We start from the raw sequence: 67,368 nt of genomic DNA, 5'->3' as shown, positions 1-67,368 counted from the left end.
CCCTGTCACCCAAGTCACACATCACACAGCACCTTATAGAGTCTAGGGGGCATTCTCAGGAAATGAATCCCGGGACCATTGCTTTGACGGAGTTCTGCTAAAGGAAGCTCTGGCTGTAGTCCCCTGCCTGACCCTGCTTCCTGTCTGTGGAGGGGCCTGTTCTGGACATCCCCATCCAAAAAAATCCCCTCTAGAAGAGTATTAGGGAGACTATTCTCTCCCTGAGCATCCTGGGGTCCATGGTTGAGGGTTTCAGACTTGATTCTCTTTCCTGGCATTGCATACCAACAGGTGGGGGATAGATGTGTGTCTGTTTACCTTGTTTATTTTATTTATTTATTTGCTTTTTGGGTCACACCTGGTGATGCACAGGAGTCACTCCTGGCTCTGCACTTAGGAATCACCCCTGGCTGTTCTCAGAGAACCCTATGGGATGCTGGGAATTGAACCCGGGTCGGCCGCGTGCAAGGCAAACACCCTACCTGCTGTACTATTGCTCCAGCCCCTGTTTACCTTGCTTAGATTTTGCTTTTAGTTTCCTTTTTTTTTGGGGGGAGGGCACATCTGACGGTATTCAGAGTGAGTTCTGGTTCTTTACTCAGGAATCCCTCCTTGTGGTACTTGGGGGGTATCATAGGGGGTCCCGGGGATGGCACCTGAGCTGACCATGTGCAAGGCAACTGCTTTGATTTGATTTCTCTGTACTGTTTTTACAGCAGCTATTCAAGTTTTGGTGTTTGGTGTTTTTTTGTGTTTTTTTTTGGGGGGGGGCGGTCATAGCTGTTGGTGTTTGGGGCCTCCCTCCTGCTTGGTGCTCAGTCCTAGTAGTGGTCATGGAATCACGTGGGATCGGGGATTCATCCCAGTCTTCCTGCAGGCAAACCTTGTGGTTTGCACCTAACAGCCGTTTCCCTGTTCCCCTCCTCATTTAACACGAGGGAGAGCACTCAGCTGTCCTTGGGTCTGACTCCTGGTTCTGGGTCCAGGGGAAGGTTTGGGGGACCCTACAGGGTGCCAGGGATTAAACTTGGGTTGGCCAGATACTAGGCAAGTCCCCTACCTGCTGTACCACTGCTCCAGCCCTAACTCTTTATTTTTTTTTAGCTTTGGGCCACACCCACTGGTACTTAGGGAATTATTTCTGTCGCTGTGCTTAGGGATGATGACTGGTGGTGCTCAGCTGACCAGATGTGGAGCCAGGGATTCGAACCAGATTGAAAGCATGAAAGACACGCACATTGGCCCTTGCTGTCCCTCTGCCCCAAAAAAATGTAGTTTTTGAAAATAAATATTGAAGGGGGCTGGAGAGATAGCACAGCAGGTAGGGCGTTTGCCTTGCACGCGGCCGACCTGGGTTCAAATCCCAGCATCCCATATGGTCCCCTGAGCAAGGCCAGGGGTAATTCCTGAGTGCAGAGCCAGGAGTAACCCCTGTGCATCGCCAGGTGTGACCCAAAAAGCCAAAAAAAAAAAATATTGAAGGATTTCCACAATGGCTGTGTGGATGTGGAATTCTGCTAGCCTTCCTTCCCTCCCACCTTCCTTCCTTCCTTCTCACCTTCCTTCCTTCCTTCCTTCCTTCCTTCCTTCCTTCCTTCCTTCCTTCCTTCCTTCCTTCCTTCCTTTCTTCCCTCCCACATTCCTTCCTTCCTTCCTTCCTTTCTTCCCTCCCACATTCCTTCCTTCCTTCCTTCCTTCCTTCCTTCCTTCCTTCCTTCCTTCCTTCCTTCCTTCCTTCTTTCCTCCCTTCCTTCCTCCTTCCCTCCCTCCCTCCCTCCCCTCTTCCCTCCCTCCCTCCCTCCCCTCTTCCCTCCCTCCCTCCCTCCCTTCCTTCCTTCCCTCCCACCTTCCTTCATGCCTTCCTTCCTCTTTCCCTCCCTCCCTCCCTTCTTTCCTCCCTCCCTCCCTCCCTCCCTCCCTTCCTTCCTTCCTTCCTTCCTTCCTTCCTTCCTTCCTTCCTTCCTTCCTTCCTTCCTTCCTTCCTCCCCCCCCGTGCTGCTTACATCAGCAGGACCCCATGTGACCATTTCTGAAAAGCAGGGAGGGGCGCCCAAACTCCAGCCCCTCTGTACCCCATTTCTCATCTCAGTTCATCTGTCTCCACACGTCTCACATGTCATGTAAGTTGTTCTTGGGTCCAGAGCAATAGCCCAGCAGGGAGGGAGTTTGCCTTTCACACAGCTGACCCGAGTTGGGTCCCCGGCATCCCACGAATTCCCTGAGCACTGCCAGGAGTAATTCCTGATCACAGAGTCAGGAGGAACCCCTGAGCATCACTGGGTGTTCTTGCTTTAGTTTCTATGGGAGCCCCTTCCTAGCAGTGCTCAGGGCATCCAAGAGCCATTTCCAGCACTCCTTGGCCCACCAGCCCATCCAGTTCAATGCTTGGGCCCAATGATGTGGCACCACTCAGGGGGCTGGACATTGAACTACATGGCCCTCTGAGCACTGTTCAAAAGGAATCCTGAGCACTGAGCCAGGACTAGTTCCTGAACAGTGCCAGTTAGGGCCCAAAACAAGGAGTCAAGGAGGAAGGAATGAAAGGAGAGGAGAAAGGGGAAGGAGAGAGGGAGAGAGGGAGGGAGGGAGGGAAGGAGGAAGGGAGGAGAGAAAGGAGAAAGGAAGAAAAGAAGGAAGGAAGGGAGGGAGGGAGGGAGGAAGAGAGGGAAAGAATAGAAAAAGGAATGAGAGGAAAAGAAGGGGGAAGAGGGAAGGAGGAAGAAAGGAAAGATAGAGAGGAAAGGAAGGAAGGAGGGAAGAAAGGGAGAGAAAGAAAGAAAGGAAGGAAGGAAGGAAGGAAGGAAGGAAGGAAGGAAGGAAGGAAGGAAGGAATATGCTGGAGCGATAGTACAGCAGGGAGGGCAATTGCCTTGTAAGCGTCCAACCTGCCTTTGATCCCTGGCATCCCATAGGGTGCCCCAAGCACCACAAGGAGCGATCCCTAGTGCAGAGCCAGGAGTGACCCCTGAGCATCACTGGGTGTGATCCTGAAACTTCACTGCATCACTGCTCATCGAATTGCTCGAGGGGGCACCAGTAACATCTCCATTGTGAGACTTGTTACAGTTTTTGGCACATTGAATATGCCATGGGGAGCTGCCAGGCTCTTCCAGGCGGGCGGGATACTCTCGGTAGCTTGCCAGGCTCTCCGAGAGGGGCGAAGGAATCGAACCCGGGTCGGCCGCATGCAAGGCAAATGCCCTACTTGCTGTGCTATCACTCAGAAGGAAACAGAGGAGGAAGGGAGGGAGGGGCGGAGGGAGAACGGAAGGAAGCAAGGGAAGCAAGCAAGGAAAGAATGAGGGAGGGAGGGAGGGAGAGAAGGAAGAAGGGAGGAAGGGAGGGCTGCCTGGTCACAGCCCCCCAGTGCCTGGGTCGCTGGGAAACGACGCATTGCCCGGATGTTGACTCTGCATCCTCCCATGTGGCCTCTCTCCTCCCTCCTCACCCTTAGAATTGGAAACAGAGCTTCAGACTCTCAGGCTTGGCTGCCAGCCTGGCTTCCGGGCATGACAGGGGCAGGCACGGGGTGTGTGTGTGGGTGCCTCCTCCAGGTCTTGCAGCAGGGGTGGGGGAAAGGGAAGGGGGCGTGTGGGCCCAGCAGGTTCAGCCCCTGCGGCCAGGAAGGCAAGTCTAGGTGAGTCAGGGTGAGGTCAAGGTCCCCGGGGCACCCCAGGGTGTGGGTCAGGGCGGGGTGCGGGGCTGCTGCTGTGTTTGAAAACATTCCCAGCCGGTGGCATCACGCGCGTGGGCAGCGGCGTCTGGAATGCGCCTCCAAAGGTAGCTGGGCCCCGGGGTCCGGCCAATGGGGAAGCCCAAGTCCCAGCACGTGGGGACAGAGGGTGGCAGGGGTGTCCCTGCGTCCTGCCAGCTCAGTGTCCTCCGCCTCTCCTGCCTTCGTCCAGGCACAGCGCTCATTCTGCCTGGTCCACTGTCTCCCCACCCAGGGAACCCCACAACAGGGGTGGCCCTCTCCCCCCCCCCCCCCGCCCCGTCCCCCGGAGAATCCCCAACCCCTTTCATCTCTCCCGGGTGTCAGGGCTGGGAAGCTCCAGCTGGCCATCACCCTTGTGTAGTTTTTTTTTTCTTTTTGTCACACCCAGTGATGCACAGGGGTTACTCCTGGCTCTGCACTCAGGAATTACCCTTGGCAATGCACAGGGGACCATATGGGATGCTAGGATTTGAACCTGGGTCGGCTGTGTGCAAGGCAAACGCCCTACCCGCTGTGCTATCGCTCCAGCCCCCACCCTTGTGTAGTTTTATCTGCCCTCCTGACCATGGAGGTCGGGAAGACAGCGGGTAAACTGAGGCCAGAGGCTGGCCATTATGAGGGAGTTATCCCAACCCCCACACCTGCTTGGGGTGCTGTCCGTGATCACTCCCTGATGTTCGCGCTGTGTGTCTTGAGCCAGCTGGGCCAACCTCTGAACCTGTTTTCCCCACCGTGAACCAGTTCCGGGAAGCTGCTATGGCGCTGACAAAAAAAAAAACCCAAGTTCTGAGGTGCCGGAGAAAAATACAAGCACACAAGGATCGCACTGAGGTTTATTGGGGGTTGGGGGGTGACCAGGTGCCAGAAAGACCAGTGGTTTGGGGAGACAGGGTAGGGCTGAGGTCAGGGAGGGAGGAAGCCCATGAGGTGTCAGACCTTGATTTGTTTGGGGGTCACACCTGGTGAGGCTAGGAGCACCCTGTGGGATGCTGGGGATCGAACCTGGACCTGCTATGTGCAGGGAAAATTCCCTCCCAAATGTACTATTGCTCTCGCCCCACTTTTTTAGCTTTTTGGGGGTCACATTTGGCGATGCTCAGGAGACCATATGGGATGCCAGGGATCGAACCCAGGTCAATCACATTCAAGGCAAATGCCCTCCCCACTGTACCATGGCTCCAGCCCTGTCTCACTTATTTTAAAAATCATTCTTATTGAGGTACCAGGGCTTACAACTTTGTACTAATGCATTTTAAGATTTACATGGTATAGATAAATCCTGTCACTGTAGCACTGTCATCCTGTTGTTCATCGATTTGCTTAAGCAGGCACCAGTAATGTCTCCATTGTGAGACTTGTTACTGTTTTGGGGCATATCGAATATGCCCCAAGTATGGTAGCTTGCCAGGCTCTCCGAGAGGGACAGAGGAATTGAACCCGGGTTGGTTGCGTGCAAGGCAAACGCCCTACCTGCTGTGCTATCGCTCTAGCCCAGATAAATCCTACCAATGTAAATTTTATTAAGAATGAAGAGTTAATAAACATTTAAGGAGAGATCATGAATGTGCATGTAAGTATGAAAATACATATTCTTTAGTATTATCTTTGGTTTCTGGCAATGCTTAGGGTTACTTCGGCCTCTGCACTCAGGAATCACCCTTAGCAATGCTGGGGGACCTTATGGGATTCTGAGGAGTGAATTCGGGTCAGCCGTGTGCAAGGCAAACACCCTCCCCAGTGTACTATCGCTCTGGCGATAGTATTATTTTATTGTTATTATTATTAAAATTATTATTTATTTCCGGGGCTGGAGAGATAGCACAGCGGGTAGGGCATTTGCCTTGCACGCAGCTGAGCCGGGTTCGATTCCCAGCATCCTATTTGGTCCCCTGAGCACTGCTGGGAGTAATTCCTGAGTGCATGAGCCAGGAGTAAGCCCTGTGCATTGCCGGGTGTGACCCAAAAAAAAATTATTATTTTATCCTTTGGTTTCTGGGGTACACCCAGTTGATCCTCAGAGTTACTTCTTTTACTTGGCAGGGGAAGGTGGGGGCAGGGACATCAAGCACGCACACACACGACCATGCCCGACCATGCCCAGCCATGTTCAGGGTTTACTCCTGGCTCTGCACTCAGGGATCACTCATGGGTGTGCTCTGGGACCACAGGGGGTGCTTGGGGATAGAACCCACGTCGGTCCCATGCAACACAAGTGCCCTACCCATTTCACTATCTCTTGAGCCCCCAGCTCATGCTGGTCCCATCCCAGACATTAGGGAGGTTCCCAACACCGCCAGGCCTGACCCCCACAAACACAAAACTAAACAAAAAAGCTGGCCTGAGCCAGGGGGTCTGGCTATTCAGTGTCCTTGAGTGACTGGTACCATTCTAGGATGACAGTATCTTGAAAAGTTGGAGCGCGGGGCAGTTCCTCTTCCAGTGACCGTATTTCTTGCAGTAGGCGCACTGGTCTGGGTCGAGCCTCCAGGGTTTCATCCTTGGGACTGAAGTATCTCTCGGGACCACGAATTTCTGCAGCTCCGACTTGAGGCGGTCAGCTATTCTCTGCGCCTGCGCCTGCGCCCGCACCCGCCCCCGGTTATCGAAGACCTTGAAGGCCTCCCTCTGCAGAGTGGACAGAGAGGTCGTAGGGCCGGTGTACACCTTCTGCAGGTGCTTCCGGATATCCAAAGCCGATTGGGCCAACATATGAGAGCCCAGCAGAGCTTCCCCTTCGGGGGAATCGGGATCCACGCTGGAATACTTGCCCAGGGCCCCCCGCAGCCGATCCAGAAACTCCGCGGGGTTCTCGTCTTCCTTCTGGTAGAGCGCCAAGACCTTCTGGTACTTCCTGGGCTTTGCGACACATTCCCGGATGCCCTCTGCAATGCAAGCCACATAAAAATTTGTCCGCTTCTGTTCCGAATCGTCCATGCGGTACCAGGGGAGGTCTTGGTCCAGGCAAGACGCCCAGCCCGTCCAATATAGATCGTGGTCAGGATACATGTCGGACCAGCGCACCGCAAAGTCCCTGGCATTGGCCAGGATCATGTTCATGTCGTCCGGCGTGCAGCGTTGTCTCAGGATCAACTGCACCTCACTCCTGGTTAACTGGCACATTCTGTTCAGGAAGGTAAACTCGTCGTAGAAGCGTTTCGGGTCCTCGGAGAACTTCGGGATGTTGCTTTGGCCCAGCACGAACCAGGTAGAGCGCAAGCGATAGCTCTCCCAATCAGACACCTCCTGGGGAGGAGCCAGCCGGCGCGGGACCAATTGGTGCTCCGCGGGGGAGGGACCTGAGGTTTGGTGATTGACAGCAGCAGGGCACCCGCTGGGAAGGGGAGCTAGGCTGGATGCGGGTGGGCAGCACGTGCGGGCGGGTGGTGGAGGTACCTGCTGGGGGATGGGAGGTGGCAGCTTGGATGCTGGTGGCGGAGGTGCGGGTTGTTGGACTGGGGGTGACGGCTGGGAATTGGCTGGCGGAGATGCTGCTGATGGCGGAGGTGCAGGTTGTTGGACTGGGGGTGACGGCTGGGAATTGGCTGGCGGAGATGCTGCTGGTGGAGGTGCGGGTTGTTGGACTGGGGGTGACGGCTGGGAATTGGCTGGCGGAGATGCTGCTGGTGGAGGTGCGGGTTGTTGGACTGGGGGTGACGGCTGGGAATTGGCTGGCGGAGATGCTGCTGGTGGAGGTGCGGGTTGTTGGACTGGGGGTGACGGCTGGGAATCCGCTGATGGGGGTGCTGGTGGTTGGGGTGCACACCTGCGGACCGGAGCCGAAGGCCGGTCCTGGCGTTTGAGCTCAGCTTCCTCTTGGGGGCCTGGGGGCACAGTACCGCGGATAGCGCGAAGCAGCTCAACGCCAAGCAGCTCAGGGTTGGGCTGCAGGCTCGTGAAGATCTCCACATAGGGTATCTCTCCCCACAGCCCCATTTGCTGGCAGAAGCGGGCTAGCTGTAGGATGGTCTTGGGGTCAGACGACCCTTGTGGAGGCCATCGCCTGCCACCTTCCAAGCGGTAGAAGGGCCAAATCTTCTGGCACAAACGAATTAACTCCTTCGCTTTCAAAGTACTCTTTTTAAACCAGAGCCGTGAAGCCAATAGTTGGGCCAGCGGGGAATCTCTTGGAATTGTGCAGGGAATACTGTGGGTGTTCCCCCTGTCACAACAGGAACAAGCAGCCCCAAGCGAGAGGGTCTTCTCGGTCTGTGGGAGAAAGGCCAGAGATGAAAAAAGGAGGGGGTCCAAGTGGCAGTACAGGGGGGAAGGTGCTTGCTTTGCATGTAGCTGCCCCAAGTTCAGTCCCCCTGCACCTCACACGGTCCCCTCAAGTCTGCCAGGAGTGTTTTTGTTTGTTTTTGAGCCACATCTGCCAACACTCAGGGGTTACTCCTGGCTCTGCACTCAGGAATCAATCCTGGCAGTGCTCAGGGGACCCTATGGGATGCTGGAGATTGAACCCAGGTCGGCCGTGTGCAAGGCAAATATGACTTTCCCACAGTACTTATCTCACCAGTCCAGGCCTGTCAGGAGTGATCCCTGAACACAGAGCCAGGAATAAGCCCTGAGCACTGCTGGTATGGCTAAAAGAAAAAAAAAAAATTCACAATGGGTAGGGGCTGGAGGGAGAGTGCAGTCGTTAGATGTTTGCCCTGCAACACGGCCAACCCCAAAAAGAAGCAAAAAGAGGGGCCTGAATAACAGTCCAGCAGGGAGGACGTTCGCCTTGCATGTGGCCAACCTGAGTCTGAGTCCCTGGCATTCCGTAGGGCTCCCTGAGCACCTCTAGGAGTGAGCCCTGGGCACAGCCCTCGGGTGTGACTCCAAACCCAAAGAGGAGGGGCTAGAGCAATAGCACAGTGGGTAGGGCGTTTGCCTTGCACGAGGCTGAGCCGGGTTCGATTCCCAGCATCCCATAGGGTCCCCTGAGCACTGCCAGGGGTAATTCCTGAGTGCAGAGCCAGGAATAATCCCCGTGCATTGCGGGGTGTGACCCAAAAAGAAAAAAAAAAAAAGAGGAAAACTCTAAGGTCGAAGTGACAGTACAGCAAAGAGAGTGTTTGCCTTGCATGTGATTGATCCCGGTTTGATCCCATATAGTCTCCCTGAGTCCCTCCAGGAGTGATCCCTGAATTCAGAGCTAGGGTGAGCCCCCTTACAAGAAATAAGACAGAGCGAGTCGGGCTAGAGCCATAGGACAGCGGGGCGGCACTTGCCTTGCATGTAGCCACCCCAGGTTCGATCCCCGTACCCCTTAAGCTGCTCTCAGCCCCACCAGGCGTGATCCCTGAGTGTAAAGCCAGGAGAAAGCCCTGAGCACTGCCAGGGGTAGCCCCAAACGAAAACAAATCAAAATCCAACTTCACCTGCTCTTCACAGACTCACTGCTTGCACTTGGGCTACTCCTGGCTCAGTGCTTAAGACACAACACGGGACTGGCATCCAATCAGGGTCAGCTGCATGCAAGGCAAGTACCGTATTTCCTGTATTACCTCTCTGGCACCCGCATACACTTTTCTTTTCCCTTTTTTCCTTTTTTTTTTTTTTTGGGTCACACACCCAGCTATGCTCAGGGGTTCCTCCTGGCTCTGCACTCAGAAATTATTCCTGGCGGTGCTCGGGGAACCATATGGGCTGCCAGTGGTTGAACTCGGGTTAGCTGCGTGCAAGGCAAACACCCTCCCCACTGTACTATTGCTCCGGCCCCCTCTTTTCCTTTCTTTTTTATTTTTTTTGAGGTGGGGGGGCACACCTGGCTGTGCTCAGGGATTATCCTGTCTCTGCTCTCAGGAATCATTCCTGGCGAGCTCTGAGGACATTATGGGATGCCAGGCATTGATCCCGGGTCAGCTGAATACAAGGCAAGCACCTTAGCTTCTGTAGTATCTCTCAGTTCCTTCTTTTTCTCTCTTTCTATTTTCTGTTTTGTTTCTGGGCCACACACGGTAATGCTCAGGGGTTACACCTAGCTCTGGGCTCAGGAATTATACCTGGCAGTGGTCAGGGGACTATATAGGATGCTGGGGATTGAACCCAGGAAGCCATGTGCAAGGCAAGCTTCTTAACCACTGTACTATCACTCCAGCCCCCCCATTCAGTTTAGGGGCCATTGCTCAGGGATCATTTCCAGTAGGGCTCAAGGGACCATATGGGGTGCAGGGGTGTGCCCATATATTTCATGATAAACTTCTCACTTTTCTTTGCCAAAACAATGAGTAACTGGTAAATAATTTTTGTGGGAAGATGGATTTGAGGGCCACACACACGGGGGTATCTACCTGCCCCTGAGCCGTTTGGGGGTGGGGATCAAACTGGGCACAGCTGTAAGTAAAACAAACGCCCTTTGTACCAGTTATTTTTTTCTTTTTGTTTTTGCTTTTTGGGTCACACCTGGCGATGCACAGGGGTTAATCCTGGCTCATGCACTCAGGAATTACTCCTGGCGGGGCTCGGGGGACCATATGGGATGCTCGAAATTGTACCCGGGTCGGCTGCGTGCAGGCAAACGCCCTAACCTCTGTGCTATCGCTTCAGCCCCTGTACCATTTGGGGGAGGGGGCGGGGGGACACACCCGGCAGAGTTTAGGGCTTGCTTTTTTTTTTGTTTGCTTTTTAGGTCACACACGGCAATGCACAGAAGTTACTCCTGGCTCTGCACTCAGGAATTATTTCTGGCGCTGCTCAGGGGACCATATGGGATGCTGGGAATCGAACCCGGGTCGGCCGTGTGCAAGGCAAACGCCCTACCTGCTGTGTTATTGCTCCAGCCCCTAGGGCTTGTTTTTGACTCTAAGCCTGAAGGTCATTTCTGGTGGGACTGGGGGGAGGGGGCATATGGGATGCAGAGATCGAACCCTGGTCAGTCACGTGCAAGGGAGGCACTCTCCCGCTCTACTCGGCCCAAAGCCAGCACCTTCCCCATTGGTAAATTTTTTTTTTTTGGGGGGGGGGCTGTAGAGCCACACTCCTTGGTACTCTGGATTCTTGGTGCAGGATTCAAGGGAATAGTAAGTAGCTTCCCCATTGCCCTCTCTCTCTGGCCCCATCTACTGGTAAATTCTTTTACAACAATTTTTTTTTTTGAGGGGGCCGTGGCGTAACACCCAGAGATGCTCAGGGGTTACTGCTGATTATCTTCATGAATTACTCTTGGTAGGGCTGGGGGGCTGGGGGGGATGACACACCATAAGGGATGCTGGGGATCGAACCTGGATTGGCTGCATGCAAGGAAAACACCCTCCCCTCTGTACTATTTATTGCTCTGGCCTCTTTTACAACTTAAAAAAAATTTGTCATTCTTTTTGTTTTTGGGGGTCACAACTGGCACTGCTCACGTGATGCCAGGGATTGAAACTGTGTTGGCCACATTCAAGGAAAGGCCCCTCAACTCTTTTTCATTTTATTTTTTTGGTTTTTGGGGCCACACCTGGTGATACTCAGGGATTACTCCTGGCTTTTTTTGATCAGAATCAGCCCCATCATTCCTGGTGGGGCTCAGGGGACCCTACAGGATGCTGGTGATGAAACTCGGATTGACTTACACAATACCCATCAGATAAGGGGTTGATATCAATGGTATATAAAGCACTGGTTGAACTCTACAAGAAGAAAACATCCAACCCCATCAAAAAATGGGGCGAAGAAATGAACAGAAACTTTACCAAGGAAGAAATACGAATGGCCAAAAGGCACATGAAAAAGTGCTCTGCATCACTAATCATCAGAGAGATGCAGATCAAAACAACCATGAGATACCACCTCACACCACAGAGACTAGCACACATCCAAAAGAACAAAAGCAACCGCTGTTGGAGAGGATGTGGGGAGAAAGGGACCCTTCTTCACTGCTGGTGGGAATGCCGACTGGTTCAGCCCTTCTGGAAAACAATTTGGACGATTCTCAAAAAATTAGATATTGAATTCCCATTTGACCCAGCAATACCACTGCTGGGAATATATCCCAGAGAGGCAAAAAAGTACAATCGAAACAACATCTGCACATGTATGTTCATCGCAGCACTGTTTACAATAGCCAGAATCTGGAAAAAACCCGAATGCCCCAGAACGGATGACTGGTTGAGGAAACTTTGGTACATCTATACAATGGAATACTATGCAGCTGTTAGAAAAAAGGAAATCAAGAATTTTGTAGTTAAGTGGATGGGCATGAAAAGTTTCATGCTGAGTGAAATGAGTCAGAAAGAGAGAGACAGACATAGAAAGACTGCACTCATCTATGGTATATAGAATATCAGAGTGGGAGACTAATACCCAAGAACTGTAGAAATAAGTACCAGGAGGTTGACTCCATGGCTTCGAGGCTGGCCTCACGTTCCGGGGAAAGGGCAACTCAGAGAAGCGATCACCAACTACATTGTAGTCGAAGGCCATGTGGGGGAAGGGAGTTGCGGGCTGAATGAGGGCTAGAGACTGAGCACAGCGGCCACTCAACACCTTTATTGCAAACCACAACAGCTAATTAGAGAGAGAGAACAGAAGGGAATGCCCTGCCACAGTGGCAGGGTGGGGTGGGGGGGAGATGGGATTGGGGAGGGTGGGAGGGACGCTGGGTTTACGGGTGGTGGAGAATGGGCACTGGTGAAGGGATGGGTTCCCGAACTTTGTATGAGGGAAGTATAAGCACAAAAGTGTATAAATCTGTAACTGTACCTTCACGGTGATTCTCTAATTAAAAATAAATAAATTATTAAAAAAAAAATCTAAAAAAAATTTAAATAAATAAATAAAATGTCCTGAAAAAAAAAAAAAAAGAAACTCGGATTGACTGCTTGCAAGACATTTCCTGCTTCAGCCTGGTATGTCCCCTTGCCCCACCCAGTGATACTAAAGAGTCATTTTTTGGGGACCGTGTGGTGCTAGGAGTCAACTCTAGAACTCCCATGTGCAAACCTGAGTTCTAATCCTCCGAACCGAACCTTTCCCCCTGCATTTATGATTAATCTACCTTTGGGGCTGGAGCGATAGCACAGAGGGGAGGGTGTTTGCCTTGCACAGGGCCGACCTGGGTTCGAGTCCCAGCATCCCATAGGGTCCCCTGAGCACTACCAGGAGTAATTCCTGAGTGCAAAGTCAGGAGTAACTCCTGAGCATCAACGGGTGTGACCCAACAACAAGAAAAAAAAAAGAGATTAATTTACCTATAAAATCAAGCACCTCTTAATCCCTGTAATCACTTTTACCCTAAAGAGGTAGGAGTTTTTTTTTTCTTTTTGGGTCACACCTGGCGATGCACAGGAGTTACTCCTGGCTCTGCACTCAAGATTTACTCCTGGCTGTGCTCAGGGGACCCTATGGGATGCTGGGATTCGAACCTGGATTGGCCGCGTGCAAGGCAGACGCCCTCCCAGCTGTGCTATCACTCCAGCCCCACGAGGTAGGAGTTTTATTTTTACTTATTCATGTTCTGTTTTTGGGTGACACCCAGAGATGCTCAAGGGTCACTCCTGGCTCCTGGTGGGGCTCCAGGAACCCTATGGGGTGCCGAGGATCGAACCCAGGTCAGCCATATGCAAGGCCAGTGCCTTCCCTGCAGTACTGTCAATCCAGCCCCTGTTGTGGGCTTTGTAAAACACAGGCTAGGGGCCAGCGAGCTAGGCCAGCGGGGAGGGCATTTGCTGTTGGGGTCTCAGTAGCCGGCCTGAGACTTTGACTAAACACCCTGCCCCTGAAAGCAAGAGCCGGCCCTGTGTATAGGAGCCCAGGGGCCCTGCATTCCACACACTCCAGCATTCCACACACAGGCACTCTGGTTGAGGAGACAATGGGATGAGGGGTGTGACAGTTAACATGGTCCTGAGATTGGGGAATACAAATCATTAACTGGCATCTGTATTGAGTTCCACGCGGTAAACGTGACACATGCGTGGAATGTCCCCCCACCCTAGATTGTGTGTATAAAATCCCTTGTGTAAGAATCAATAAACGGAGTCTGCTTGACCACCAGGCTTCCCGGCTCTGCTCAGTGACCCTCTAGGTCGGCTTCTTTCTCTGCAGTAGGAATCCTGCGGCGAGCAGACGGCCGGGGCAGAGGCTTCTCCCCTTCCCACTCCCTCTCCCATAGGGAGTGAGCCCCCACCCCCACGACCCCCAAAGTCCTGACAACTGGGAAAGGAAACCCAAGATCCTTTTCTTCCAGTTCTGCCATTCTGGGTTTCAATTACTCCCCCTCCTCCCCAATCGTTCCTGGGGACTCAAGGACACATCCTGCCCTTGGATATCAACCAGGTCTCTGAAACTATTTTTCTTTTTTTTTTGCTTTCTTTTTTTCCTTTTTTTTTTTTTGCTTTTTGGGTCACACCAGTGATGCACAAGGGTTACTCCTGGCTCATGCACTCAGAAATTACCCCAAACGGTGCTCAGGAGACCATATGGGATGCTGGGACTCGAACCCGGATTGGCTTTGTGCAAGGTAAACTCCCTACCCACTGTGCTATTGCTCTAGCCCCTGAAAAAAAAAAAGTTTTTTGAGGGGGGCAGGAGGTTTTGGGTCACAAGTGGCAGTGCTCAGGGCTGGGTCCTGGCTCTGTGCTCAGGGATGACTCCAGGCAGCATTGGAGGACCCTATGGGGTGCAGAAGATGGAACCCGGGCAAGCCACCGGGCAAGCCTCCAAATGTAGGTCTTGAACACTTTTTTTTTTTTTTGCTTTTTGGGTTACACCTGGCTCTGCACTCAGGAATCACCCCTGGCCGTGGTCAGGGGACCATATGGGATGCTGGGATTCGAACCCGGGTCGGCCGTGTGCAAGGCAAATGCCCCACCCGCTGTGCTATCGCTCCAGCCCCGGTCTTGAACACTTTATCTCCAAATGGAACAAACCACCTCCTCCAGGAATTCATTAGTTAGTCATGCGAGTCCTTGAGTCCCTTCCAAGCATGGCTGAAGCCCAGAGCAAAACTGGATGCAAACTCCCACCAGGGGCCAGGGTTGGTTTTTTTTGTTTTTGCCTCCACAAAACAAAGGTCGGCCATCTTCTGAGGTTAAAAAAGGAAGTCTGTTTTGACTACAGGGTTGTGCAGAGAGGTTTCCTTGTATTATTTTTTATTTTGGGGTCACACCTGGCAGGGGGTTACTCCTGGCTCTGCACTCAGGAATTACTCCTACTGGGAATTAGGGATGCCATATGGGATTGAACCCAGGTCGACCGGGTGCAAGGCAGGGCCCTCCATTTTATTATTATTATTATTGTAAGTTCTTCTCTCTCTCTCTCTTTTTTTTTTTACACCTGACAGTGCTCAGGGGACCTTATGGGATGCTGGGGATCAAACTCCCGTCTGCCGCTGTGTGTGCAAGATAAGCACCCAAACCGCTATACTTTGCATGCAGGAAACCTGGGTTCAGGAGCTGGAGAGACAGCACAGTGGGGAGGGCGCTTGCCTTCCACGGGAGGCGGTGGGGGCGAGCGAGCCAGGTTCGATTCCTGGCACCCCAAAGGGTCTTCCAAACCCCTCCAGGAGTGATCCCTGAACTCAAAGCCAGCAATAAAATCCTAACCATCGCCAGGCGTGACCCCAAAAAGCAAAAGTAAAAACAAATTAGTCAAGGGGCTGGAGAGATAGCACAGCGGGTAGGGCGTTTGCCTTGCATGCCGTCGACCGGGGTTCGATTCCCAGCATCCCATATGGTTCCCCCCCCCACCACCACCACTAAGAGTGCAAAGCCAGGAGTAACCCTTGAGCATTGCCGGGTGTGACCCCCCCCAAAAAAAAGAGTCAAGCAAAGATACGGGATGGGGGCTCACCCAACCGGCTAACTTCTAAGACTTCCGAGATCTATCCTCTAACCCCGTCACGATAAAGACCCATTTTTTGGGGGGGCTGGGGGTGTCACTTTGCTGCGAGAATTCCCCTCCTCTCCCCCAAGAAAGAGATTGCAGGCTCCAAGCTCTCGGACTCGGGTGCAAGAAGAAACTTACCAGGCAGGCTTTCCCCCAAGGCGCGCCAAAGCTAAAGAGGCAGGAGCAGGAAAAAACTAAAGCAAAAGCAAGATGGATGGTTTTTAAGGGGCAGAAGTCGGAGCAAGGTGGGTGTGTGCGATTGTCGTGTCCAATCCAGTGCAGCCACTCGTCCTGCAGGCGCCTAGGGGCCCCAATCAGCGGGAGTTAGTTTCCCCTGCTCTGGGTGAAGATACGACGGTGGGTTGGGGGAACGGGGCCACATCCGGCGAGGCTCAGGGGCTACCCCTGGCCCTGCATTCAGGAATCACTCCTTCAACTATCGCTCCGGACCCCCGGGGTCCGGGTGTGTGTGGGCGGAGGGGCGGGGGGGGGGTCATTGCCACTTAGTTCCAACTCAGGCACTTTGAACAAAGCTTTTTGCCTCGGGAGCGGCAGGGGCCCTAGTCTAAAAAAAACAATGCATCAGTGAAAATCGCAATAGCGACCTTGAAATTGCAGAACATGGGGGGGGGGTCGGGGGGGCGGAGCGACAATCCCAACCCGCGACTCGAGCCCCGGCACCCCATAGGGTCCCCCTGAGCCCCGCCAGCATGGATTCCTCCCTGCAGAGCCTGGAGTCAGTCCTGAGCACTGCGGGTGTGGCCCCAAACAAACAAATAAACAAACAAAAATCAATCCCTTTGCGCTCCACGCTGCCGACTCCGTTTTGAGCCCCCAGAGGGTGCCCCGAGCCCCGCCAGGAGTGATCGATCCCCGAGCGCAGAGCCAGGAGTAACCCCTGTGCATCGCCAGGTGTAACCCAAAAAGAAAAAACAACAACAACAACAACTTGAAAACTGAACAAAATTGCAGAACTGTCCAAAAAAAAAAAAAAGACAAAAATCCGAGTGATCCTGTAAAGGGGAGACTAAAAGGGAGGAACAAGAGGCTTAGTTTTTTAGAAGTTTATTTATTTGTTTTTAGCTGATTTCACTGTTATCTCCCAAGTACACTGAACTTCCCAAAAGGGCCTGAAAGCTCGTCGCAGATCATGAACAGGAACAATGGGCTGGTGTTCTAAAGGGACAGTCTACTTCACGGACTCCTGCTGTAGACGATTTTCCTGGCTTCTGTAATACTGCTTGCTTTGTTGCCTCTGCGTGAATTTACCGAGCACCAGGATGTGAGCTGGGGGACGGCTCAAACAAATCATGAAAATACCTATAAAAGTGCTCGGGCATCAGGATGTTTTTTGGTTTTTTTTTGTAATAAAAGACCTGTGTTTCTGCTCTGAGGGGCTGCTCTTGCCTACCAGAACATCCCGCCAGTTGGTGTCAATAAAGACTCCCCCAAATTCTACTTTTTTTGTGTCTGGTAGTCTTTTAACGGCGAACCTCACAACAATCCCTGAAACAAATTTAGATTTATTTTCCCCGCTAGCAGGAACCATGACCTTATCCCGCCTCCTCACAGAGATGAGCCAATCAGGAGGCTCCTAGGGCGCATGCCCTGAAACATCCCTTTCCGTCTTACGCGTTGTAGATTCGCGCTTTGAGGCTTCTTGTCCCTCCGCCGCTGCCGTCGCGCGGGGGAACTACGACTCCCGGCAGGCAGCGCTCGCGCCGGCGCGGCTGGGGCGGCGGGTCCGCGTGTGGCATGTCGGCGCTGCGTTGGGGCTGGGGCGCAGCGGGGCTGGGGCGGGTCCTGCGGCCCCTGGGCCGCCCCGGGCCCCCAGCCCATGAAGGTAAACAGGGAGCTCCGGGGGGTTCGCGGTGGCTTAGCGCGCCCTGGGTCTCGCGGCCTCGCCGTCACCCCAACCTCCGCCTTGACCTTTGGCTTTCTGGGACCCCCGGGACTCCAGTTACACAGTACAGACCCTTGCCCAGTGCCCTGTAGCGTTCTGGGGAACCCACAGATTCGGCTTCGTTTTCCCTCGTCCTTGACTCACCCGTTGTCCAAACGCTGCGCTTGGGGCACATTGACCTTTGACTCATGTTTTCTTCCGGAGCCTCCTGACCCCCTACTTGCTTTTTTAGGGCTCTTGGCCATTGAACTCTGAAACTTTCCTCCTAAGACCCCCTTTATGCTCATGCCCCAATATTCTAACCCGGCGGGGTTGTCCCGTTCACCTTTGACCTCTTGGTTTGTTTGTTTCCCGCCCCCCCCCATTCGGAGCCAGATTGAATCCTGACAGTGTCCACTGAATCCGGGGCTCCTGTTCCTGTAGGTTCAGCGATTGTGCCCAGCGGGCGATCCATCCCTCAAACCCAGTACGTTCCCGCTCCCCACTTCTTTCTCCTTCCCTTTGTGCAGGGGCTCTGGATGGAAGCTTCTGGGGCTGCAGGAGACAGTCGACGGCCACCCGCTGTGTGCAGGAGCCCCGCAAAGACTGGGGCCACGCGGAGCTGTTAGAGGGTGAGCGGCACCCCAGGGCTGGCACCCCGCTTCCACCCTCAGCTACAGTGCTGGCCCTGGTTCATCTCCTGATTCCTGTAAAGCGTTACAAGAAGGGTGTCAGGAGACGAGAGCTTTGAGACAGTGGAGAGGGCGTTTACTTTGCACGTGTCTGTCTCTGTCCCGGGTTGCATCCCTGGCATCCCCTAGGGTCCCCTGAACACCGCCAGAACCAATTCCTGAGTGCAGAGACAGGGAGTGTGACCCCCCCCACAAAAACAAAATAACAAAATAGATTTATATAAAGGAAGCAGTAAAATGAGGTAGCTAGGGGCTGGAACAATAGTGAGTAGGGCGTTTGCTTTACATGCAGCCAATCCTGGTTCAATCCCTGGCACCCATATGCGTCCCAGAGCACCATGAGGAGTAATCCCAGAGCTAGAAGCCAGAATTAAGACCTCAGTACAGCTCTATGTGGCCCAAAACAAAACCATCCAACCAAAGTTTCTGTTTTGTGGTTTTGGTGTTTTTGGTTTTTTTTAATGTTTGTTTTTTAAGCTTCTGGGTCATACCAGGTGGTATTTAGGAACCACTCCTGGCTTTGCATTCAGAAACTACTACTCGTGGTGCTTGGGGGACCATCGGGGATGCTGGGGATCAACCCAGATCTTGGGTGCAAGGCAAGCATCTTACCCACTGTAATCTGGACCCGATGCTCCTGTCTTGTGGCTCAAATCATTATTCAAGGCTCCTCCCCACCTGATGACAGGCCCCGCCTTCACGCTGACTTCTGATTCTGACAGTTGATCGTCCCTAATTAAGCCTCCACTCTTAGCTTGGGGGGTGCTTTGTATTCCCCTCCCCTTTGTACCCCCTCAGTGCTGAGGTGCAGCTGGTGGTCCCAGGCACATGAAAGCCACCAGCCCCCGCCCCCCGCCCCGCCCCCAATGTATGGGTCCAGAGAAGTCAGCCAAGCTCCCCCCCCCCCCCAGTTAGTGACCCCTGCTCCCCCCACCCCAGTGCTGGAGGCGCGGGTGCGGCAGCTGCAGGCCGAGAGTGTATCCACCGTGACGGTGGTGAAGAAGGTGTCGGTGAAGAAGGTGTCGGTGAAGAAGCCGGCAGTGAAGAAGCTGGCAGTGAAGAAGTCAGATGTCGCGTGCCCCCTGCCCACGGAGGAGACTGGGGACCCCTGGACGCAGGAGCCTAAGGAAGCGGAGAATCCTAAAGTTGTGGTCCCGAAACCCCCGCGGCGCCGCCGTTCGCAGCTGCTCCTGGAGCCCCGGCTGCAGGATAAGGAGCTGCACCAGTGCCTGCGGCGCTGGACCACCGAATCCCCGAGCAGCCCCTGGGAGGAGCAGCTGGCCGAGCTGCTGCGGGACGCGCCGCGGCGGCTGAGCCAGGAGCTGCAGCAGGTGCCCGCCAGCACCACCGCGCGGGCGCGCCTGGAAGCGCAGCAGCAGCGCCTGCTGTCCTTCCTGCAGAGCTGCCTGCTCTCGGGCCACCTGGCCCTGGCGCACCACGTGCTGGCCCGGCAGCACGCCAAGCTGCGGCCGCCGCTGCTGCTCACGCTGCCCATGTACAACACCGTGATGCTGGGCTGGGCGCGCCAGGTGAGTGCCCGGGGACCGGAGCGAGAGGACAGCGGGGCGCGCTCTTGGCTTGCGCAGGGGCGACCCGGGTTCGGTCCTCGACATCCCATAGGGTCGTCCGAGCATTCCCTGGCGTGATCGCTGAGTGTAGAGCCAGGAGTGACCCCTGAACACCGTCAGGTGTGGCCCCGCAAAAAACAAAATTGCAGGAGCTAGAGCGATAGGACAACGGGTAGGCCCTTGCCTTATACACAGCCGACCCGGGTCCCATTAGGGTCCCCGGAGCCCGCCAGGAGTGAACCCTGTGTGCAGAGCCAGGAGTAAGTCCTGAGTACTGCCGTGTGTAGCCGTACAGCAAAACAAAAATATTTCAGGCTGGGGCTGGAGCGATAGCACAGCGGGTTGGGCGTTTGCCTTGCACGCGGCCTACCTCGGTTTGATTCCCAGCATCCCGTATGGTCCCCCTGAGCACCGCCAGGGGTAGTTCCTGAGTGCATGAGCCAGGAATAACCCCTGTGCAACACCGGGTGTGACCCCCCCCAAAAAAGAAAAAAAAATATTTCAGGGGCCAGAGTTTATATAGTACCTTGCAACCAACCCAGATTCCATTGCTGGCATTCCATAGGGTCCCCCATGCACTGACGGAATAATCCCTGAGGGCAGAGCCAGTGGTAAGCCCTGAGCATCAATGGGTGTGGCCCCCAAACTGAAAAAAATTGCAGTGGCTGGAGCCATAATACAGCAGGGAAGGTGCTTGCCTTGCACGCAGCTGACCCCATTCCATCCCAGATACCCCATAACGTCCCCTGAGCACTGTCAGGTGTGATTCCCCAGAAACAACAGAAAAAAATCGTGGCTACCCTCCTTTCCCTTGGGGTGTGTTATTTTGGTCTTTAGTTTTAGTTCTATCCACCCCCTCTTCCCTTCCTCATCACTGAGGTGGTGATGCCAGGGTGGGCTTGTGGGGGTTGACACAAATGGCTTTTTTGGGTGCTAAACGTTGGGGCCACACCTCATGTTCAGGGCTTCCTCCTGGCGGGACCCGGGGAGTGGGGGGGGGCACTCCGGAGTATTGAGGATGAACTTTGGGGATAGATGCTGGAACTCAGAGAGGCTGAGCACGAGAATTTCTGGCCATCGGCTGTGTTCAGCGGGAGCTGGGCTTTTGGGGCGTGAATGGGGGGTGTGGTGGGGGACCCCTGGATTTGAGTGCAGATCACCCCAGGGCCTGTGGGCTTGGTGGGGGTGGGGAGTGGGGAATGGCATTTTGCGCCTGTGCAGTTTTAGGGGCAGGGTTGGGGGTATGACTGGATGAATGGAAGCTCCTGGTGAGCCGCCAAGGCACCCCCTCTCACTGCTGTGTGGGTGGGGCCTCTGGGGTACCCCGCACCTCACCTGCCTCATCCCTGTCCCCGCAGGGGTCGTTCAAGGAGCTGGTCTATATCTTCTACATGCTGAAGGACGCGGGCCTAGCCCCTGATCTGCTCTCCTACGCGGCCGCCTTGCAGTGCATGGGGCGGCTGGACAAAGACGCACAGACTGTGCAAAGGTGCGGGGGCGGGACCTGGGGGGTGGATGGGGGGCGGGGCATGGGACCCCACTGCTCACCGTGCCCTCCCCCGCCCCGCCCCGTGTTGCAGGTGCCTGGAGCAGATGGCCCGGGACGGGCTGCAGCTGCGGGAGCTGTTTGCGCAGCCGCTGAGCGCCAGCGAGCTCGAGGCCGTGCTGAGCGCCGTGCACAAGGCCCAGCCCGGGTTCCAGCCGCCGGCCCCTGCCCCGGCCCCGCGCACGCGCAGCACCTCCCCACTGCTCGCTGAGGTCTACGCCAAGGTGAGGCCCGCCCGCGGGGGTACCTGCCTCCTCTCCCCCACACCCACATCCCCGGAAAGGTCACCATGGTGCAGGGAGCGGGGGGAATCCCTGGTTTTGTTTGTTTTGGCTTTTGGGGGGTCTCACCTGTGGCGTTACTCAGGGCTTACTCCTGACTCTGCATGCAGGGAGACCCTATGGGGTGGCGGGGATTGAACTTGGGTCCGCCACGTGCAAGGCACGCACCCTCCCCACTGTCCTGTCCGCCAACAACCAGGTCTCTGGTTTCCAAGTCGCATCCCCAAAGCGCGCAGGGGGAGCTTCTTTAGCGGCGCTCTCTGGTGCCCCCTTGTGGTACTCCCCATACTAGGTGCTACCAGGGATCCAACTCGCTGCTTCTGGCCTGTTGTGAGCCCCTTTCTGCGGGGGGAGCAAACCCAGGCCCCGTTGGCTGACTCCTGGCTCTGAGCTCAGGAATCATCCCTGACGAGGCTTGGGGGACCCTACGGGGTGCCAGGGATCGAACCTGGTCGACCTTGGGCAATCCTGCCTGCTGTTCTGTCATCCCGAAGGCCCTGTTAATATGTATGTTGGTATTTATTGGGTTTGGGGGCCACACCCAACCATTCTTGGGGGTGACTCCTGGCACGGCACTCAGGAATTAACTCCCGGTGGTGCTTGGGGGACCAAATGGGTTTGGATCAACCATAAGCGCCCAACCTGCTGTCCAGACTCAGGCCCTGTGTTTTAATATGAAATTTTTGAGGGGGGAGGCCACACCTGGAGGTGCTCAGGGGACCAGATCATATGCGGGGGTAATTCGGTGTTGGTTGGCTAAGCCCAGAAAGCTTTGTTTCTCAGAGGGACCCCTCACCCCTTGGCGCAGCCGCGCCGCCTCCTCCCTCTAGCCACCACAGGCCCTGCCTGCGATTTGTGGGGGCACGGGCGGTGTGTCTGTTCCACACATTTCCATTTTGGGGCTCCTTCCCTGGGGAGTCTGGTTCGGGTCTCTGAGCATCCTGGGCTCCCCCACGGGCATCTTTGTGTGTATGTGTGTGGGAGTGCCCCCATCCTCTTCCCAGCCATGGGGCAGCCTGTGAGGGGGGTACAGGTGTGTCTGGTCGCTGAGCGGGACCCCCCCCCCCCGAGCCGTGCCTGCCTGGTGTCCATTGGACATTGGTGCCCGAGTTTTTCCGGCCGGCCTGTGGTTTTGACTCTGAATGCCGAGGTTTGGGCTGCTGCTATTTTTAATGCATCTATTTCTAGACGGGTCACACATTCACACCATTTCAAGTTTAAGAAGAAAACACATCCAGGGACTGGAAGAGCCTCCTGCCTGTGCTTGCTCCCCACCCTCCTGTGCACCCCGCTCTCTTGGCCAGGAACCCTTTCGTGACCAGTGTGACTTATCCATTTTTGTTTGTTTGTTTGTTTTGGTTTGTTTTGGGGTCACTCCTGGCGGCCTCGAGGGACCCCTAGGGTGCCGCAGATGGCGCCCGGGCTGGCTGTGTTATAATACAACTCCCGTTGTATTAACAGGAGTGCTTTGTCCCCGAGCCTGATGTCTTAGGTGTGGCCTGGACGGGGTTGTCAGGGAGGTTTGGAGAAATGGGTGTGACTGGCAGCAGGACGGGGTGGGGGTCTGCTCCGCCCTTGGTGGGGAGGCGGGGGTCAAGCTCAGCAGCGCCCACCCTTCCCCGCCCCACAGAACCTGCCCGTGACCTACCCCAAGCTTCATCTGCCGCTGAAGATGCTGCAGGAGCTGTTCCAGAAGCAGCTGCGCATGGAGATGGCCACCATCGTGCACGTGCCGTCGGTGGACAAGGCCCCCCAGGAAACCAAGGAGCTGCAGCGGGCGGTGGGGCTCCCCCGGGGCCCCTGGTCTGTGGTTCAGCCCTGACCCTGTTCATCCTCCCCCCGGCTCACCCCCTCGAATGTGGCCGTGCGTCCTCACCGCTGAGGGGTGGCCGGCTTCTGACACTGCCAGAGAGCATTCACTGTGCCCCACCGACCAGGATTCCAGCCCTGCCCCCCCATCTGGCAGGACACCAGGAATGACCCCAGAGAGCAGAGTCAGGGGTGGACTCTGAGCGCCACCAGATAGGGCCCCAAACTCAACCCCAGCAAGATCATTTGCGAGCCACCACCTTGGGGACAGTGAGTCGGGGCGAGGACAGGCAGGTGACCCCTGGGTCTGTCTGTCTCCTGCAGCGAAAGACCCTGAAGAGACTGCGTGCGCAGTGGGAGGAGGAGCTGCTGGACGCCCTGCGAGAGGCCAAGGATAACCATACCAGGCTGGCGCGGCAGGGCCACCCGTCCCTGCTGCCATACCTGAGCCTCATCAGCGAGCGGGACATCGTGCGGCTGCTGTTGCAGGTGCGCTGGTGCAAGGTCGGGGCCAGAGCCGGATTTCAATGGGTGGGGTCAGGGGAGATTGGGCAGGGGCCCGTGGGCGGGGCTTAGTCCTGAGGAATAGGGTCAGAGTGTGGGGCTGAGGCCTGATGGGCAGGACCTGGGTGGGCGGGGCTGTGTTCTTGATGGGTGGGGCCCAGGTAGACTGCCGAGCCCTGGTAGGAGGAGACTGAGCCCTCTGGTGGGCGGGGCTAGGGTAGGCGGGACTGAGTCCTGATGTGTGGTGCGGGCCAGGGATGGTGGGGCTGAGCCCCCCCCCCCACCCCGTGAGCGGGGGCCAGGGTAGGCGGGACTGAGTCCAGATGTGTGGTGTGGGCCAGGATTGGTGGGACTGAGCCCCCCCAGTGGGCGGGGCCCAGATGGGCAGGGCTGTCTGGAGTAAGGGCCAGGGTTGCCCCGGCTGAGCCCTTGCTAGGGGGCTGCATGGACTTACAGTGCCACCTCACAGACCCTGAACGCCATTTCCCCGCATGGAGAGTCCCTGGTGTCCATGGCCCAGGACCTGGGCCTGCGGGTGTTCAATCGCTACGCGGTACACAGGAAGGTCCTCAGCAACCAGATGCAGGGGCTGGAGCAGCGCTACCACCAGTACCTGCACCTGCTGGCTTCCGACTCGAAGGTGAGCGAGCCTGGCCCGGGGCGCCAGGGTGGGGAACCGGGAGTCCTGGCGATGGATGCCCCCTCACCTGGCCTGTTGCCTGCAGGTGGCGGCCCCCTGCCTGCCCAGGCAGCACTGGGAGTCGCTGGGGCCGCCGGAACCGCCCCATGAGCAGCCGTGGCCCCTGCCGGTGCTGGTGGAGCTGGGCAAGCAGCTGGCCGAGATGCTGGTGCAGGCGGTCCACATGCCCAGCGGCCTGACCGCGGGTGCCCAGGACCCGAAGAGGAGCGTCCCGGTGCTGTACCATGCTTACTCCTTCCGGAGCTTCCGCCAGGTGCGCTGCGCAGCCGCGATGCGGGGGAGGGAGGTTGTCTCCCAGGGGGTGCCTGCCCCGAGGGCACCGAGCCCCTGACCCGACCCCGGATGTGCCCGCCACCCCTCCCAGATCGGGATCCTGAAGCCGCACCCGGCCTTCATCGAGCTGCGGGAGGCGGCGGCAGAGCGCATGCTGACCTTCGAGGCCAACGAGGTGCCCATGCTGTGTCCGCCGCTGCCCTGGACGTCGCCGCACATGGGCGCCTTCCTGCTGAGCCCCACCAAGCTGATGCGCTCCATGGAGGGTGTGTCGCAGCACCTCCACCTGTTGGACAGCTGCCCGCCCCAGGACTTGCACGGCGCCCTGGACACCGTCACCCAGCTGGGCAACTGCGCCTGGCGCGTGCGCGGGCCCGTGCTCGACCTGGTGCTGGAGCTCTTCACCGCCAAGGGCTGCCCGCGCCTCGGCGTGCCCGCCCCCCCCTCCGAGGCGCCGCGCCCGCCCTCCACCCGCCTGCCCCCCGGTACGCCCCCGGCCCGCAAGGCCGAGCTGCGGCGCGAGGTGGGGCGCTGCCTGAAGGTGACGCGGGAGATGCACAGCCTGCGGGCCGACGCGCTCTACCGCCTCTCGCTGGCCCAGCACCTGCGCCACCAGACCTTCTGGCTGCCGCACAACATGGACTTCCGCGGCCGCACCTACCCCTGCCCGCCCCACTTCAACCACCTGGGCAGCGACCTGGCCCGCGCCCTGCTGGAGTTCGCCGAGGGCCGCCCGCTCGGCCCTCAGGGCCTCGACTGGCTCAAGATCCACTTGGTCAACCTCACGGGCTTCCAAAAGCGAGCGTCCCTGCAGGCCCGCCGCAACTTCGCCGACAAGGTCATGGACGACATCCTGGACTCAGCTGACCGGCCCATGACAGTACGGACTGCCCCGCGCCTGCCCGCCCCCCCCACACCCCTCCCGCCTCCTGTCCCTTGGCTTCCGGCTCCTGGGTGTTTTGTTCCCAGGGCACTGACCTCGCCTCGCCATGATGCCGCCTCAGCTGGTGCACGCCGGGTCCTGTGCGGACCCCCCACGCCCTACACCCGAGGGCCCTGCACTCAGCGTTCTGTCCTGCCTCTCCCCCAGGGCCGGAAATGGTGGATGGAAGCCGACGAGCCCTGGCAAGCCCTGGCCTGCTGCATGGAAATCGCCAAGGTCGTGCGCTCCCCCGACCCCGTGGCTTACGTGTCCCACTTCCCCGTGCACCAGGTGAGCAGTGGGGAGCCAGGTCTGGGGCACAGAAGCCCGCAGGGCCCCCGTTCCTTGGGGGAGTCGAGGCAGCTCCCTCCTGCGGGCTGCTGGCCCTCTGCCTTGGAGCCCAGGGGACCCTTACTCGCGGCGGGGTCCCACTCTCAGCCCTGCCCTGCTGCTCCCCACAGGATGGCTCCTGTAATGGCCTGCAGCATTACGCTGCCCTGGGCCGTGACAGCGTGGGGGCCGCCGCTGTCAATCTGGTGCCATCGGACCTGCCCCAGGATGTGTACAGCGAGGTGGCCGCGCAGGTGGGTGCTGCACTCCCCCAGCCCCCCGTCGGCGCTCCAGAAAGAGCCCACCAGGGCTTTCAGCCTTCTAGAAGTCCGCCCTACACACACACACACACACACACACACACACACGGTCCAGACCGCCAATGACCACGTGGGCTAGAGGGTCCCAGGGCACCGGGTGAAAGTGTACCCCTGCCCCACCCCCGCCCAGGTGGAAGTGTTCCGCTCAGAGGACGCCAAGCAGGGCGTGCGGGTAGCCCAGGTGCTGGACGGCTTCATCAGCCGCAAGGTGGTGAAGCAGACGGTCATGACCGTGGTCTACGGCGTCACGCGCTACGGGGGCCGCCTGCAGATCGAGAAGCGCCTTCGCGAGCTCGACGACTTCCCGCAGGTGGGCCTCCCGGCCTCGCCCCCTGCATCAAAAGGGGCGCCGCGGTGGGCCTCGGGATCCACCAGGAGCCCTCCCCTCCTCCCCCGCGCCTAACCGCGCTCGCCCCCTGCCCGCCCGCCCGCCCGCCAGGAGTTCGTGTGGGAAGCTTCTCACTACCTCGTGCGCAAGGTCTTCAGCAGCCTCCAGGAGATGTTCTCGGGCTCCCGGGCCATCCAGGTGTGCACCCTGCCGCGCCCCTCTTCCCTCCCGGGCGGGCGCCCCACCCCCATCCCTCGCCCCTGGCCTGGCACCCCCTGAGCCTGTGCCCGTCCCCGCAGAACTGGCTGACGGAGACCGCGCGCCTCATCTCCAAGTCCGGCTCGGCCGTAGAGTGGGTCACGCCCCTGGGTATCCCCATCATCCAGCCCTACCACGTGGGCTGCAAGGTCTTGGTACGTGCCCGTGTCCGCATGCGCAAGCGCTGCCCTGCCCCGCCCCACGCTCTCGTGCGCAGGCGCAGCCCACACCGCCCCGGGGTGCGCAGGTCTAACCCTGCTTCTTCCCCGCAGATCGGCGGCGGCCTCCAGAGTCTCACCATCAGCAACAGCGGCGACACCAACAGGTGGGCAGTGGGGTCGGGGTGGAGGGATGCTTGGGTCAGATCCGGGACCGGCCCCTAGCCCCTCGACACCCCTGACCCCCGCCCCCCACCACCACCATCCCCAGGAGACCCAACACGCTGAAGCAAAGGAACGGCTTCCCCCCCAACTTCATCCACTCTCTGGACTCCTCGCACATGATGCTCACGGCCCTGCACTGCTACAGGTGGGGACCCTCCCAGGGACCTCCGCCAGGGACACCCCCCCCTTCCGCGCTCCTCCTGGGTCCGAAGGGCCTGATGCCCGGAGGCACCTATGAGGAGCGGCAGGTGGCCCCAGCCAGGCGCTGTGGTAAGGGGGGCACATCATGAGGTTCCTTTGAGCCCCTCTGGGTGCTGGGGCCGAGGGGAGATTGCACAGCGGGTAGAGCGCTTTGCTTGCACGCGGCCCACCCGGTTTCCATCCCGGGACCCAAGGACAGCCAGGAGTGATTCCTGCGTGCAGAGCCAGGAGTAACGCCTGAGCATCGCCATGTGTGACCCCCTACTCGCCCCCCTAAAGAAAGGCATGACCACTAACTGGCTGGGAGATGGCTTGGGGGCTTGGGCATATGATGCGGGGACCCTGAGTTTCAGGCCCTGGCACCAGGGGGTTGTCCCAGGCCCCAAAGCAAGCAGGTGGGGGGGGGGAGGTGACGTTGGCTGGTGGGCGTGGCCTTCCTCAGCCCTGCTCCTCCCTCATCCACAGGAAGGGTCTGACCTTCGTGTCTGTCCATGACTGTTTCTGGACCCACGCCGCGGATGTCCCCGTCATGAACCAGGTGCCACGGCGCCCCCCTTAGCCTCTCTTTTCTACCCGGGTGTTGTGGGAGGTGCGGAGAGCTTGCCAGACCCCCACCTTCTGCTCACACCCCCTCTACCTCCGCCCCCCTCCACTGCCCCTAGGTGTGCCGGGAGCAGTTTGTTCGCCTGCACAGCCACCCCATCCTGCAAAACCTGTCGTCTTTTCTGACCGAGCGCTTCTGCACTGGCCCCAGGTGAGCCTGCGCCCCCCCCCCACCTCCTCTGCGCGTGCCTCCCACAACCCTGCCTCACCCCTGCATCCCTCTTCCCTGCAGAGCCCAGCGCCAGCCCTCAAAGCTCAGCCATCTGATCAAACTGCGCAAGACACTGATGGCGGTGCCCAAGAGAGGTTAGGGGGCAGGGCAGGTGCGCGCGGGGGGTTGGGAGGGTCTTCGGGCTGCACCCCTGGCTCACTCTAGCCTCTGGCCCCCTCTGCAGGGACTCTGAACCTGGCGCAGGTCAAAGGCTCCACTTACTTCTTCAGCTGATGCTGTCCCCGTGTCCCCGGGGCTGTCCCCTTCCCGGATTGTATCATAGTGTAAATAAAGCCGTTGTCACCCCGGGGAGCCCCTGACCTCCGGGGGCCTCGGAGAATCACACGCGGTGCAGGCTGGGCGCCAATGCTGTCGTTTATTGCGCGGAATGGGGGGTGTAGGGGTTAGTGGGGCCTGGGGGGGGTGGCGCGGTGGGGAAGGGACTGCTGCCTCAGCTCGTCAGTACATTCATCTCGACGGCGGGGACCCCGGCCTTGCCCCCGTGCCCCTGGCTGTGGGTGGAGGCGCGGGGAGGGGGGGGGTAAGAGCCGGGGCGCCCGCTCTGAGGAGGTCACCGCGGACGGACGCGCTGGGGCAGGGGCCGGGCCGGTTATTGCGTGAGCGTGGGGGGCAGCGGAAGCCGGCGGGCCAAGTATTGCACTGACCAGGTCCTCCTCGGACGGGACGCACGGCGGCCACCGCGGCCACCGCCTCTCGGGCCGGCCCATCCCCCCCGTTTGACGTTTGGGGGGGAAACTCAGGCACCGAGGTGAAGGGAAGCCCCTCGCACGGGTCCACGCGCGCACGAGGCCGCCGCCGGGGAGGGGCGATGTGGGTGGGCGCGGGGGGCGATGAGGGAGATCGGCGGGGCGCGGAGGGGGCTGCCCGCCGCCCGGGCCCGCCCGTCCGTCTACAACTACCTACGGCTCCTCTATGGCTTCTGGGGCGGGCGGCGGGCGGCGGGCGGCCGGGCAGCGCAGTGGCATGGCTTTGGTCTGGGCGACGCCCCCCATCCCCCTGCCCGGGTCCTCTCCCCGCACCCCGGGGGCGGCGCGGCGAGGGTCACAAGTTGGACGAGAGGCGCGAGCGCGCAGAGTCCAGTGGGTCGAGGCCGCCGCCGCCCCCGCTGGCAGCAGCAGCACCGGGCGAGGCCGAGTCCCTGCGGTCCGGGCTGGGGGCGGCGGTGCGGGGGGCCGCGGGGGGCGCGGGGCCCAGGCGCGGCGTGGAGCTGCTGGCCGGGCGCGCTGTGGCCGCGGGGCCGGGCCCGGGCGCGCCGTGGGGCAGCGACGGCTGCGAGGCGGACAGCGGGCGCGACGCGCGGCTCAGGCGGCGCGCGGGCAGCGCGGGGCCGGCGCGGGGCCCGGCGGGCGAGCCGGGCACACCGGGCACGCCGCCGCCGCCGTAGGGCGAGGTCCGCGGGGCTCTGGGGCTGACCGGGGCGCCCGGGGGGCTGGCGGCGGGCGGCCCCGGCGAGGCGGCAGTGGCGGCGCCCAGCGGCGGGCGGCGCAGGAGGCGCGGAGAGCCCAGCGCCAGCGGCCCGACGAGGGGCCGCGCCACCTGCGGGCAGAAGCTCATGGCCACGGCCTGCTGCAGCGTGGCGATGGCCGAGGTGACCTGCGGCGGCGGCGGCGGCGGGAAAAGTCCCACGCGCTGGCCCAGCTCGGCCTGCTGCACCATCTCGCGGTCGTACTTGACGATCTCCTGGATGATGGCGTTCTCCTGGTTGTTGAACACGCCCGAGTTGAGGTCGTGCTGGACCTTGTGCAGCAGAATCGAGTTCTTCTTGCCTGGGGGGAGAGGGGAGTCCGGCAAGGGGGTCGCGAGATCAGGGTGTGCAGGCCTGCTGTATGCCAAAATGTCGCTCAACATGCACTCGCAGCAAACCCGCCAGATAATGAAGCAAGGGTGGTGTGTGTGGGGTGGGGAACTGGCCCTGAACTCGGCTGTCCGGGTTCCATACCCGATACCCCAGAGAGTCCCCACCAAGCCCCTCCAGGAGGGATCCCTGAGCTCAGAACCAGAGCACTGCCGGGTGTGGTCCCCCAAAATAAAAACAAACTGAGTACCACCTAGCACTTGGATGCCCCCACTCTGTCCATCGAGCCAGTATCGAGCACCTACTGTCTACAGCTAGGTGGCACGGAGCCCCTCCAACACACAGCAGGTGGGCACACTTGTGCCAAGACAGGTGTGTATGTGCCTCAAAATATGGCACCTGGAGTCCAGAGCAGGACTGCTGGGCACCCGCTGTATACAGCCAGCTGCACCCATCTGCCTGCTGGAGGCAGCGTCTAGACTCAGGTGGGTGTTGGGGGGTGCGGTGTGGGGGCACCCGAGTATCCCTTGGGGTCTCCTCTGGCTCTGTGCCTGGGCATCACTCCCGAGTGCTCAGGGGAAATGCAGTGTGAGCAACAGACCCCAAGGCCAGCTCTCCAGCTTCGGATTCTGTGCAACCCCCAACATCAAACCCCACAAATCAGAGCACAGCCTTGGTCTGCAGACACAAGTTATACCCGCGTCAGCCTCTTGGCCACGCCAGGCCACTGGCCAGTCCCCCATCTGTGCACGCGCGTGCACACACACACATACACACACACACACTCATACACACACTCACACAACCCCAAGCCTACTTCCTGCCCACTGGTAAGAGATCCTCCCAGAATGGCCCGCCTTCCTTTCTCCCACCCAGCCTGTGTCACGGCTGGACCTCAAGCCAGCCCCGGGGGGGACACCCTCCCCTGGCTCCCCAGAGGCCCCACCGTTACGGGTCACGGAGCAGAGGTTCCCCACACCCAACAGCGACCCCATCTCCCCGGGGAAATGGAACTGCGAAGAAAGGAAGCGTTGAAAGGATGGCACGCAGCACCACGCCCACTTACCGATGCGGTCCAGGCGGTCGATGGCCACGGTCTCGAAGGCCCTCCGCATCATGGGGTACTCCTCCAGCACCTCGTTGAAGTTGTCCACGCTCAGTGAATAGAGGCGGCAGTAGGTGTCGGCCCGCACACTGGCCGTGCGGCGGCCCCGCGTCAGCAGGCAGATCTCTGCAGGGTGGCCCGGGGGGTCTCGGTCGGGAGCCAGCCACCCCACCCCACCCTCCACCTCTACCCACAGTGGTCCTGGGTGGCTGGGCTCTCCCCGCTCCCCTCCCACGGGGTCCCCACGGAGGCTCACCTCCGAAGTAGGAGCCGTCAGACAGTTTCATCTCCTTGCTGCCCTTGGTGAGGACGCTGACCACGCCGTGCTGGATGAAGTACATCTTCTTGCCGATGGTGCCCTCACGGATGATGTAGTCGCCCGGCTGGAACACCTCGAACTTGAGCTTGGTTAGCATGGCCGTGACGAAGTTGGGGTCGGCGTTGGCGAACAGGGGCATGGAGGCCACCAGCTTCCGGCAGTTGAAGTTCACGATCTCCTGGTGGGGGAGGAAAGGCAGGCTTGAGGCAGGGCTGGCACCACATATGTGTGCACACATGTACACACATGCACACACATGTATGCACACATATACATACACGTGTACATGTATGCACATAGACACCATGCACACATAAACATGCCACACATACACTCATGCACACACATGTACATGCACACACATGCACACGTATACACGTGCATGTACACAGACACACAAACGCGTACCCGCCATCTCCTACACACTCAGCTTGTACATCTAGGAAAGGAGATAAATGAATTTCCTTTTTTTTTTTTTTTAATTTTTTTGGGGGGCCACACCCAGGGATGCTCAGGGTTGACTCTTGGCTCTGTGATTGGATCACCCCTGGAGGGGCTTGGGGGAGCCTACAGGATGCTGAGGATTGAACCCAGGTTGGCTGTGTGCAAGACAAACGCCCACCCCACTCACTGTACCGTCTCCGGCCCCTGAGGAATGAATTTTCAGCCCTAAGTCAGCCTCAAATTCGACGGTACCTGTCAGGGAAGGCTGTGCCCAGACAGGTGCGCAGGATGGGCCTGTCCTGCTCTGTGACAATGTGATAAGGCCAGAAAAAACACAATGAAAGGGGCCGGAGTGGCAGGGTTCAATTCCCAGCACCACAGAGGGTCCGTTGGGCATGGCCAGGAGTAACCCCTGAGTGCTCCTGGGAGAGGCCCCAAAAACAAAGTCACAATGAAAAACCAGGGCCAGGAAAAGAGCTCTGTGTTTGGGGCACACCCTTTGCCAGGAAACACACATTGTGTGACTGTTGTATACAGCAGGCCCAGGGCCTGCCCTACAGTGATCATGCATTGTGAGAAGACAGGGGTGGGGGTGGTCGGAAGCCCAGCGGTGCTCAGGGCTTACTCATGGCTCGGTGCTCAGGGATCACTCCTGGTGGGCTCGGGGACCATATAAGGTGCCAGTAGGTGTTAAACCCAAGTCTGCCACAATAAAGGCAGATGCCTTCCCCGCATTCTTATCACTCTAGTCCCAGTGAGTATGTATTATGCACCTGCTATATATAGCAGGCAAGGATAGGAGCCTGCGGTGCAGTGGACATGCATTGTGCACCTGTTGTATGCAGCAGGGTTCAGGTCTTCCCTACATTGAGCACATATTATGCACCTGCTGCATACAACAGACAGGGCGGAGCCTGCCCAGCAGTAAGCACACATTATGCACCTGCTGTATATAGCAGGCAGGGAAGGGGCCTGCCCTGCAGTGAACATGCATTATGCACCTGCTGCATACAGGAAACATGGCACTCCAGAAAGTACTGAGCACTGTGTACCTGCTCTGTGGGGCACCCACGCCCTTGGCACCTGCTGAGCACGGCCTGCACCGAGGAAGCCCCCCCCGCCGTACAACGCACAGAACACGCCCCCACACCCACACCCCAGAACAAACAAACACAATAAACAAAACTAAAAGGCAAAGAGGAGCCTGGGATCCTGCCTCTGCTGAAACACCAGGCAGGCTTGAGGCCATGAATTCAATCCCCGGTCCCACCTCACGTGCCTTGTCTGAACCCTGGTGCCACAACCAAGTGAGACTGTGACCCTCGGACAGCATCCCTCAAATGTCTGCACCACCCCACCCCCCACCCCGGCCAGCCATCAAAACAATGACAACAAACAACAGGCGTAAACTCCTGAGCCGAGAGCAGCTAACAAGAATGAGATTGGAGGGTGGGGACACGGCTCCCAGGGCTGGTGGCGCACTTGGCATGCAAGAGCCCTGGGGTTCAATTTCTGGCACCATTTGATTCCCCCGAGCACCACCAGGAGGGACCCCTTGACCCCAAGTATCAAGCTGGGAGAAGTCCTCAAGCGCCCCCCCAGGTGTGGCCCCAAAACCAAAATAAGAAAGGAAGAAAGAAAGAAAAGCCCCAGAGCCCCAGGGAGAGAGACTGTAGTGCGGGCAGCACACGGGGAACTGGAGCGGGCCAGCACCCGGCAGGCGACAGCCACTTGCACTCCCCAGGGCCCGTCCCCAGTGAGGTGACACAGCGTTCCACAGCACAGAGCAGGACTCACGGGCATTGCTGCCTGGCCCAGGAGGCCCTGGGAGCCCAGCCCTCTCCCAGAGCCTCAAAGCTGAGGGGAGGGTGGGAGGAAAGCAGCGGGTGGGAGCGGGTCAGAAATGTCTATTTTGGGGCTGGAGCAATAGCACAGTGGGTAGGGCGTCTGCCTTGCACGTGGCTGATCTGGGTTCAATTCCCAGCATTCCATAGTGTCCCCCGAGCACTGCCAGGAGTAATTCCTGAGTCTCTCTGGGCCAGGCAGGAGTAACCCCTGTGCTGGGTGTGACCCAAAAGGCAAAAAAAAAAAAAAAATCTGTTTTGTTTCTCTTCTCCCAGTGGTGCTCAGGGCTGACTCTTGGCTCCATGTTCAGGGATCACTCCTGGCAGGGCTCGGGGGACCCTGTGGGTGCCAGTGATCTAACCCAGGTCGACTGGGGCCGGAGCAATAGTACAGCAGGTAGGGTGCTTGCCTTGCATGAAGCCAATCCCGCCGGGAATAATTCCCGAGTGTAGAGCTAGGAGTAACCCCTGAGCATCCCCAGATGCAGCAGCAAAAAAACAAAAAAACTGGGTCGGCCTCCTACAAGGCAAGCACCTTCCCCACTGAACTATTCTCAATCTCTTTTGTCACTGGGGACCAGAACCACGTAAACATTGTCAAATACCAGTGGCCAGGGGTTAGGGGACGGGCACCAGGATCCTTTGGAGGGGCTGCCCAGGGCAAGGAGACGGTGGGGCTGGCCGCTCGGCAGGGAAGTGGCTGATAATCACTCCCTTTGCTGCATTTTGTGGTCTGGGAGGTACATCTCAGGAAAGCAGCTCAGGAGAGGAAGGAAGCAATTATCAGAATGTTTCCAGAGGAGTTAACCAGAGTGCTGGTCGCCAGGGAGAGGATGTGCTGTGTGCGTCTGAGCCCCAGCCCCAGGAAGTCCGAGCAGCCCTGCTACCAGCTCCAGACCTGAGGACAGGCCTACCCCCCACCCCCACCATGGCCCTTCCCTCCGCAGAGCCCTGGAGCTAGCTGCCAGCTGAGTGCCCTGGGACTCCTGCCTGGCTCAAACATTGCCTCCCAACCCCCACCCATACTCAATACACACACACACACACACCACACACACACCACACACACACACACACACACACACACACACACACACACACACCCCACCATGGGTTCATCTGGTGGAGGCAGAGCCCAGTGGAGACCATCCCTGCAGCGATTGCATGGTGGCCCCATGGGCTAAACCCCGTGCACGGATTCCCAAGGTCAAGGACACATACCAACCGTGGCACATCCGTGGCACATGGCACTGGCTATCTCTGGAAGTCTCGTGTACACACACACACACACACACACACACACACACACACCCCGAAACAGCGCCCTTCCTGCTGTGCCATGTGCCACGGTTGGTATGGCCTGTCCAGACCCGCCCCCCCCCCCCCCCCCCCCGCCTCCCAGACCCCACCTACCTCCACACAGAGCTAGCTGTCTAGCTCTTTGAGCCTCGCCCACCTGGAGACACCGCCCACCTCCCACAAGCCACGCCCACCCTGTCCGGCCCCACCACTGGCCTCCCAGGCCCCGCCTACCTCCACCCATCGTTGTTTAGTTATCTGAGCCCCGCCCACCTCCCAAAAACCACGCCCACCCTGTCCAGCCCCGCCCCTGGCCTCCCAGGCCCCGCCTACCTCCCGCAGAGGCCCGTTGAGCTCGCCCAGGATACTGTCCTCATCGAACATCTTGCCCTGGTAGCGATGCTCGTAGTAGTCGTGGATCTTCTGGCGGAAGTCCGCGGGCAGCTTGTGGAAGGACATGTACTGCTCCACTTGCTTGTACTGTGGCAGAGGAGAGAGGGTCAGTGATGGCCAGCCCGCGGTGGCGCCTCCACACATGCGACCCCCCAGTTAAAGCTCATCATATAGTGGGGGGCTAGGGAAAGGTCGATCTTGGGGTCCGTAGCGATAGGACAACGGGGAGGTGTTGGCCTTGCACGCGGCCGACCCGGCTTTCATTCCCTCGCATCTCACTGGTGCCGCCCCCCCCCACACCTGAGTCCCGCTGTGATAATTCCTGAGTGCAGAGCACCGCCGGGTGTGGCCCCACAACAAATCTAAAACAAAACAAATAAATAAATACAAAAGAGGCCAGGGCAAAAGAACAGCATCTATTTTGGTCCCTTGAGCCCCACCGGGAGTGACTCCTGAGCACAGAGCCAGGAGTAACCCCTGAGAATCACCCCCCTGCAAAGAAATAATAATAACAACAATAATAATAATAATAATAATAATGAGGCCCATCCTCCCTGGGTAGGACTGGACTCCCAGTGATTCCAGATCTTCCAGTGAGACCTTCCCCCAACAGCCTGGTTCCCGCCCCCCACCCTGGCTCAGGCCCTTCCCAGCAGCAGAAGGGGCAAGGGGGGTGGGGAGGGTGCCAGGCCCTGCCGTCTCCAGGATGACAGCCCCAGGGGAGCCCCGGCCCTCACTTCCGCCCCAGCTGTCCTGAGCTCAGCAGAACCCGTGACTGCCAGGCGAGCGGGTGGCGGCACCCACTCATGTTTGGGTGTGAGGCCGGCGGCTTCCGGACAGCCGGGTGGCCTGGCACCAGGCCCAGCTGACCCGACTGACCCGCCTGGCACTGCGGGGGGCATGGGAGGACCTGCAGCTGGCCTTGCCAGGCCAGACATAGGGCCGTGGTGGAGGCCGCGCTGGATGAGGTCCGGGGGGCCCAGTGTGCACCCGTGGCCACAGTGGGGAACACTGAGGCACAGAGCAGAGTCAACCCGCAGAGCTGGCTGGTTTGCGGGGTCCCAGCGGCACTCCCGGAGCACCCCCAGACTGACCCCGTGGAGTGCCCCTGCCCTAAGGCCAGCGCTTGTGACGAGATGGCCCGGCTCCCCCAGAGGCTGCCTGCTTGTCCTCGAGTGACCCACACTCCCTGTACCTGCTCAGTGTCCCCTCCACCCAGCACTACCCCCCAGTCCAGGGCGACCCCGAGAGCCCCACTCTTTGAGGGGTCCCCAGAGCCCTCTGGTGTTCCCTGATGCTCTGTGGGTGGGCCCTGCGCTGTCTAACCCCTGGGCTCCAGCCCCACTCCTCAGCCTGTGTCCCCCAACCCTGCCCGCCTGGTTACCCCACCAGGGTCAGACAGCCCTGCCTCAAGGGCCCCCACGCCTAACACGGTCTACAGACCCCTCGAGAACCCCCAGGCCTTGGGACACCCCCAGATGACATCCTAAGCACATGACTCAGGCCGTTCCTCAAGACCCTCATGGTGAACTCCCCCCACAGACTCTGAGGGAGCTTAACCTTAGGCCCCCAACACTCCAGGCTGTGCCTCCCCCGTCAGATCCAAAGCTGGTCCTCCCCTGTCAGACTCCAACCCCATCTCCCCAACACCCAAGGCTGGGCGTTTCCCACACGGCCCCATACTGGGCCTTCCGCCTCAGATCCCATGATGATCCTCCCTGCTTAGACCCCAGAGTGGGCCCCCATCATCAAATCCGATGGGGTCCCTATCAGACCCCAGGCTGGGCCTCCCCATCAGACCCTAGGCTGGGCCTCCACCATCAGACCCCAGGCTGGGCCTCCCCCACCAGACCCCAGGCTGGGCCTCCCCCCATAAGACCCCAGGCTGGGCCTCCCCCATCAGACCCCAGGCAGGGCCTCCCCCATCAGACCCCAGACTGGACCCCCACCCAGGCCTCAGGCTTGCCCACCTTCTCCTGATACTGGCGCCGGGAGGAGTCGAGGGACTGGATGAGCGCAGTGGCGTGGCCGATGAACATGGCGTAGCAGGTGGCGCCCACGATCATGCTGAGCATGGTGAGCCAGATGTCCGTCATGCTCTCGGGCGCCTGCCGCCCGTAGCCGATGCACAGCATGTGGCTCATGGCCTTGAAGAGCGCGAAGGAGTAGAGCTCGCCCCAGGAGTGGTTCTGCACGGGGACAGGGGGTGGGGTGGGGGGGGAATGCAGTCAGTCCCAGGACCTCCCCTGCCTGCCCACCCCAAACCCCCAGGGGTGAGCTCCCCGTCTGCAGGGGTAACCAAGAGAAAGTGACGTTCTGGGGGAAACAGAGGTGCAGAGGGACCCGAGGATGCAGTGACTTCTGAGCGGCGTCTGGGGTGCCCTGGAAACTTCAGGAAGGCAGAGAGAGTGAGCTGAGGACACCGGAAGCCAATGTAGACCAGCCTCCGGCAGGAGGCAGGGCACCTCTCACCCTCAGCTGACCCAGCTGAGGGGGGAGGGGACAGTGCTGTCCAGGAAACAGGACCGGAGGCCTGATGGCCAGTGACAATGAGTGGCCTCAGCCCAGCAGCTGTACCAGGCGCTGGGCCGGCCGCCGCCTCCAGCTCTGCCAGCCTGACCGCTCTGTACCTGCTGTGTGCTGTGCCCCTCACCCCGCACCCCGCCCCCTGGAGAAGGTCCTGGCCCATGCCCATTGCTGGCACGGCACCCCCACTCTGCACCCCACTGCCTGGCCACTCTTGGAACCTTGATCGGGTAACCAGGGCTCTGGGGTCCTAACCCCCCGTCTCTGTTGGAGGGGTGCCACAGGAAACTGCTTTTCCATGCACAGGAGAGAGCACAACTAAAGCAGGGTGCGGACCCCCCGCCTCCCCCCCAGCAGTACACACCACAGCCAGGCTTGTGTGCGGCCCCGTGCCGGCCCCATCAATCAGCAAGGGGAAGGAAAGCGGCAGAGAGAGAAATCACCTGGTGGTGCTTGGGACTGACTCCTGGCTCTGTGCTCAGGGATCACTCCCGGCCAGGCTTAGGGGACCCTATAGGGCGCGGGGATAGAACTCGGGTTGGCTGTGTGCAAGGCAAAAGGCTAGAGAGAAACAGCCTTTGAAACCCATTTCCGAGGGCTGAGCGCTGTTGCGGCTGCTCCTGCTGGACACCGGGTCCCATCTCGTCTCCCACGTCCCAGAGTCACCGGGAGAGCACAGAAGGGTGAAGAGCCTGAGAGCACCCTGAGTCCGGCCTCAAAACACACAAAGTATTTAAGAAAAAGGAGGGCCCAGAGCAATAGCACAGTGTGTGTGTGTGGGGGGGGGGCGGCTGCCTTATACACTGCTGACTCGGGGTCCCCATTCCCAGCACCCCATAGGGTCCCCAGAGCCCTGCCAGAAGTGATCCCTGAGCACAGAACCAGGAAAGCCCTGAGCACCACCAGGTGTGGTACAAAAACCAGAGAGAGAGAGAGAGAGAGAGAGAGAGAGAGAGAGAGAGAGAGAGAAGTACCACGAATTCCCCCCGACTCAGTTTTCTCTGGGTGACGAGCTTTCCCCCGCACTTTCGTGACCCGGGGCTGCACACGGTGCTCCAACCCAGCTGCTGTCCAGAGGGGGACATGGGTGAGCAGCTCAGGTACTGCACTCTGCTGGAAGCTGAACTTTGCCTCCTGGACTCTCCCTGGGCCTCAGTTCCCTTTCTGCACCGTGAGTGCATCTGGATCCTTAGTTTCTCCTTACAGTGGCCAGGCCTTGGTTTCCCCTCTGCAGAGGCTGGGGTCCGGGTAGTCCAGGAGCCCTGCCACAGTGAGGGGGGGTTTAGCCTCTTGAAGAGGGAGGGACTTATACTCATAGAGGGCGGGGCTTAGTCTTGGGGTGGGGCTTGTCGTTCGTGGGCGGGGCCTAGAAACTTGGAGAGGGTGGGGCTTAGAATCTTGGAGAGGGCAGAACTTGCGGCTCCCCTCTTTGCATTATGCCGCCTCGTTCCCCATATTAGCGCTTGGTGCAAGCTCCCTTGCCCAGTGGCTCGCCCTTAACCCCAGAGCTCAGTGTCCTCCCCGACTACCACCATGCACACGCACTCACCACCATGCCGTTGATGGACACCCAGCAGTTGCGTGGGAAGTCCTGCAGCATGGGCACCAGGAACTGCAGGCAGCCATCCCAGTGGCACAGGAGCAGCATCATGCTTATGAGGTTGCAAATGCGCATGACGGCGCTTGCCAGGTCGTAGGTCATATGAAAGATCTGGGGGGCAGGGAGAGGGGCGAGGCGCGTAAGTCCCCGCCCACCAAAGGAACACCCCTGCCTCCAGCCCCAAAGGGCGTCTTGCCTCTCTGCACCCTCGCAGGCCCTTGGCATTCAGAAAAATGACCCACCCAGCCTGCCGCTCCCCAGTCTCCCCGATGCACAAACCCATCCGCCAGGTGCTGGCCACTCACACTTCTGTCCCAGGATCCCCTGCCACTTCCCCTCTCAGAGTCTTGAAAGCTTGGGCGACCACGGGTGTGACAGCACAGAGCTGCATGTAGGAAGATGGGCCTGACTGGGCTTCTCGGAGCCTCAGTTTCCCCATTGTCGATGGAGCTGTGGATTCCTCCTCTGGCTTGGCATAGTGAAGCGAAGGGGCACTGCATCATCCGTGACCCACCAAGGCACTCAGCTACGTGCACCCTGCCTTACCCACGATCCGCAGTGCCTCTCGGGCCCAGGCGCTCACTGCTTCACCCTGCTCAGGTTCTGCCTTACGGCTCCCTGGCTTCACCCATGGTTCTCCTTGCTGTGCCCCCATTAGCACCAGCTGTCTCCCAACCCCTGAAGGCCCCCGCCCCGCCCCGCCCCAGAACTCATGCAGTTTCGCCCACACTGCCCTACCTCAGGACCACGCCCATGGCACGCTTCAGGGCTCCGCCCCTGCACCAGCACCTCTGCCGCCCACACCTCATGGCCCCGCCCCATATGACTAACCCCACCCACATTATTATGGCCCGCTCATGTTTGTAGCCCCGCCCATAGAATCTTTATTACCATGGCCCCGCCCCAGTGCTAGCCTGGCCATAGAATACTTCATGGCCCCGCCCCAGTGTCAGTAGCCCCGCCCCAGCACTGTCATGGCTCCGCCCCATGTTGCTAGTCAGCCCATAGAATACTTCATGGCCCCACCCCATGCTAGTAGCCCCGCCCACAGACTATTTTATAGCCTCGCCCCTGTGCCAGCAGCCCCGCCCACAGCATACCTTATGGCCCCACCCCTACATTCAAGCCCCACAGGAGCCCCCTAGCATTTAGACCCTTCCCAGCAGCTCATCTCCCTCTCTCATTGGCATCCTGGTCACGAGCCCAGCCCCACAGGCGCCCTGGCCCCCTGCTCGCCCCCTGCGCACCTCCTCCCACTGGTGGATGTAGCGGATGAGCCGAGACAGCCGCAGCAGCCGCAGCAGGCTGAGGATCTTGGTGAAGCGCACGATGCGCAGCGCGCGCGCCGTCTTGTACACCTCCGAGTCGATGCCCTTCTCCACGATGAGGAAGATGTAGTCCACCGGGATGGAGGACACGAAGTCCACCACGAACCACGTGCGCAGGTACTTCTTCTTGATCTTCTCAGGGTCCAGGATGATCTCTGTGTTGTCCTCGATGACGATGCCCGTGCGGAAGTTGAGCACCAGGTCCATGAGGAAGAACGTGTCCGAGACCACGTTGAACACGATCCACGGGGCCGTGGTCTCATCCTTGAAGAAGGTGATGCCCACCGGGATGATGATGAGGTTCCCCACCATGAACAGCAGCATGGTGAAATCCCAGTAAAACCTGGGGGAGGCGGCTGGTCACGCACCTGCCAGGACCCCCCAGCTCACTCCTCCAGCCCAGCGGAGGCTCTGGCCCTGGGGAATGGAGAGCGGAAATGCCCAGCGCCTCCAGGAAGCCCTCCCAGCCCCAACTGAGCAGCCCCTCCCTCCTCTCCCTGGCCGGGCTCTGACCCGCTCTCCTTGAACAATCAGGAGACCTTTGCCGAAGCCCAAGAAGTCGCTCAAAAATAGATTAAATGTTTCCCATGACCAAAAAGGTCCAAAAAACATCAGGGACAGAGCAAGGAGAGTCCAGTGGCTTAACACGCTGGGAAAGAGACACAGAGGCCCGGGGAGAGGTGGGAGGGAGATGGAGAAAGGGTCAGGGCTGTGTCCCCGTTTCTGGGGGCTCCCTGGAGTGGGAGACAGGGAGGAGCCAGGGGCAGGCACCGGTGGCATGTGGAGGAATCTGAACAAGGATGGGCTTGTCCCGGGCGCAGAGCCTCTGATGTGAAAAATATACCCCCCACCCCCCAGTACTGATGGACGTGTTCCATTCCTAAATCACCCACACCAGACCGGAGAGATGGAGCCAGGGGATAGGACAGTGGGGAGGGCGCGCGCCTTGTGCGCAGCCTATCCGGGCTTGATCCTCGGCATCCCATAGGATCCCCTGGCCCCCCTCAGGAATGATCTCTGAGCACAGAGTCAGGAGCCAGCCCTGAGCACTGCTGGATATGGCTCCAAAGCAAAAACAAACGAGCAACACAGACCAGACAGATGGTCCAGTGGGTTGGGTACGGGCTTTGCAAGCGGACAGCCTGGGTTCGATTCCCGGCGACGCATGGTCCCCTGAGCACTGATGGGAGTGATCTCCTGAGCACAGAGCGGAGAGCAGAGCAGCCCCTGAGCATCACCAGATATGCCACTCCCACTCGAGGGAAGGAAAACAAAAGAACAGGAATCAGTACCCAAGGTCAGTTCTCAAATTCCACCCGGGGGTGGGGAGGGGTGTGGGCTGGGGCAATGGCCTGTCCGCCCAGAGCCCACGTGGACTTTGCACATGAGAGCCCCAGGTTCTATCCCTGGCACCGCAGGATGGCCCAACCACAGCCAGAGGCAGGCCCTGAGCAGCGCGGGGTGTGGCCCCCAAACTGAAACAAACAAACAAACAACAACTCCCCCCTGGGCAGCACCTCGGGACGAGGGCCGGTCCACTGCGGCCCAGCTTCGAGTTCCCAATAAAACGTCTCCCCCGCCTCCCCCCTGCAGGCAGGAGCTACAGAGCCACATGGACGCACGCCCGGCTCCAAAGCACTCGAGAAAATGGGATTCTCCGAGGGAAAACTGGCACCTCCTCAAAACATTCCACAGCATCTGCCGCCAGCCCCCGACACTTGGTTCCTCCCTTGCACCCCAAACGCCCCAGGGCTGTGCCTCCCTCACACTCTCAGCCCCACAGGCCAGGGCCAAGAGGAGGGCAGCCCCCTCCCTCGCAGACACATGAGGCCCCCTCCAAACCCGGACCCCCCACAGCCACGCAGGGATACTTAGCTCTGACCCCTGCCCCACAGGAACAGCCCTGGAACCCCGGATGCTCAGAGAGAGACAGAACCCACCCTCTCAGAGCATCCCTGAGCACTGCCAGATGAGTCCCTCACAAAAAAAAAAAACCCTACAAGGCCTTACCAAAATATAAAGCCCATAGATGAACGTGCGTATGTAATTAAATGGAGAACATTTGCATATCTAACATGATGCACAACCTGGGGGTGAACCCAAGGTCACCCCACCCACGGTCAGGGTGGGAGCCAGAGATGGAAATGTCCAGAAGAGACCCCCTCCGCAGACAGGAAGTAGGTTCAGAAGTTCGGGGCTGTGGGAGAAGGGTGAGTGGGTCACTGGTGATGGGGGTGGGACTTCCTCTGGGGGACACGGAAGGTTCTGGAAACGGGTGCTGGCTGCTCGATATTGTGAATAGCCTTAACTCAATACACACTTTGTAACACTGTCTTCTTTTCCTTTCACAGCCGCTGAGCTAGGGACAGCTGCCAAACGATACAGGGCTGGAGAGATAGGACAGTGGGGAGGGCGCTGTCCTTGCACGTGGCTGGCCCAGGTTCAATCCCCAGCACCTCACAGGGTCCCCCAAACCCGCCGGGAGTGATTCCTGAGCGCAGGACTGGAAATAACCCCTGAGCAGAGGCAGGTGTGGCCCCCAAACAACAACAAAAAATATTACATTTTAAAAATGCTCAGGCCACTAGGGGCATCCCATGCCAGGCTCTGTTCTAGCCCCTGCACTGCCTGGTCCACTCGGCATGGGGAGAAGTGACCCCCCCCCAAGGATTAAGTGGTCCCTGAACTTCACTGCCTGTGCCCCTCCAAAGGACCCCTGAGGTCTCTCTCAGTGACGGGAGGTCTGCCCCAGTCCCGCTCGCAGTCACGCAAAACAACATTTTGGAAAGTTCCTTACTACATTTCTCTCTCTCTCTCTCTCTCTCTCTCTCTCTCTCTCTCTCTCTCTCTCTCTCTCTCTCTCTCTCTCTCTCTCTCTCTCTCTCTCTTTTGGGCGGGTGTTACTCCTATCTCGGGGATCAGTAGTGTGTGGGGGACTGCAGTGCTGAGGATGCAACCCAGACCTCCTGCATGCAAAGCGTTTAGGCTATGGGGAGCAGGGGGGCGGAGGAGCCGCACTCAGTGATGCTCAGGACTTACCCCGAGCTCAGGGCTCACTCCTGATGGGATCAGGGGACCCTCTGGGGTGCCGGTGATCGAACCTGGGTCAGCGTGTGTGAGGCCAGCACCCTCCCTGCGGCCATCAGCCCTTCTCTCCGGCTCTTCACTTCCCCCAGCCCGGGCTGGGTCCCCATCCTGCGGGCCGGGTGGTGCCTGGGCCCCCCTTGCCCCCAAACCCCGAGTCCAGAGCTCACTCGCCCAAATTAGCAGCAGTAAATAATGTGCACGGCTCCTTGGCCACAGAGAGCATCTATTTCGGGAGCACCGGCAAAGGTCCCAGCGCCACACCGCACCCGGCGGGAGGCCCAGCCTGCTCCTCCACTTCGGGGAATTGATCCCCAGGAAATTGGCCAAAAGGAAGAGGGAAAAAAATAAAAAATAAAAAACCCAGAAAACTCCAAAGTGATCTGGACCGAGACGAGGGCGCAGAGCCAAGAGCTCGGGAAGATGCCCAGCGGCTGACGGCTCCGTCCACTGGGCTCTCCTGCCCGTGACCTTGGCAGAGCCCTGCCAGCGTCCCTCCCTGCACTCTCGTCCCCCCCCCACCCCAGCTGTGAGACACCTTCTCTACGTGTACATGGGGGAGCAGACCCTGACTGAGGGGCTGGCCAGCAGGACAGCGATTAGGGGCGCAGATGAGGGCCCCTGGGCCCCCGTAGGGGCTGGATCGATAGGACAGCAGGGAGGGCGCTGGCCTTGCACATGGCTGACCAGGGTTCGATCCCCAGCATCCCACAGGGACAGAGCACCTCCAGGAGTAATTCCTGTGTGCAGAGCCAGGAGTCAGCTCGGAGCATCACCAGGTGTGGTCCCCACACCCTCTCAAAACAACAGAACAAAACAGTGACAGAGACCGGTTCTGACACGTGGGAAGTGTGGAGTTCCCCTCACCCCATCCAAAGGCTCTTCCTATAAGTGCTCCCTCAGTGAGTAAAATGTCCTTGCAATGTACACTTCTGAGCTAGTCCAGAGGGTCAGCGGAAGCCTAGAAACCACAGATCTGAGGGTCCCAAACCAGGGTGTACTAGAAACCGCCATGGAAATTGAGAAAGCAGGGGTGGGGAGTTTCGAAACCAAATAGAGGGGGGTGCTGAGGGCAGAGTTCGAGGGGCTGGAGCGCCGGCTCTGCAGGCAGGGCCCCGGCTTCACTCCCCGGCACCATGTGGCCCCTGAGCACTGCCAGGACTGACCCCCAGAACAACACACATTATTCACCCATCGGAGCCAGAGCGACAATCCAGCAGGGAGGGGGTCTGCCTCGTAGTGGGCCGACCCAGGTTCGATCCCCAGCATCCCATAGGGTCCCCCAAGCACCGCGAGGAGTAATTCCTGAGTGCGCAGTCAGGAGTAACCCCTGAGTATCGTCGGGTGTGACCCCAAAAGAAAAAAAAATCCATATCTACAAGAGCTTTATTTCTTTGTTTATTTATTTATTTATTGAAATTTTGTTTGGGGGCCACAACCGGCGATGCTCAGGACTGTCTCCTGGCTCTGTGCTGAAGAATCACCGCTGGCCGTGCTGGAGGGACACTTCTGGGATGCTGAGAATCAAACCTGGGTCAGCTGAGTGCAAGACGAGCAGCCCCCGCCCCCCCATGCAGTAATATCGCTCTGGCCCTTGGGGACTGGACACTTTGCTTTCTGAGTCTCTTCTTCCCCCCAAACCTCACATTCCTGCTGGGGTAGGGGAGTCCCAACCCCTGGGGGACATCAGGCCATGCAGGGGCCAGTTGAGATCAGCTCATCCTATGGACCAAGCCCTGACCAGGGACCCACACTTGGCTGGACACAATGAGCCCCCCCAACAGATAAAGACCCCGAGGGGAGGAGACGGGACAGATGAAGGCGCCTGCCTTGCCCCATCGCAGTCTCTGCAACCACACGATGTTCTGAATACCTCCCCATGCTCCTGAAGCACTTCCTCTATGTTCCTGGAGCACCTATCCATGCTCCTGGAGTACTTCCTCTATGTTCCTGGAGCACCTCTCCATGCTCCTGGAGCACTTCCTCTATGTTCCTGGAGCACCTTCCCATGCTCTGGAGCAGCCCCAGAGTATACCAGCTGTGGCCCCTGAGCCCAAACACCCCCCATCCCCCCCAAGAAAGCCCAAAGGTTTCCATCTCTCCCCTAACTCACAGGGAGGGTCTGAGGGTCCCTCCCCACAATGCCCAGGACTTTCCTGCCACTCCACAGACAGGGCAACTGGAGAGAGAAACTGAGCCCCCCTCGCAGGTGTGGCAATAATGTGGGGCGCCCCAGGCCTCAGCTCCTGGAACCTTCTAGCACTTTTCACCCCTATACTGACTTGTGATTTCATGGGTCTCTGCTCACACCAGGCTATGAGGGGGTCACCCGTCTGCCTCTGACCCACAATGCACCCCACTTTCAAGTTCCACCGTGAGCCCTGGTGGATCTCTGGGTGTCCCCAGCCTCAGGGGGGTGCCGAGCAGCCAGCCCCCCATAGAGTCACGGGCCTGAGAAGTGGGCATCGGGTATGGGAGAGCTGGTGGAGAGGCAGTGCCTGAGGCAGGCGTGGGGGGGGCCGCGGTGGGGGCAAATCCGAGGGATTATCGAGGGCCCAGAGGTCAGTGGTTACTGCGGAGCTAGGGAGAGCGGATTAGGGGTTGAGCACTGGGATATGGATTCACAGATCCAAGCAGGGCTCAGAGATTAGGACACTGAGACTGGGGGAGGGGGGAGGGGGGCGGGTGGGGGGAGCAGACAGGAGCCCGCGCCCCAGCCCGGGAGTTAAAGGCAGCTGGAAGCTTCGGGGCTCAGGCTTTGCCAGCAGGACCCCTGGCTGGGATCTGGCCCCGGCCCCTCGTGGTGCTGCCCTGAGCACCGCCAGGCACGACCCCCAAGCGGTGAGCACAGAGCTGCACCCCAGCACCGCCTGGTGCGGCCCCGACACAAAAGAAAGAAAAGCAAACCCTTGTGGAAGGGAAAAGGTCCAAGCGGTTCTGTCCTCCCAGCTGGCTGGGCCGCTGCCTGCGGCCCCTGTCCCACACGCCCTCGGGCTGGGCCGGGGCCAGGGCCCCACTCGGGATAATTTGGGGCTGATGCCCAGAAGTTACACAGAGCTTGGCAGCGCCCCTCGGCCACATCCTGATCACCCGATGATCTGGGGGGGGCTGCGGGGGGCGGGACCCAGGGCCCCCAGGGCTGCCGGGCGCATTGGCCCTCCCCGCCTCAATGCCCAGCAGGACCTCAGAGGCTGTGACCCAGATTCTGGGCTCGGTCACGGTCCTCTGAAGACCTCTGGGGGCCAGGAAGAGAGCAGAGGGGCCCTGAGGGGTCCCGGGAGGTGCGGGGGAGGGGAGCGGCAGTGGGAAGGGCGCGGTCGACATGAATTAGCGATATGGGGGGGCAGCTCCCCCAAATCTCTGGATGGTCACCCCCCCACCGCAGACCAGCACTCCAAGAAGAGAGCCCAGCTGTGCCCAGGCCCCTCCCACCACGACTATCCCTTCACTAGGGACCGCCATTGAGGGGGCAGTGACGGGGGCAGCGACACCCCAGGTGGGAGACAGGGGTGCTCTGGCCCCCACCCCCGCCCCTCAGAGAGCTCTTTTTTGGGGTATCAAAGACAAATGCCCTGGGTTTCCACCCTGTGCCTCGAGTCCCGACCCTCCCCAAGACCCCTAAAACGTGCTGCTCTGAATGCTGATCTGCCGGGAGCACCTCCCCGCGGCATCCCTGAGCACCTCTCCCCAGTTCCTGGAGCACCGCCCCCATATTCCTGGAACATCTCCTCCTAATGCGATGGAGCACTTCCATGGTGCCCTGGAGCACCTCTCCCCACTCCCTCCCCCAGAGGATCCTGGACTGTCGCCCCCTCCTCCCCCTGGCTCCTGGGACATGCCCTTTAGTGTTCTGGAGTGACGCTCAGGGAGCACTCCCATGCTCCTGGAGCACCTCCGGGAGAAGCTCCTGAGACCTGTCCGTGGGACAACATGCCACTTCCTCCCTGGACGCCTGCTGACAACATGACAGGGACCTCATGGGACGGTGGCTCCTGGACGACAGGGGCCGGGCAGCATCATGGGAGGCAAATGTTGGTGCCACCAGAACAGGGGGTGGGGGTTGGGACAGATGGAGGGGCCGCATGGGCAGGGGCTGCCCCACAAAGGGCCGCCAATTCCTGGGGGGGCAAGGCCCAGCAGAGACAGTCAGGGCCACCCCCTTTTCCTCACACCCTGCCTGCCTCACCCTTGGGGTACCCAGAGAGACTCAGGGCTGGTCAGAGGTGGTGCAGGGGTGAGGCCCAATGCGCCAGCCTGACCCATCCTGCCACAGGAGGAACCTCCAGTATGGGGGTCCACTGGCCCCAAGTAAGCCACACTCCTATCCTCCTGATGATCGGAGGGTCCCCGCACCAGTGGCAGAATGGATAGGGGGCTCCTGCGTGTGAAGTCTCTGCTCCTAGCCAGGGAGACCCCCAGGGTAATCTTTTTGTTTTGTTCATTTTTTTTTGTTTGTTTGGGGATGCCACACCCAGCAGTGCTCAGGGCTTACTCCTGATTCTGTGCTCGGGGCTCACTCCTGGTTGGGGCTCAGGGGACCCTATACGGTGCATTGGGATCAAACCTATGTTTGTGGCGTGTGAGACGAGGCCCCTCCGCACTGTCCTACCCCTCCAGCGCCCTGGCCTCAAGTCATCTGAAGTTTGAAAAAACTTGATTGGGGCCGGAGCGATAGCACAGCGGGTAGGGCGTTTGCCTTGCACGCGGCCGACCCGGGTTCGATCCCCGGCATCCCATATGGTCCCCCAAGCACCGCCAGGAGTAATTCCTGAGTGCAGAGCCAGGAGTAACCCCTGAGCATCGCTGGGTGTGACCCAAAAAGCAAAAAAAATAAAAATAAAAATAAAAAAAATGAAAAAACTTGATTGTGACTTGAATTCCCCAGTCCTAGCCACAAGCCACACTCTGCTGCCTTGGTTTACCCCCTCCTCACAACAGGACCACATGGCATGCCCGACTCCCGTACCCCTCACCCCACATTGCCCACTGCCCTTTATTGGGGCAGGTACACCCAGTGATGCCAAGGCCTTTTTCCTGCTCTGCACTCAGGAATCACTCCTTGCGGTGCTGGGGGGAGGACCCTATGGGATTGAACCCGGGTCGACTGCGTGCAAGGCAAGTGCTCTGCCCCCGACTTCCCCTTCTGTAGCAGAAAGCAAGCCAAGAGTCACCAGGGGAGAAGCAAACCAGACCCCTCCACACCAACCTGTGTCCTACACTTTCTATCACTCACAGTCGTGCCAGAGCTACCGAAGATGGGCATGGGGACCGGCCCAGGGTCACCGGCCACTTCCCTTATCCCACCCTGACCCCCTGTTCTCGGCCAGCTACACCAGCCTCCCTCCTTCCCTCCCTCCCTCCCTCTCTCCAACCCCCCCTCCTCTCTCTCATGTGCGTGTGTGTGTGTGTGTGTGTGTGTGTGTATGTGTGTGTGTAGTGTTGTATGTAGGGAGAATGTTGTTAGGGCTACATCCAGCAGTGTTCAGGGACAACTCCCAGCTCAGTGCTCAGGGGTCGTTGCTCCCAGGAATTCTTGGGGGGCTGTGCGGTGTCAGGGATCCATCATCAGGCTCCCTGATGCAAAGCATCCTTTTGGGGCATCTTCTAGGCCAGCCCATCATTCTCAGTGGGAGAGGCAAGGACTAGGGTCACTGGAAAACCAAATTCATGCCTGCTGCCAGACCAAAAGGAAAACAGAGACACACTAGCCGGCCCAGCCTGGGCACCAGGGCGCGCTGGGCTCCTCTGCTGATCAGGGCAGACCCAGACGCACCCCCTCTGCACCCTTCTCAGTGCCAGCTGCGCCCCAAACTCAGGTCCCTGGCAGTAAACTCAGGATGCATCACATCCGAGGAAGGCCTTTGAGTGGGAGGGCTAAAATCCTAGATTTGGGGCTGGAGTCCAGCGAGGAGGACTCTGATCTTGCATGTGTCAGACCCGGGTTCAATCCCTGGCATCCCACAGCAACCCCTCCCCCACCCCCGAGTTCCACCAGAGTGATTCCTGAGTGCAGAGCCAGGAGTCAGCCCTGAGCACAGCCTGTTGCCAGCTCCAAAACAAAAACAAACAAAAATCCTGGACTTTCAAAGAAGTGAGCGGCCCTGAGCCTCAGTTTCTCCAGCTGTCAATCCTGGGGCTTTCCAGGGAAAGGGGGTATCCCAAAGCCTTCCCTTTCCTCGCTGGGTGAATCCAGGAGCAATCCCCACCCTTTAGGAGGTCAGACTTGGGGTTCCCGGTCCCAGAGGCACCCAGGCTTCTGTCCATGGTGCTGAAGGCTCCGCCGCACGGCGAGTCGGGACTCAGGGTATCAGTCCCTGGGGGGCGGAAGGCCAGGGGGTTGCCACACGGGGTCCGGGACACCCAAACTCACACACTCCCCCTCGCAGGCACATCGCCTCTTCCCCTCGCACGCGACTCGCCCCCACGGCCCACCCATGCAGACCCGACCCCACGACAGACAACAGCCCCCCCACCCGGGGTGCTGGGGAATGCGGCACACACGCCTTCTGCGGACACGCCTCCGGTGCTGCCCCCCGCCGCAGCCCCGGGGACCCCCACCCCCGCAGTCACATGCTCGTGATTACACACGCCCGCCGCGGCAGGCAGCGGGGCGTCCGCGCGCGCTGCCCATTGGCAGGCCAGAGGACGCGCCGAGCCGCCCGGCCCCGCCGCCGCCGCCGCCGCCGCCGCCGGGGCCCTGCGCGCGGAGCCCGGCCACGCACGATCCGGTTCCATCCACGGCGGCGTCGACACACACGCCCCCTCCCCGACACATGGGCCCGCGGCTCGGCTCCGGCCGGGAGGAGGAGACCCTGCATTCGCGGGCCCCTCTCCTCCTGCCCCGACGGGATGGGGGGCCTCGGGCCGCACCTCCCCGTGGCGGGGCACAGGTGGACCCGTGGGGAGCCCGCGCCAGCCGCTTAACCCCTTCCGCGCCGGCCGCCCCCCCCTCGCCAACCCCGGGCGCGTCCTTCCTTTCCTTCCCCGCCGCCTTCTTCCTTCCTTCCGCTCCGCCGCCTCCCCGGCGCCCACGTTCCCCTCTATTCGTCCTCTTCGCCCCTCGCCGTTCACCCCCGGGTGACGCGCGCCCAGCCGGGCGGGGGAGGTCAGGGTGCGTGGGAGGGGGCGCGCCGGGGTCTCCCCCAGCCCGACCCGCGCCCCTTCCCATGGCGGCGCTCAGTGGCTCCCGGCACGCGCGCCCCGAGGTCACCGAGGGACCCCGAGGTCACCCGCGGGGCGCGCTGCCCCGCCCTCCCCGAGGCGCTCCAAGGACGGGTCCCCCCACCTTCTCCGCGCCGTGCATGCATGCATTCCACCACCCCGCCACCACCGGCACCAGCACCTCCTCCTCCTCCTCCTCCTCCTCCTCCTCCTCCTCCTCCTCCTCCTCCCGGGGCGGCCCTACCTGAAGTCGCTGTACGGGTGGATGATCCAGGCCCCCGCCGACTTGACGCGCTCCTGCTCGCGCTCCACGGCCTTCTGGCTGCCGAACATCCGCAGCGAGAACTTGTTGACGCCGGGCTGCAGGAGCGCCCCGAACTGGCGCTGCATGAAGCTGGCCTGGCTGCCGCGCGGCTCCCCCGCCGGGCCCGCCTCCTCGCTGGCCGCCTCGTCCGCCGGCCCCGGCCCCGCGCCCGGGCTCGGCGTGGGCCCCGCGGCCGCCCCGCGGCACGAGAACGACACCTTGGGGCCCCGCGCCGGGCCCTCGGGCCCCGCGGGGCTGCACTGCGGCTCGCCGCGCCCGCATTCGCCGTTAGGGCTGCCCTTGGCCGTGCTGGCCGCGCCCGGGGTGCCCGGGCGGCCGCACGAGCTGTCGCGGCTGCGGAGCCGGGCGCGCGGGCCGCCCTCGTCCGCCGCCTCCGGGGCCGCCTCGGGCCGGGCCGGCGGCGGCTGCTGGAGGGGCGCGGGCCCGGGGCCCGGAGGGGGCGCGGGGGGTGGCGGCGGCGGCGGCTGCTGCTGCTGGGGGGGCGCGGGCGGCGGCGGCGGCGGCGGTGGCGGCGGCGGCGGCGGCGGCGGCGGCCCCGGCGCGGGGGTCGCGCCCGGGCTCTCCCCGGGCCGCCCGCCGCCCCCGCGCGCGTCCATGGCGAGGCGGCGCCGGGCAGTGCGGAGCGGAGCCGCGGCCGCCGCCGCCGGCCGGAGCCCGAGGGAGGGGGAGGCGGGGCGGGGCCGGGGGCGGGGCCTCGGGGCGGGGCCTGGGTCTCGGGGCGGGGCCGGAGGGAGCCCCGCCCCCGAGCGCCCCCTCCCCTCCTTCCCTCCTTTCCCTTCTTACCCCACCTTGGCGCGCCGCGCACCCGGGAACCTGAGGCCGCGCCAAGGTCACGCGCGACCCTAGGGGCCCGCCCACGCCCGCACCCAGAAGGGGAAACTGAGGCCCTTGGTCCCCTCCCCGCCTCCCCTTCCCCCGGCGCCGCGCGCCCGGGAAACTGAGGCCGCGCGGGGTTGGGGACGCGCCAAGGTCACGCGCCATCCGCGGCCGCCCTTGGGACCCGCGCACGCCCGTTCTCAGAAGGGGAAACTGAGGCCCCGCGAGCCGCGGAAGGGCAAGTCCAAGGTCACGGAGCCTAGATTGGCGAGAGGGTCCGCAAGTCACCGCGGGGCGTGGCTGCTGCGCCGGGCTCGGGGAAGCGGGTCGTGCGGCCCCCGTGCCCCGGCCCCTTTCCTTTCCATACGTTTGAATATTTCCATAATAAAAGGGTGTTTGAGAGGCCGCCAGATCCCGGGGATCCCCCCTGGAGGGCGCTGGACCGAGTCCTTGGCTCTGGAGCTGCGCGGGCGGCGAGGACGGGTCAGTGTCCAAGTCTCAGCCCAAGGGGTGGAGGAAGCCCCCACTTCGCCGCCCCCACTCCTGGCCCTGCTGATGAGAAAATAAGCCTGAGACGCATTAGAGAACCCTCCCACGGCTACTGCTGCCCCCCACCCCCCATAGAAACCCTAATATGCAGTCTGTGTGTGGGGGGGTCTCCCGGGACGTGGCAAAAAAAAACAGATCACAGGGTAGCCACCGTTTTCCCCCTGCCCTGGGGATGCCCCCCCATTCTCTATTTCTGCACTTTAAACATCCCCTTCCCCCCCCACCCGACCTCCAGGACCTGCAGCTAGCTTGCGGGGGGGGGGGGGGGGGCGAGGTTCTGTTCCATCTGTGGTGCTTGGGGCTTATTCCTGCCTCCGCGCTCAGGGGTCACTCCTGGCGGTACTCGGGAGCCGTATGGGATGGCGAGGATTGAACCAGGTCAGCTGCGTGCAAGCAGGGGCCCTCCCTCCCCGCTGTGTTATGATCCCACCCCCTAGGGGTGTGTGATTGATTCTTTCCCCTCCCCCCCAGGCTCATTGGGTCACACTCAGACATGCTCAGGGGTTACTCCAGGTTCTACACTCAGGAATTATCCCCTGGTGGGGCTCAGGGGACCGCGGAGATTGACTCCAGGTTGGCCGGGTGCAAGGCAAGTGCCCTTCCTGCTGTACTATCACTCTGGCCCTGTGTGACGTTTAATATTAAGGAATTTGGGGTGCGGACCCTCCCCCCAGCCCCCCACCCCATCTCAAGCAAAGGGTAGGCAGGGGAGAGGGGTTGGGGGCACGGTGAGGAGGTGGAGCAGAGAAAGAATAAGACACTCAGAGGGGCTGGAACCTTAGGGTTCTTGCCTTGCAGGAGGCTGACCCTGGTTTGATCCCCAGCATCCTATAGGGTGCCCCGAACCCACCAGGAGTGAGCTGAGTGCTAAGCCAGGTTTGAGCATCGCTTGGTGTCACAACCCCCCCCCCCCCCGCCAAAAAAAAAGTGGCCCAGGGACTGGAGTGATAGTACAGCAGGTCAGGCTCTTACCTTGCACTCAGCAGACCTGGGTTCGATCCCCAGCACCCCACCAAGAGTACTCCCTAACCACAAAGCCCCAAATATACCACCAGGTGAAATTGTGTCTCACACACATACACACACACACACACACACACACACACACACACACACACACACCCCAAAACAGCGCCCTTCCTGCTGTACTACCGCTCTGGCCCTGTGTGACGCTCAATATTAAGTAATTTGGGGTGTGGACCAGGTCACTAGTACCCAGTGGGTCCTGCAAGCTGCCACCTTCCCCAACTTTCTTTACCTGCTCCCTTCTCCCTCAGGGATAGGGGTTTCCCCGCCCACAATGGGGGCTCAGTGGAGGGATTGGGGCCAGTTTAAACCACAGGGTCTGAGGGCTGGAGCAATAGCACAGCGGGTAGGGCCTTTTGCCTTATACGCGGCCGACCCGGGTTCGATTCCCAGCATCCCATATGGTCCCCTGAGCACCGCCAGGAGTAATTCCTGAGTGCAGAGCCAGGAGTAACCCTTGTGCATCACCAGGTGTGACCCAAAAAGCAAAATAAATAAATAAATAAATAAATAGACCACAGGGTCGGCCCTGGGGGTCCTGTGCCCCTCACTACTTCCCCCCGCCCCATTGCCCGGGCCCGGGGTCAGCCCAGGCGGCTTCCGCTCCTGGGGCGAGGCATCCGCTGAGCCTTCAGCCAGACTGGCAGCCAGATGGGCGGGCGGCAGAGTTGGCAGTACCAGGCTTCGGCCCGCCCGGGGCAGATGTGTGTTCTAGCTAAAGGGGCATCTTTTATGCTCACCCCGGGAAGATGTCAGCGTGGGCAGCCGGCCAGAGCCCTGGGGTTTGCGGGCGGGCAGGCCGGCGGGCTGCGGGAGGAGGCGCTGCACGGCCCCACCCAGGGCCCACCGGCCCTCAGCAGAGCACAAAGGCCCTCTGAGGCCCGCCTGACCAGGGGGGCCGCCCCCCATGACTTAAGACCTTGTCCCCAGGTCCTGACTGCTGCCCCCCCCCCCCGGCCAGCCCTCTGCCAGCGCTCTCTGTTTCCCACCCCCTCGGCCCAACCCCTGCAATGGTTCATTCATTCACTCATTCCTTCCTCCCTCTTGCATTCATTCACTCAATCACTCATTCATTCCCTGACTCACTTGCTCATTGGCTGCTCCTTCATCCATCGGTTCCTCTGTTTTCCTTCCTGAGTCCTTTCCCTGCTCCTGTAGTCACTCGTTCATTCAGCCCCATACTGGCTCACAGGATCCTTCATTCATTCACTCCTTTAAAAATTCCATTCATTTATTCATTCCCATATTCATTCATTTGCCCATTGGCTTGCTCATTCCATCCCTGCACGTCACTCATTCCTTCGTTTTCTCATTTATTCATGCATGCCTCTGACAGACATTTCCAACTATGAAATCTGGGGGGGCTGGAGTGATAGTACAGTGGGCAGGACACTTGCCTTGGATGTGGCCAATCCAGTTCGATCCCCAGCATCCCTGAGGGTCTCCCAAGTCTCAGCAAGAGTGATATCTGAGGGGCCGGAGCGATAACACAGCAGGTAGGGCGTTTGCCTTGCACGCGGCCAACCCGGGTTTGATCCTCGGCGTCCCATATGGTCCCCCAAGCACCGCCAGGAGTAATTCCTGAGTGCAAAGCCAGGAATAACCCCTGAGCATCGCTGGGTGTGACCCAAAAAGCAAAAAAATTTAAAAAAATAATAATAAAAAGAGTGATATCTGAGTCCAAAGCCAGAAGCCCTGAGAAACACCAGACTCAAAAAAAAAAAAATCAAGAATTGAATCGGGGGTTGGTTGGGATTTAGAAGGAAACTTCATGTGTTCTCCCTACACTGCGGGGTGTTTAGGAGAAATTATTTCCTTACTGCCAAACACACAAGGCCAAGATAGAGGTGAGGATGGCAGTAGGCCTGTCAGAGGAGGGGACGGAAGCAAGGCTTGATGTGCCTTCCATGCGATTGACCTGAATTTGATCCCTGGTACCCCATAGGGCCCTCTTGCCTGCCACCCCCCACACCCAGCCAGAAGTGATCCCTGAGCTCAGAGCTAGGAGTAAGCCTTGAGAACTGCTGGGTGTGGCCCAAATATTCCTCCACCAAAGCAAAAAATTTCCTGTGCTGGGACTGGAGCGATAACACAGCGGGTAGGGTGTTTGCCTTGCACACGGCTGACCCGGGTTCGAATCCCAGCATCCCATATGGTCCTCTGAGCACCGCCAGGAGTAATTCCTGAGTGCAGCTTCCGGAGCAACCCCTGTGCATCGCCAGGTGTGACCCAAAAAGCAAAATAATAATAATAATAATAATTGTTATTGTTATTATTATTATTATTCCTGGGCTGGAGCTATAGTATAGCAGGCACGGTGTCTTGCATACAGCTGACCCAGGTTTGATCCCTGGTACCCCACAGCATTCCCTGAACCTGCCAGGAGTAATTCCTGAGCCAGGAATCAGCACTGGGTACCGCTGGGTGTGGCCTCCAAACAAAAAATAAACAAAACAATAAATCAAAGAAATATAAGAGCAAGAGTGCTAGTACAGCTGATAGGGCACTTGCCTTGCATGCAAGTGAACCCGGGTTTGAACCCCGGCATCCCACAGCACTGCCAGGAGTGATCCCTGGGCACAGAGCCAGGAGTCAGCCCTGAGCACTGCCGAGTGTGACCAAAAAAAGTGAGAAAAGAAAAATGAATGTGGATGTGAAATCAGCCTTATGTGCGAGGTGCCAGCTTAGAAAAGTGGGTGCTGGGGCTGGAGCGATAGCACAGCGGGTAGGGCGTTTGCCATGCACGCGGCCGACCCGGGTTCGATTCCCAGCATCCCATATGGTCCCCTGAGCACCGCCAGGAGTAATTCCTGAGTCCATGAGCCAGGAGTAACCCCTGTGCATCGCCAGGTGTGACCCAAAAAGCAAAAAAAAAAAAAAGAAAAAAAAGAAAAGTGGGTGCTGTCTGTGCCCCCGGTCTCACAGCTGTAGATGCCCTCATGCCTGGCAGAGCCCTGGGTGACCGGGGACTGGAAGCAGGACACCCCCACCCCAGATTCACATAGCACTCCACCTTGCCCATTTTACTTCCATAGCTCCGTGCTCTCACCCGGGGTTCTCTGCAGTGGGAACAGCATCAAAGCCTGCCCTCTGCTACCCCATGGGGCCTCCGACCTCTATGAGACATTGGGGACCCCCGATGAAATTTGGGGTGCTCTTTGAATCATGACATCTCAGGTGGAGATGAGGCTTTATTTACTGTTCATTGTTTGCTTCGGTTTGGCTTCAGTTTGGGTGTCACACCTGGCGATGCTCAGGGCTTACTCCTGGCTTTGCACTCAGGAGTTACTCCTCGAAGTGCTCGGGGGACCACCTGGGGTACTGGGGCTCAAACCCCAGTCGGTTAAGTGCAAAGTAAATGCTCTGGCCCTGAGGCTGGCATTCGGGTCAGGTGTGTGTTCTCGGGCTCCCATTTTGGGGCTGGGGGTTGGAATACTAAGGAAGGGGACATGTTCTAAAGAGAAGGAATGAATGGGGCTGAGAGATAGTACGGCAGGGGTTGTGTCCTTGCCTTGCACGTGGCGGACGCAGGTTTGATTCCTGGCACCTCATAAAGTCCCCTGAGTGCAGAACCTGAGCCCTACTGGGTGTGCCCTTACCTCTAAATAAATAAATAAATAAATAAATAAGGTGAGGGGCAGAGAAAGAAAGATGTGTTCAAGAAAGCACAGCCTTGGGGGGGGGGGGCTAGAGTGATAGCACAGTGGGTAGGGTGTTTGCCTTGCACGCGGCCGACCCAGGTTCGATTCCCAGCATCCCATAGGGTCCCCTGAGCACCAGTAATTCCTGAGTGCAGAGCCAGAAGTAACCCCTGAGCATCACCGAGTGTGACCCAAAAGTGGGGGGAAAAAAAAAAAGCACAGCCTTCTCCAGAGTGAAAACACATAAACAAAGAAATGAGAGACAAGGGGCTGGAGCGATAGCACAGCGGGTAGGGCATTTGCCTTGCACGCGGCCGACCCGGGTTCGAATCCCAGCATCCCATATGGTCCCCTGAGCACGGCCAGGGGTGATTCCTGAGTGCAGAGCCAGGAGTAACCCCTGTGCATCGCCAGGTGTGACCCAAAAAGCAAAAAAAAAAAAAAAAAAAAAAAAAAAGAAATGAGAGACAAGCAAGCAAAATACACATTCAAGTAGGAAGACAGGCTTGAAAAGTAATCTTTCGGGGCTGGAGCGATAGCACAGTGGGAGTAACCCCTGTGCATCGCCAGGTGTGACCCAAAAAGCAAAAAAAAAAAAGAAAAAAGAAAAAAGAAAAGTAATCTTTCTTTTTTGGAGGGAAGGTTGGGGTGGGCGGGGGGGGGGGCACACCAGCGTGCTAAGGGGTTACTCCTGGCTCTACGCTCAGGGATCCCTCCTGGCAGTGCTTGGCGGATCTTATGGGATGCCGGGATCTTATGCTGATCCCAGGTCAGCTACATGCAAGATAAGTGCCCTCCCTGCCGTGCTATCACTCCAGCCCCCAGGAGCTAGGAGCTGTTCTTGACTCTTCAGGAGTGATCCCGGGACAGTACTCAGGGAATCACATCTAACTTTGGCAGGAAAGCTACCGGCTGGGGCCCAAGTCTGCCTGTAAAGGCTGGTACATTCTGGGGGTGCTGGAGTGTCCCTCCTATTCACCCCACCTAATGTGGCCCCTCCTTGTGTGCTTCTGGGATCCCCTCCCTGGTTGTCCCCACACCCCAAGAAAGGGGCAGTGGGCTCAGGCCTGAGCCTCCTGTCTACTCTGGGTTCTGGGCTGCTGGCGCTCTCTGGCCTGTCCTGCCAGTCAGTCCCCAACTCGGGTCGGCTCAAAATCAGTCACCCAGACATAAGAGAACGGGGATAGTGCTGCGAGACCCCAGGGTTCCAGGTGGGCCATGGGGACCCCTCACTGCTCTGCAGATGACAGATGAGGCGCCGCTTCCGGGGCCCTTGGTGTGTGCACAGCACCCCCTGGTGGTGACTGGCAGAAGCCACGAACCCGACTGTCCGGATTGATTCCAGGGCTGGAAGCATTGTTGTCTCTAGGTGCGTGGGGGTCTTCACGCACGTGCGTGTTCGTCCACGTGTGTGCGTGTTCCTGGATACTCCCAGCTGCGGGGCGGTCTGCGTTCTCCTGTCCTTACAGGAGGAACCAGGTCAAAGTTCACTGTCCTTTGACCTTATGTGTATGCGGGTGATGACTGCCTGGTCAGCCTCACCCCAGACTTAGACACTCTACCTCAAGCTAAATGCAGGGTGGGGTGTGCAATTGCCTTCTCGTGGCAATATTAATTTTTTGGCTTTGGGGGCCAATGTGGTCCTGCGGTGCTTGAGGGTATATACAAAGTGGAGGCTCTCAGGGCTGGAGCGGGGAGGGCGTTTGCCTTGCATGCGTCCAACCCAGGTTTGATTCCCAGCATCCCATATGGTCCCTTCAGCACCGCCAGGAGTAATTCCTGAGTGCATGAGCCAGGAGTAACCCCTGTGCATTGCCCGGTGTGAGCCAAAAAGAAAAAAAAAAGAAAAGCGGGGGCTCTAACCTCGACCCCCCTCTGTATTTTGTGTTTTGGGCTACACCTGGCGGTATGCAGAAGTTACTCCTGGCTCAAGCATTCAAGAATGACCCCTGGGCTGGAGTGACAGCACAGCGGATAAGGGCATCTGCCTTGTCCGTGACTGACTCTGCCAGGAGTAATTCCTGAGTGCATGAGCCAGGAGTAACTCCTGTGCAACGCCGGGTGTGACCCAAAAGGAAAGAAAAAAAAAGAATGACTCCTGGTGGTGTTTGAGATGGGTGTTTGCTGGGAATTGAACCCAGCTCGGCCCCACACATAGCAAACACCCTCCCTGCAGTACTATGGCTCTGGCACCGTTTTTTGTGTGCACATAGAAAGCCACAGATTTCACATACAAGCCCTGATTTTTGGCTGCTGCAACGATGGGCAGGCCCTGAACTCCCCAGGACCCAGTCCCAACAGGTCCATGTGAGAAGGGGAAAGAGGCAGGACTCGGCTGTCCAGCTCTGTGGGGCAGAAGTGGCAGGGCTGGGCGGCGGGCGAGTTGGCCGTCAGCCCCCTCCCTTGCCTGCCGCTGGGATGCTGGCTTGGCTAGAAAGTTTCTTCTGGGGTCCGAGAGGCCAGTCCCTAAGGGGTTGCCTCCGTGAAGCCCTGCACACTTCCGGGACTCCCAGAAAGCAGCATGAAGGATCTGGACTTTGGAGTCATACCTGGTGGCAGTAGGGTGAGTGGGGATCAAACTGGGCCCTCCCGGCTGTCTCTGGGGCCTGGGAGGAACCTTCTAAGAGGGGGAACCTGGCCACACCCGGCAGTGCGGGGGTGTTACTCCAGCTCTGTGCTCAGGGGCGCCACCTGGCGGCGCTCCTGGCCGGCTGCGGGCAAGGCCAGCACCTTTCCCGCTGGACTCCTCTCAGAGGCCCCTAAAACCGAAGCCGGTGCCATGCCTGATGCGGGTTCTGCTGGTGTGACCTGGCTTCTCTGGGCTACCTAACCGCTGGCCCCAAGTCCCGGACCTCAGGCGCATGTCACTACCTGCCCCTCTCCTCCATGGTGGTGGTTCAGAACAAGGTCCTGGCACCTCATGTCCCCCAGACCCCTGCCATGCCCCGGACGCTGGCCGCCCCCCTACCACACCACCCCCCCACCCCGCCCCGACCTCCCAAGGAAAGAGCATGCCCGGGCGGACAGGAGTAGAGGACAAGACATCCGAGTTTATTGGCTGTGGAGGAAGAGGCCGCAAGGTGGCTGGAGAGGGACTCTCGGGGCCAGCTGTCCCACCCAGCAGCCAGGGCGACCCCTCACAGCAGGACACACGCATGCCCACTCAGGCAGTGGGCACAGGACCGGAAGGGCAGGGTGAGGGGGTGGGGCGGAAGCAGCCTGGGGTCTCCTGAGGTCTAGGCGGAGCTGGGGCTTGTGAAATGTGGCAGACAGTCCCAGAAGGGGTGGAGTTCCTCATAGAAAACCCTAGTTTAGTTCTGGACGGAAGGGGAGGGGGCGGAGCCCCCGGGTGTCATCTGGTGGGAAGGTTTCTTGGATGGGGAGCCGGGCACGCGGGGACACCAGCACCTGAGGCTTTTCCACCGGCCTGCAGAAGGAAGGAAGGGGGAGAGATGAGGGCCAGGTCCCAACACCCCCCGCCCCCTGTGTCCCCTTTCCCCAGGCTTGCCTGGCTCATGTGGCGTTCCTCTGGCGAACGCCGAGCTCTTTGCCCTGGTCGTTCATGTGTGACGTGCTTTTCCTGGGGAGCAGAGGGGGTCGTCAGTGCTTGGGGTACAGAAGCACAGCACAGCTGCCCCCCTCCCCCAGCACACCGGGACTCACAGTGGCTGGGAGCCCGTGTCTTCATCTGTCCGAGGCGCAGCCACATGCAAGAGAGGGGACAGGTCACCGCAGGCAGCCACCCGAACTTCAGGGTTTTGCCTTAAGTGTCCCTCCCCCACCCCTATAAACGGGGAAGGTGGGGGAGCCGCCCCCTGACCCCATCCCCCCCCTGGATGAGAGCTCCCAGGTCGAGTCTCACCGTCCAGGTTCTCGTTCTTCTTCTGGCGCTTCTCATAGATGAAGATGATGGTGACCAGCACGAGCACCTCGGCCACGATGCCCAGGAAGGGCCAGAGGGCGGCCAGGTGCTTGCGCACGCGCAGCACGATCACCTCCGAGTCCTGGCCGAGGTCGTTGTGGGCTTCGCAGGTGTACTTGCCCGGGTCCTCCTCCACGTGCAGGTTCTGCACGTGCAGCTCGGACGAGGACTCCCGCGACACCACGTAGTACTTGTCGGAGCGCGTGTGGTTGTCGATAAGTTGCTGTCGGGGTGGGGAAGGACCCGCGGACACTGAGCAAAGGCTATGCAGGTAGGTGACCAGGAGGTGCAACCGCGGGGCGTGGCTGGAAGGGCTGCATCACCACCCAGTTAACAGATCACCATTGGGGGCGTGGCCCAGAGGGGGGGCAGAGCGAGGATCACCATTGGGTTAGATCACAACGGGGCGTGGCGATCACTGGGCGTGGCCTCACCTGCTCCCCAGACTCGTTCACACGGAACCACTTCCAGAACTGTACAGGGGGGTCGGCCTCAGCCGTGCAGCTCAGCACCACGTTCTCCCCCTCGTCCACGTTCTCCATCTTTTTCGTGGCTTTCACCTTGGGGTGTCCTTCAGGGAAACCGAGCGAGAAAGCACACGCCTGGAACCCCGAGTCTGGCCCCCAAGTCCCTGTACCCACCCCTCCCCCGTGGGGGGGGTGTGCGTGGCGGGGGGGGGGGGGTCTCCCCTTGCTCACCCGACACCTGGATATCACCCCGGCCCGCGGTCTCCGGGAGAAAGATGCAGGAATAGGTGCCAGAGTGATCATCGGGGCTCATGCTGCGAGATATGGGGGTGGGGGTCTGCTCAGAGCAGGGCGGGCTTTGGTGGCTGGGAGACGCCCCTCGTGCTCCCACACCCCCCACTCACTAGTAATCCATCTTCAGCCCAGGCTGGCTGTCCTCCAGCAGCACCTTGTTGCCCCGCACCCAGCGGTGGCCCGTGATCTCCACGTTGCTGTCGTTCAGCCTGCACGTGAGGTGGATGCGGGAGTCCACCTCCTGCATGGAGGTCCAGACGGACCCTGTGTGGCCACAGCACTGGACGGTCAGGGACCCTCCCCAGCACACGCCCCTCGCCCTACCAACCCCACCCAGCCACAGGACCCCGCTCCCAGTGGTCCCAGGAGCCCCATAGCAAAGCAGGGAGGAGCAGGGAGGGCCGAGGGAGGCCCCCCAAATGCCTGGGCCAGCCAGCAGGCCTCCCACCAAGACAGCAGCGGCAGGTATCAGACATCCACACACAGCCCAAGGGGAAAGGGCGCCAGGCTGCTGGCAGTGGCCACCTTTTTTTATTTCTTATTTTTGCTTTTTGGGTCACACCCGGCAATGCTCAGGGCTACTCCTGGCTCTGCACTCAGAATTACTCCTGGCAGTGCTTGGGGGGGGAGGGGGCCATATGGGATGCTGAGGAGTGAACCAGGTTGGTCCTGTGCAAGACAAACACACTCCCCACTGTGCTATCGCTCTGCCTTCTTTTGGTATTATTGAGGGTGGGGTGTGGCCCCTCTAAAGAGCAGAAGTGGAAAGGGGCCACACCCGGTTTGAGGAGTGGGTCGGTCACCCCACGCCCCCCTTGGGCTGCCCAGCTCTGGTGTGCCCAGAGACCCAGCACACTGCCAGCACTGTCTCAGATGCTGGGACCCTTTGGACACATTTTCTAGAATGACCTGCAGGTGGCACCCCCCCCACGGCCCCTGTGACACATGCCTGCAAGTGCCTTAATCCTCTGAACTAGCTCTCTGGCTCTATTTTTCATTTGGGGGGGGTCGCTCCCGGGGGCACCAGGGATGGAACCAGCCTGGCCACATCTCAGGGCTGGAGAGCAGAGAACGGGGAGGGCGCTGGCTTTGCACGAGGTCAATAAAGGCTCATCCGCAGGGTCCCCAGAACCCCCAGAATCCTGCCTAGAGGAGCTGGGAGTCAAATCCGAGCACTGCCAGGTGTGGCCCAAAGACCAAACAAACAAACAAATAAATAAAGGAGGGACAGTGTAGCCCGAGTCTGTGGGATTTGGCCAGAGGTAACTCGCAGGCCTCGGCCAGGCGGGCCCGAGCTGCCCTGGCACGTCCTCTTACACCACCCTGTCCCGACTCACCCCCATTTCTCAGGAGCCTGTGTTCCTCTCATTGCACAATGGCTCAGAGCGGGGTGCCGAGGAGGGGGGGTGTGGATAAGGTACCCCAAGTCTGGGCCACCTCAGGACCCCCATCTGGGCCTCGGGCCAGTTTGTTTCCCAATGCATGCTGGAGGGGGGATGCCTCAGGCATTAACAGATACGCCCCCCCCAACCTCCTAGGAAACTAGAGAAAGGCCAACCCTTCTGAGGATGTGACAGCTGTGACATGAAAATGTCATGGGTGCATGAGGCCAACCCAGGTTCAATCCCTGGTACTGCATAGGGTCGCCCGGCACTACCTAGAGCCTGAAACCCTGACAGGTGTGCCTACCCCCAGCCCCCCAAAAAAGACAAAGGGAGAGAGGACCGAAGTATACAAAGCAGAGGAGTGGGGGGGGGGGGCTTCCAGGTCCCAGTCCCCCCTCCCACCTGCCAAGAGTGGCTCCAGGGCCTTGCCATCAGCTCATCTGGGTTCGCTCCCTGATTCCTGCCAGAAGGGATCCCTGAGCACAGAGCCAAGAGTCAGCCCTGAGCGCGCCAAAAATGAAGGGGGGGAGGAGGTCCCCTAAGGGCACATCAGCCACGGAAGTGGGTTGGAAAACACCCAGGATTCAGGGCGGGTGCACCCTAGAAATGACGGGGTGCCACATTCCTGGAGTCCCAGGAAGCTGGGCCAGAGGGTGGGAATCCTTGCAGGATCTGAGGGTCCCAGAACATGAGTGCAGCCAACAGCTGGCCCATAAGTCACCTTCATTCATTGACAAACCGGCACCTCCAGGGGCGTCCCTGGGGGGCAGGGTGGGCCGCAGGCCTTGGGGCTCACACCCAGCCCTGCGGCTCAGATAGGCTCCCAAAGAGAAAGCGAAGCCCTCAGGACAGAGCGGAGGGCGCCCGCCCAGCCCGCAGCTGACCCGAGTTCTAACCCCAGCACCCCAGAGTCCCGGAACCGTGCCAGGAGTGTTCCCTGAGCACAGAGCCAGAAATAAGCCCTAAGCAAGAACAGCCAGGAGTGCCCCCAAAATAAACAAACCAAAAAACAACCTGAGTTAGGCGCCCTCTTCCCTTCCCCCAGACCCCTGCCAAGAATCCTGGGCCTCCCAGGTCACTAATCCCAGGGAAAGGGCAGTGGGTGTGGGGGGAGGGGCGGGGAAATGTCCCCAGGGATTGGGGGAGGCGGGAAAGGAGATGCACTGAGTAAGGTGTAGCTGGGGGATCGGCCTGGGTCAGCCCCCCAACGAGGCACTTCCTATGGGTGCGGCTTCCGGCGCCAGGCTGTAACCCGAGACCCTCCCCAGGGGGCGTCTGATTACGGGCAGCTGTAAAGGGCAAAGCCCCCAGGACGCATTCAGACTCCTGCCCTGCCGGCGGATCACCAACAATCTTTAACCCAGAAACTTCTCCCGCTGAACCCAAGCTTCCTCCTCCGGGCAAATCACCAGCGACCGTCCGCACCCCCCGCCCCCGCACTAGCCCGGGTCCAGCTCTGGGCTCTCGGCAGCCACCCTCCTCCCGAGCTGGAAAATCCGAGAGTCCACCCCGTCCACCCGGTGCCCGCCGCCCTACAGCCCCACCGGGCACCGCGACCTCCCGGTGACCTTGGGAACCCGCCCCTCCGGCCAGGCCTCTGCTCCTGGTCCTGGGCAGTGTGCGGTGGTGGGCACCGCGGAGAGCGAACAAACACCGAAGTCCAGGGGGCCCCGACGGCAGGGGGGTGCCCACACCACAAGGCTCTCACTAGGGCAGAAGCCCGCGCGGCTTGCAACCCCCGCCCCAAGCCCGAAGCGCCAGCACCTACACCCCCAAATCCCAGGAAGAATGACAAGTCCATGCCAGGTCCAGGGGTCACCGGCGCGCGCCGGGCCAGGGTCCCCTTTGCCCCCCAGGTCGCATCCTCCTGGGCCTAGGGGTCCCCGGGGGGGGTCCCCCGCTGAGTCCCTCAACCTCACGCACCCCACCCAGTCTGAGGGAACCCAGGTCGGCTGGAACGCTCCAACGGGGTCACTCAAGGACCAAAGAGAAAAGGGGGGTCCCTGTCCCCAGGAGTGGGAAGGCGTGGGGGCAGGTGGGGGAGGTGCTGGCCGGACCACCCTCTCCTACACTCCCCGAAAAATCAGGTTCTCACCCCCCGCAGCAGCCTGGAGGGAACATCCGGGCCTCAGCGCGAGAGCCCAGTCGAACCCCCCACCACAGCCCCCCGAAATCGGGCTTCGCGCCCAAGATCCGTCTAGATGGAAGCCCCCCAAGCGCCCCAGCCGCCGCCTTCACACCCGGGGCTCCACCCACACACTCTGCTTGGGCGGGGTGGCCCCCGATCCCCCCCCAAATCTCACGTCCCCCAGAGCCCGGCGCTGCCCCGGTGCCCACTACACCCCCCCACCCCAAGACGCGGCGCTGACCGCCGAGCCCCTCCGGGCGCCCCGCCCTGACCGGCCTTCGCACCCGCCCCCCGCCTCATTCGAAGGTCCCCCCCGACCCCGGCCGCCCTCTGGGGGCCCCCAAATCCTCACCCGCGCCCCAGGCCCGCGCGCAAAGCAGCGCAGGCAGGACGAGAAGCAGCGCAGCCGCCATGACTCTCCCACGAGCCGCCAGCTGCGGGCTCCGCTATAAGAACCGGGGCGGGCGCGCGCGCACGCACGGTGGCGGCGGCGCGGGAGCGCGCGCGCACGGCACGGCGGCCGCCTCCGAGGCGCGGGCACAGGCGCACGTGCGCACGCGTGAGTCACCGCCCCGCCCACACAGGTTCGCGCTACGGAAGCCGGGAAAGGTGGCTCCGCCCTTGTGACTGGTGGGGGCGTGGCTAAGAGCAAGGGGCGGTGCCTAATTACTGAGTGGCGGGGCCAAACTGCTACTGAAAGCGAGTGGAAGGGCCCCTGCGGGGAGAACGCTTGCCTTTCACGCGGTGGACGCGGGTTCGATCCTCAACATCCCATAGGGTCACCTAAGCACTGCCAGGAGTCATTCCTGGGTGCAGAACCAAGAGTAACAGCTGAGCATTGCCAGGTGTGGCCCAAAAACAACAAAAAAAGGTCAGGTCATGGGGAGCCTGAAGTAATCCCTAAGTGTTGCCAGTGTCCCCTCCTCCTAAAAAAGGAGAAAGGTGGGGCTGGAGAGATAGCACAGAGGGTAGGGCGTTTGCCTTGCACGTGGCCGACCCGGGTTCAAATCCCAGCATCCCATATGGTCCCCTGAGCATGACCAGGGGTAATTCCTGAGTGCAAAGCCAGGAGTAACCCCTGTGCATTGCCAGGTGTGACCCAAAAAGCAAAAAAAAAAAAAAAAAAAAAAAAAAAAAGGAGAAAGGCAATGGGTAGGGAACTTGCCTTGCACGGGGCAACCCCAGTTTGATATCCGGCACCCCGTAGCCCTGCCAGGAGCGATCCTTGAGTGCAGAACCAGGAGCAAGCCTTGAGCACTGACAGCCCAAAACACAAAGGAAAGGCCAGCAGCCCAAGTCCAGCCCCAGTCCACTTCCGGGCTGGAGGAGGCCTCGTGGAGGGGCAGAGCTACGTGCCTGCCTACAAAATGAAGAGGAAGCAGCTCCATGGGATTGCAGGCCCCAGGCCAGTGGAATTCCGTCCCACTGACCTTGTGGGGAGCAATGGAGCTTCAGGAATCCTTTGTCTCCTTCCCTTGCAGGAGAAGCCAAAGAGCATCAATCACTGCCTTCTGCAGAACCCTGTTTGCCGCCCGCCCCCCCCGACCTTGGTCAGTCCTTTATTTGTGTGTGGT

At 59.8% G+C, this 67,368-nt stretch overlaps 3 protein-coding genes across 6 annotated transcripts; 1 reads left to right on the top strand and 2 right to left on the bottom strand.

Moving 5' to 3' along the window:
- Positions 1-16,692: 16,692 nt before the first annotated feature.
- POLRMT (RNA polymerase mitochondrial) lies at positions 16,693-28,667 on the top strand. Of its 2 annotated transcripts, XM_055124974.1 has the most exons (21): positions 16,697-17,354; positions 17,924-18,025; positions 19,025-19,614; positions 21,012-21,142; positions 21,234-21,423; positions 23,111-23,260; positions 23,614-23,778; positions 24,263-24,433; positions 24,519-24,746; positions 24,858-25,646; positions 25,857-25,979; positions 26,150-26,272; positions 26,469-26,648; positions 26,778-26,864; positions 26,966-27,079; positions 27,197-27,249; positions 27,354-27,452; positions 27,974-28,046; positions 28,171-28,262; positions 28,344-28,417; positions 28,507-28,667. In XM_055124974.1, exons 1-21 carry the CDS (start codon positions 17,267-17,269, stop codon positions 28,554-28,556), a joined length of 3,672 nt encoding a protein of 1,223 aa, XP_054980949.1. In that variant the 5' UTR covers positions 16,697-17,266; the 3' UTR covers positions 28,557-28,667. The 2 variants fall into 2 exon arrangements, with proteins under 2 accessions (XP_054980950.1, XP_054980949.1); XM_055124975.1 differs by lacking the exon at positions 27,354-27,452 and having other exon boundaries at positions 16,693-17,354.
- Positions 28,668-28,679: 12 nt separating this feature from the next.
- On the bottom strand, positions 28,680-52,162 carry HCN2 (hyperpolarization activated cyclic nucleotide gated potassium and sodium channel 2). Its single transcript, XM_055124976.1, has 8 exons — positions 51,486-52,162; positions 40,916-41,339; positions 39,618-39,779; positions 37,513-37,731; positions 35,483-35,629; positions 31,500-31,740; positions 31,205-31,369; positions 28,680-30,109 (listed from the first exon to the last, which is right to left on the bottom strand). The coding sequence occupies exons 1-8, from the start codon at positions 52,160-52,162 to the stop codon at positions 29,385-29,387; spliced, it is 2,760 nt and encodes a 919-aa protein (XP_054980951.1). The 3' UTR covers positions 28,680-29,384.
- An 8,466-nt stretch (positions 52,163-60,628) lies between these two features.
- On the bottom strand, positions 60,629-66,356 carry BSG (basigin (Ok blood group)). 3 transcript variants are annotated; one of them, XM_055126455.1, is made up of 8 exons: positions 66,147-66,306; positions 62,392-62,545; positions 62,219-62,301; positions 61,955-62,091; positions 61,461-61,743; positions 61,262-61,286; positions 61,107-61,178; positions 60,629-61,025 (listed from the first exon to the last, which is right to left on the bottom strand). In XM_055126455.1, exons 1-7 carry the CDS (start codon positions 66,205-66,207, stop codon positions 61,112-61,114), a joined length of 810 nt encoding a protein of 269 aa, XP_054982430.1. In that variant the 5' UTR covers positions 66,208-66,306; the 3' UTR covers positions 60,629-61,025; positions 61,107-61,111. The 3 variants fall into 3 exon arrangements, 2 of the variants coding, with proteins under 2 accessions (XP_054982430.1, XP_054982431.1); XR_008628518.1 differs by lacking the exon at positions 61,262-61,286; XM_055126456.1 differs by lacking the exon at positions 62,392-62,545 and having other exon boundaries at positions 66,147-66,356.
- Between the last annotated feature and the right edge of the window lie 1,012 nt (positions 66,357-67,368).

The sequence above is a fragment of the Sorex araneus genome, chromosome 2, assembly GCF_027595985.1.
Source record: "Sorex araneus isolate mSorAra2 chromosome 2, mSorAra2.pri, whole genome shotgun sequence".
NCBI classification, from domain to species: Eukaryota; Metazoa; Chordata; class Mammalia; order Eulipotyphla; family Soricidae; genus Sorex; species Sorex araneus.
This window is presented reverse-complemented; position numbering and strand designations above follow the sequence as displayed.

What these genes read in the sequence shown, in the direction of transcription:
- POLRMT (XM_055124974.1), top strand. Translation starts at nt 17,267, where the DNA reads ATGTCGGCGCTGCGTTGGGGCTGGGGCGCAGCGGGGCTGGGGCGGGTC. An exon ending in TGCTGGGCTGGGCGCGCCAG is followed by an intron (nt 19,615 to 21,011) that starts GTGAGTGCCCGG and finishes CTGTCCCCGCAG; the next exon opens with GGGTCGTTCAAGGAGCTGGT. An exon ending in TGCTGGCTTCCGACTCGAAG is followed by an intron (nt 24,434 to 24,518) that starts GTGAGCGAGCCT and finishes TGTTGCCTGCAG; the next exon opens with GTGGCGGCCCCCTGCCTGCC.
- HCN2 (XM_055124976.1), bottom strand. Translation starts at nt 52,162, where the DNA reads ATGGACGCGCGCGGGGGCGGCGGGCGGCCCGGGGAGAGCCCGGGCGCG. An exon ending in ACATCCACCAGTGGGAGGAG is followed by an intron (nt 39,780 to 40,915) that starts GTGCGCAGGGGG and finishes CCTGCCCCCCAG; the next exon opens with ATCTTTCATATGACCTACGA. An exon ending in TCAACGGGCCTCTGCGGGAG is followed by an intron (nt 31,741 to 35,482) that starts GTAGGCGGGGCC and finishes CTCCCCCACCAG; the next exon opens with GAGATCGTGAACTTCAACTG.
- BSG (XM_055126455.1), bottom strand. Translation starts at nt 66,207, where the DNA reads ATGGCGGCTGCGCTGCTTCTCGTCCTGCCTGCGCTGCTTTGCGCGCGG. An exon ending in CGCGCGGGCCTGGGGCGCGG is followed by an intron (nt 62,546 to 66,146) that starts GTGAGGATTTGG and finishes GTGGCCACACAG; the next exon opens with GGTCCGTCTGGACCTCCATG. An exon ending in TGAACGAGTCTGGGGAGCAG is followed by an intron (nt 61,744 to 61,954) that starts GTGAGGCCACGC and finishes CCACCCCGACAG; the next exon opens with CAACTTATCGACAACCACAC.